This window comes from Erythrolamprus reginae, chromosome 2, assembly GCF_031021105.1.
Source record: "Erythrolamprus reginae isolate rEryReg1 chromosome 2, rEryReg1.hap1, whole genome shotgun sequence".
NCBI lineage: Eukaryota > Metazoa > Chordata > Lepidosauria > Squamata > Dipsadidae > Erythrolamprus > Erythrolamprus reginae.
In genome coordinates, this window is record NC_091951.1 from 239141785 (window position 1) to 239213873 (window position 72089).

Sequence of the window (72089 nt, forward strand, 5' to 3'; positions counted from 1 at the left end):
CCATCCATCAATCCATCCATCCATCTCTATCATCTACCTACCTACCTACCTCTATACACACACACACACAAAATAAACAGTCCTGCCAAAGAGCGACATTGGCACAAGACAATTCTATATAGTGGACGAGGGTCCAGTATTAAGCTTTCTCAAACTAAAAGGCGAGCGGAGAAATAATATAACCACGCAATCCGTTTTTAGTTTCTATCCGTGTAATACATGGGTAGGCAAAGTTGGCTCTTCTATGACATGTAGACTTCAGTTCCCAGAATTCCTTAGCCAATCATGCTAGCTCAGGAATTCTGGGAGTTGAAGTCCATAAATCATGGAAGAGCCAACTTTGCCTACCTCTGGTCTAAAACATCTCTACTGTATATGTATGTGCACAGCATACACAGGCCTAAAGTCAAGTTGAATTTCTGGCTTCCGAGTCCAGGTATGCAATGCCCGTGCTAAAAAGCAAAGAGCAGCGGGACGGATTGCTGCTCGCCCTTTAAAATCTTTTCCGCCGTCGGGAAGGGCCAAAGTTCAAAAGCGACGTCAGCGCAGGGCGGCTTTCGAGGAGGCACCCGAAGTGTAGAGCCTCTCGCCTTCCTCTTCCCCCTTGGCGAACGGCTGGCTGGAGGGCGGGGCGACCCGAGCAAGTGGGCGGGGCCCCGCCTTCCTGCTCTGACGAACAACGTTGGCGGAAGTGGGCTCGGTGCGGGCTGGAGGAGCGGGCGAGACCGGCGCGCTGAACGAGGGTGTCATTGGCGGCGGCAGGCAGAACCGGCCGGGTTCGGCGGCGCTCTCCCACCCCCGCCCGGCGCTTGATCCCCCGCCGGCCTCGGCTTGAGCCGCCATGTCGCTGTTGCAGTCGGCGTTGGAGTTCTTGGCCGGGCCCGGCTCCTTAGGAGCCGCCAGCCGGGATCAGAACGATTTCGTGGGGCAGGTGGTGGAGATGGGCGACATGAAGCTGCGGATCAAGAAGGTCATCGCCGAAGGTGCGCGGGAGGGGCGTGAGCGGGGCGGAGGGAACTCCGGATGGGGTCCCCCCACCTCCGATCGTGGGGAAGGGCGCGAACCGGTGGGGTCAGGCTGCTCTTCCCTTCTTCCTCCTTCCCTCTCCAGTCTCCCCCTTCCCCCTTTTCCTTTCCCTTTTTCCGCCTTCTGCCTTTTCCATTTCAGTCCCGGGAAACAGACTCCATACAAGACATCCCTGGGAGTCAGGATGCTTATAATCCCCAATATAAGAATTTTTTTAAAATTCCTGTTTCCCATTTTTATTATTTTTTAACGATTGAACCAAATAACCCCCTCTGGCATTGCATCGGAATGGGAAATACTGTGTAATTGGCCTTCAGAGGTGTGTGTGTATGTGTGTGTGTGTGTGTAAAGGTGAATTGTTAAATTTGTCAAGAGAGATTAGGAAGAAAAAGGAAGGCGGAAGAAGGGTCTGTAAGGGTGTAGCAAGGCCAGCAGGAGCATTTTTGTGTGTGACAAGTGTGACATTTATGGGAGAGAGTCTTCCTGGTAGAATAGAATAGAATAGAATTTTATTGGCCAAGTGTGATTGGACACACAAGGAATTTGTCTTGGTGCATATGCTCTCAGCGTACATAAAAGATATGGCAGTGTTAATAAAATGTTCCTTAACAAGCTGTGATCAAAGAGGAAGAAGTAGGAATAAATAAAATAATAGCTTTCATCGGATTTGGCAGATATGAGTGACCTCCCCCCCACAATTTAGGATTTTTCCCATTCTGTTGTCAGTAAAATGTTAATCTTTTTCCATAGCTGTCTGAAGAATTATACATTTTAGGCATTTGACTTTGGGGCATTGAATCTTTTTAAGATCAGTTCAAGGTCTAATGTTCAGCAAAGGCAGTTTTGCTATGTCTCACAGTGCTGGCTGGGCATATTCACAGTAATGTTTCTGAGAAGAGATTTCTTCATTTCTTCCCATGAAATAAATACAAAAAAGAAGAATCAACCTGGAAGTGGGGGGTTATAGCAGATGGAGCATTTACAAGATGCTAGAAGTCTCAACATGCAAGAGTTTCCAAATGTATTTACAGGATATTAGATTCCAGAGGACTAGCAATCAGAACCATCTCAAACACATACTGCTCAAAAAAATAAAGGGAACAGTTAAACAACGCAATATAATTCCAAGTAAATCAAACTTCTGTGAAATCAAACTTTCCACTTAGGAGGCAACATTGATTGACAATCAATTTCATATGCTGTCAGCACATTCAACTTTGTACAGAACAAAGCATTCAATGAGAATATTTCATACAGATCTAGGATGTGTTATTTGAGTGTTTCCTTTATTTTTTTGAGCAGTGTATATTCCTGGTGAACTGGGAATGGTATTGCATAACTGCAAGTGTAACTGCATGTTGTGGCTTCATGTGTTACATGAATAATATTGACAAATGATTAGTTATGTATTTTCCCAAATTTTGATGGCAGCGAATGCCACATTTGTATTTTGTCCCTAGTTGAAATCATATCCTCACAGAGTCCTGTACAGCTCTGTTGTTTCTAGATTTGTTTTGAATAATTATGAATCTGCTTAGCAGAGATTTTATGACAGTTTTAACTCTTCTACCTTCATCTCTGTCTTTATATTTGTCTAACTAGTCTGTAATGCTGTACATCTTACAAATGTAATATTTGGGTTTAAGGCATATTACTTTTTGCCTAAGGTTGTCATCTTAGGAAGTGCTCTCCCTTTCCAATATTCAAAAAAATATTTTTTTATTTCCTTCTCCCTCCCTCCCTCTTCCATCTTTTGGAGAAAATGACACTCATGACACACTATTAACTTTTTTACTACTCAAAAAATTGCCATCAGAATCTAAAATATTCCTTGGTCTACCGCAGAGGTCAGCAACTTTAAACACTCACAGAGCCACAAAGGCCCTAACTGGAAGCCCCTGGTTCAGTTCTGGAGCCGACTAAAAATCCGTCTCCCCCATCATAGTCTCCTTCTAGCGTGGCATCCTTTTTCCTCTACCTGTCCTAACCAAAAGCTCTATCAATTATAGAGCTGACCAGCAACAAGGAGCTGCAGCAGTGGGATTAAAGAGCCATATGCGGCTCCAGAACCGGGGATTGCTGACCCCTGGTCTACAGGATAAGATTCAAAGGCATTACCTGTGCTGCTGTTCATTTGAGGATAGAGTTACTAGATTTGTGAAGTGCTAACTGTGAAAGCATATTGTTTCATGTGACCAAAATCCTTAAGCAGAATGTTAATGGAGTTTGGTCAAGTTAACTATTAAAGGTATTGAAAGGGAATGTACCTTGGTGACTCATATGTCTAAACCAAGAGTTCTGATTTCTTCCTTGTATTCCTCATTGGACATGTTGTTCCACTCCAGAAAAATTGCCCCAATCAAACTATTAAGCAAGTCTCAGATGAACACTTTAATATAGATATCACCCAGAAATCATTTGAATATATGGACAATATTTATGCTGTGCTGCAGGGTTTATAAAGCTAGACTTTGAAAGTCCTCTGTTGGTAAAAGATACAGTCCCTGCCCTGGGCTAAAATGAAAGAGAATAAAATTGAATGGTGTAAATTTTCTGTTCTTACACTAAATATTTATTTTGGTGAGGTCTTGAGCTTTCAAGCATTCTTTTCTCCAGAATTATTTTTTCAACCACCCTGCTGTTAAAACTAAAATATTTCATTTTTAGTTATTATTGTATATACATTTTTAGGGCATTAGAAAATGCATAGTCACCTGAGAGGTTGTGGAGGTGAGGCTTAGTAAGCTGGGGTGCTATTGCACCTGCATGATTTCCCTATTCCAAAAATAAAGCAAAGCAAATGGTCATCTTGTTTTATGATCTGACTTTTACAGGTGAAATGCACCCTTCTAGATTTTATCTGAAATATGTCAAAATGTTGACCGATAACTGTTCAGTTGTGCTTTATCCAGCATCAGCTATCCCACAAGTGATTTGTTTTTTGCTTAGTATAATAGTGTGTAGCAGGGTACTCTGATTTGTAAAACATGATTTATGGCTTTGTATATCAGGCAGTTTGAGATATTTCTCCGTACTGAAGGAGCGGGTCCAGCAGTCACATGGGTTGCTCATGTCCAATCCGGTGGAACTGAGCCTAGTGTTAAAAAAGCTTGCCGGATCCGCCCCTTCCCCAGAATTCGCTCAGTTCGCATATCCTGCGGTTGTATTGTGATAGCTCGTTCAACATTCTAACACCTTCCCTTCGATCTTTTCCTTCAAAAGTAGTAAGAATTGTTTTACCATTATTATTTACTTGCACTATAGCGCCAGCCGTTTGTGGCTCGGCTTTTTTCCTTTGGAGAAGTTGCGGTTTCGTTTTCCCCCGGCGGTTTTGCCGTGTACGATCCCCGCTGCCGCTTGTGGATTCCTCTAATCCTTTGGCCTGGAGGTCTTGGTGCAAGTATTGATTTATTGATTTATTGATTCATTATTGTATATTATTAAAGGGCTTAAGAAATACCTCCTGCGGAGTGAGACGTCTTGCTAGTCTCCTGGACTTAGTCGATCGCTTCCCCTTTAAGAAATATTACGGAGCGATTTTTCGGCGCGAAGGCCTTCGCGCCCTTTTTAAATTTAGGCCTCTCGTGTTGGCCTCCTGCCAGCCGCGTAGGCCTCAGTCCACCGCGTGGATCCCGGAGCGGGCCTTGGGACGCCCAGGCTTAATTCTCCACCGGCTAAGCCTCCAACCAGAGTGCCTTGGTTTACTTAATTATAAAGTTTAGGGAGGCTGGCCCCGCTGGATTTGGGGACACGAACTCTGGGTTTGCCCAGATTGCCCTCAAGTCTCAGCAGCTTCGAGGCCTCGAAGCAGGATCCATTCCTCTTGGGAAGTCCTTGAAATTCTTCTCCTTAATTATTCAGTTATTGGCTCAGCCTTGTCTTCTGTTAATTGTCAGACTATGGCTACTTTTCCCAAGAGAGGCACAACTAAAGGTCCCAGAGAGGCCAGGCCTACAGGCGATGAGATTACTAGTATCCCCCAGGCCTCTTCCTCCTCTTCTCCAGGGGCCCGCCCCTCGACCAAGGTCACCAGGGCCGAGAAGAGAAGGGACCTAGCCCTACAAAGAATCCATGACAAATCAGCAAAACGTTTGAAAGTACAGGCCCAAGTACTCAGTAGTCAAGACCCCCCAGAGGCTTCTAGTCTACCTCCTTCTGGGGTCCCTGTGTTATCTCTGGATGAGCCTAACCTAGACAGACCTCAACCTAACCTATGGGGCATAGGTCCAGAGGAACCAGATATTATTGAAGATTCCCCCCAGCCAGGAACCTCCCAGGCCTTTAGGGATTCTTCTGCCATTCCTGCTGATATTTCTACTTTACCTCCTGAGTTCCAATCTATTTTTGCTGTGTTGTCCAAGGCCATTGATGCCAAACTCTCCACCATCAATGAGCTTCCCTTACCTCCTCCTCCTCCTCGTCCCTCCCGCCCCTTGGGTTCTTCCCCAGCGGTTAGAGCTCCTATTCAGGATGATTCAGATTCCTCTCAGGACGAATATGAGGATATGGAGGATGATGAGGATCCCTTTCAAGGCCTCTCAGAGGATGAGGAATCCCAAATAAAGGTTCCTTCTCCAATTACTATTTTTCCTTCTCAATTATTCAAATCTCTCCTCCTCAAAGCTAGAATTTCTACGGGATTAGCGGCCCAGGAGAAACAAGCCTCCACTTCCACTGATCCCCCGGAGGAGAATTTACCTTACTTCACAGAGGAACAGGAGGATAACGAGGTAATTCCTATGCCTAAATTGTTTAAAGATGCTTTACTCAAACAGTGGGATTTCCCAGCCTCTGGCCTTAATCCCTCCACCAAGGACAGAAAGTTGTACAAACTTTCCTCTTCCTATGAAGAGCTTCTATCTTTTCCCAAACCGGATGAACCTGTCAAGATCCTTCACTCGGCAGCGGCTGTGCCAGGCGAAGCGGAGGAAGTCCTCCGCCCAGAGGACAAGCGGATTGAACAAATGCTCAAAAGAGGATTCACCGCAGATTCCTGGGCCATTAAAAGTTCTGCAGCAGCTTCCTTTTTCTCCAGAGCCATGCTGCTGTGGCTTCGTCAACTTCAACAGCATATTCCTCCCGATGACTTGAGAGGTCAACAAGACTTCAACAAGGTCTTTGCAGCTGCCCAGTACGTGGCTGATGCCACCTTGCAATCTACTAGATTTTCTGCTAAGTCTATTGCAGCTTCTACAACGGCAAGAAGACTCCTATGGATTCGCCCTTGGCAAGCGGGAGTACGCCAGAAGTGGCAGTTATCCCAGGGACCCTTAAAGCGCGACCTTCTTTTCGGTGATCTTCTGGATCCACTCCTCACGGAAACCACGGACAAGAAGAAAGTTTTGGGTCCAACCACAAAAAAGGCTACCAAAACGCAGTCCTTTCGTCGCCCAGGGCGCCAGCAAGATCAAGCGGCTTCCTATCAGAGATCTCCAGGTCAGTATTCCCCCCGCTTTCGTTCCCAAGGTAGGAACTCCAGGGGCAGAGGTTTTCGCTTCCAAAGGGGAGCGTCCTCTAACAGGGCTTCAAAAAAACCTAGATGGTAATCTTTCCTCAATTCCCATAGGGGGTCGCCTAGCCCATTTCGCCTCTAATTGGCGTCTCACCTCCAAGGACCCCTGGGTCATTGACACTGTTCAAACAGGCCTTCTTTTAGAATTTATTTCTCCTCCCCCGAAACGTTTTATTTCCTGCCCTTCTCCCAGGTCCTCCTCAGATTGTAACCGTATGGAGGAGGCCATTTCTCATTTATTGTCCATCAGAGCCATTCAACCGGTTCCTTCCGGTCAGAAGGGCCTAGGTTTTTACTCCATCCTATTTATGGTTCCAAAGTCCTCCGGAGGTTGGAGAGCTATTTTGGATTTAAAGAAGCTAAACCTATTCATCAAATATAGGAAGTTTAAGATGCACTCCTTATCTTCTATTTTGGCCGCCATCCACACGGGAGATTTCATGGTCTCCTTAGACCTCACTGAGGCCTACCTCCACATTCCTATAGCCAAATGCCACAGAAAATTTTTACGTTTTTCCTTTCAAGGCAGGCATTTCCAGTATAGGGCGATGCCATTTGGCCTTTCCTCGGCCCCTCGGGTCTTTACAAAGCTCTTGGGGTCCCTGGCGGCCTATATCCGGGCGTCTCCCATCCACATTTTATGTTATCTTGATGATATTTTGATTCATGGGAACTCCCTAGAGAAAGTGAAAACAGACCTTTCTGTCACCATGTCAGTCCTTCAGGACCATGGATTTTCCATCAACTTTGATAAAAGTCACCTCCAACCTTCCACATCCATCTTACACCTGGGATCCATTATTGATTCAGAATCCTCCCAGGTTTTTCTCTCTCCCGAGAGAAAACTCAGTATAGGGGAGTTAATTTCTAACATTTTATCTAATTCTTCAGTATCCATAGTAACTCTGTCATCCCTTTTGGGGAAGATGGTGTCATGCATAGGCATCATTCCCTGGGCTCGCCTTCATGCTAGGGAACTCCAGTGGCTCCTATTACCCTTTCAGAGAGCGGGGCACAGCAACTCAAATCGTCGCATTGTCATCCCACCAAGTGTTCGCAGATCCTTCAAGTGGTGGAAGTCTCCGGCCATGGACAAAGGATCCCCGTTCAGGTGCCCGGATCAATTTGTCATCACCACAGATGCCAGTCTATCGGGATGGGGCGCCCACGCCCAGGGGATGATAGCCCAGGGCACGTGGTCCCCGGAGGAAGCTTCCAGGCCAATCAATTGGCTAGAGTTAAGAGCCGTTTCCCTGGCTCTGAAGCATTTCTCTCCTCGCATTCCCAACCGGCACGTTCTCATTCTCACCGACAACATTGCCACAAAAAGCCATATCTGCAGACAGGGGGGCACGAGATCCAAGGCCCTCATGAGGGAGGCCCTCAAGTTAGGCCTTTGGGCGGAAAAACATCTTCGGTCGCTCCTAGCCGACCACATCTCGGGGAGCCTCAACGTCCAGGCGGATTGGCTATCTCGAGCAACGATAGACCCAGGAGAGTGGAACCTCCATCAAGACCTGTTCCATCAAATCAGCCTCAGATTCGGCCTACCAATCCTGGATCTCTTCGCGACCAATGCGAACGCCCAACTCCCTCGCTTCTTTTCCAGATTTCCATCCCCGGGAGCGGAAGCAATCAATGCCCTCCGGAGTCCATGGCCTCCAGGCCTACTCTACGCATTTCCTCCAATTCCAATTCTCCCGGACGTGATTCACAAGGTCCTCACCGAGAGGGCCCGAGTAATCTTAATCGCCCCTCATTGGCCCCGCCGGCCCTGGTTCGCGGATCTCCAACAGCTGTCCGTCCAGGACCCTTGGCGACTCCCCGTTTCGGGGGATATGCTGCGGCAGGGGGCCTCATTCCATCCAGACCCGGAGTGGTTCCATCTCACCGCCTGGCTGTTATCAGGAGAGACTTAGAACTGCGTGGTCATGACCCCGATTCAGTGGAGGTCATTTTAAAGGCCAGAAGGGGTTCGACCAATCGAATCTACGACCACACGTGGTCCAAGTTTCACCAGTGGTGTCTACAGGAAGGTCTCTCTCCTCTGTGCATCCCCATACACAGAATCATTTCCTTCCTTATGCAAGGCTTCCATAAAGGACTTTCCACCAGCACCCTCCGGCGTCATCTGGCAGCCATTTCATCTGTCCTAGGGGGTCCTCGCAGACAGCCTCTCCGATCCTTCCCTGAAGTTCAGGAATTCCTCAAGGGCATAGCCAACCTCAGACCTTCCAAGGTCCACAGGTATCCATCCTGGGATTTGCCACGGGTTCTCCATTCCCTCACGCAGGCACCATACGAACCCCTAAAATCGGCGTCCCTCAGGTACCTATCCTTTAAGGTAGCATTCCTGGTGGCTATTACCTCTGCACGACGCATTTCGGAGTTGGCTGCCCTCTCAATCAGGCAGGACCTTTGTCAATTTCATCAGGACAAGGTAGTCTTGCGACTGGACCCCACCTTCTTACCCAAGGTCAGTTCCATGTTCCACAGAACTCAGGATATTGTCCTACCATCCTTCTGCCTCCAACGAGACCATCCCTTGGCAATTAGATGGCACACCCTGGATCTTATTAGAGCGCTGAGAATCTATATCCAACGCACTGGACCCTTTCGGAGGTCAGAAGCACTGTTTATAGCCTATCACCCCAGAGTCATGGGGGCCAAAGTGTCTTCAACAGTAATAGGCCGTTGGATCAGAGGGACTATATCTAAGGCCTATGAATCGGCCTCCCTCTCAGTCCCAAGGAACATCACAGCGCATTCCACCAGGAGCGCAGCCACCTCGGCCGCTTGGGCGACTCAAGCCCCGTTGGAGGAGGTCTGCAAAGCAGCCACTTGGGCCTCGCCAAATTCCTTCATCAGGCACTACAAGATTGATGCTTACGCTTCAGCGGACGCTGCCTTCGGCAGAAGGGTACTCCAATCCGTTATCTCACACGATAGCAATCTAATCCCTCCCTAGGGACCATCTATTGGGTATGTCCCATGTGACTGCTGGACCCGCTCCTTCAGTACGGAGAATAGGCGTTGATTGCTTACCTGAAAGCCTCTTCTCGTACGGTGAGCGGGTACAGCAGTCACTTCCCGCCCTTGTATGTGTCTTCTTTACCTTCTATAATCCTTTTCCTCTAACAATAAGAGTTGAACACTACAGAGCTTCACAGCTGAGCCTAGTCTATGGATTCGCGAATTCTGGGGAAGGGGCGGATCCGGCAAGCTTTTTTAACACTAGGCTCAGTTCCACCGGATTGGACATGAGCAACCCATGTGACTGCTGTACCCGCTCACCGTACGAGAAGAGGCGTTCAGGTAAGCAATCAACGCCTATTTTCTGAATTCTATCAACTATGGTTAAATAAACAACATACAAATATGATATGAAATCTTAGCTAGGACATTTTTATGTCTTGAATGATAATATTTTAAAATGAGATGAATTTTAACATTTAACAGATCTGGTTACATATATTTGTGTAATGCTCAAGGCAGTACAAAGAAATCTCTAGAAATAGGCTCAATTTTTATGCCTTAATACAAAAGCTCTTTTGATTTATTTTCTTCTTAAACATGATTGGTAAAGTGGATTGTTTTCATCAGGATACTATGGTAATTTACTGTTTAAATGCTCTCCTACATGGAGTTTCATTTTTAATAATTGTTACTGAATTTTACAGATACAAAGATAAAAAAACCTAAGGAAAATATATAAATTAGTTTCCAATAAATTAAGAAGGAAAATAATAAAAGAAAAAAGTACAGATAAAAAAAGGAAGAAAAACTATATAAGATGAAGGGGGAAATAAGAAACTTATTTCCCCCTTCATCAAGGCAAATACAATTTCAATAATGTATCATCTCCTCTGATATTATAACCAAAGAATTTTTCATCTCATATTTTGTCAAAAACAAATGTTAAAGCCTCATCAGTCCTAATCAGCAAAACGTCATTACGAGTTGCAAAAAATAATGCATGTGTATTTGTGTGGGTTTGTATCTTAACCTTAAAAAACCAACTTTGTGTTCCTTATTTCAAAATATAACATAATTTTTCTTCTTCCAAAGTAAAGGTTGGAAGATTATAAATTTTTAATAAAGATTAAAGATCGCTCTATATAAAAGATAAGATATGGAATCTTCTATTTTATATAAAGCAATCTTTAAAATCTTATCATTCAATCCTATTCTAGAAAATCCATTAAAAACTACCAGAAACGCTGTATGTATTTTAACCTTGATCAGCTAAGCCAACTTTATATTCCTTCCCTTTATTTTAAAAAATGCTCTTTAATCCCTTTAAATAGTATCCCCAAAGTGTATTTCTTTTCATTTTTCTTTGCCTTTTTCTCAGGAACTCCTTCATAAATTTAACATACATGCTTTGAAAGTCCAAGATAACAATGTTGTCCAAGTAATTCTTCTGTTTTATTATTTGTGTCCGTTTTAGTTATGAAGTGTATATTCAGTGTAACTTTCCATATCATTCTTGTAGCTTGTCATTTTTAAATCCACATCCCCCACTCATTTATCGACTTCCATCAAATCTTTTGGACCCTTTTTATAGTGGCATGCAATCTTAAAAGTAATCTCTAATTGCATTGTCCGCAAATATCCTTAATTTTTTCTCCAAATGTAAATATTTTGCTCCATTCTATACTAACGGTTCTCTTCTCTTTTAACTATAATCTTTAATTCTTTTTTATTCCTTCTACTCTTATGCTTTCCTCTAATCCAGAATATCTTCCCATGGGAATATTTCTTATTGTATTTTTCAGACTATAAAACCCTCCGGATTATAAAATCACCTAGCTTTTGGGGAGGAAAACAAGGAAACAAAATCTGCCTCTACCACTCAACAATTTGCCTCCTTGGAACAAATAGCAAATAGCCTGGTCAGCACAGCCTGATTTAACATAAGCAGCTGGTTGGCAATTGGATAGGGCTCCCGGAATACCACCAATCACTTGTTCCAAGCTGTGGGGATCACTGCTGTCTATTGGTACCATCGCTGCCCATTGGCACAATCATCTATCGTTGCCTCCATGTACCCCATTTTTGGCCCATTCCAGGCAGTGGGGATAGCGATCTCCATCGCCTGGAGGAGGCCAAAAACGGGACACATTGAAGCTGAAAATAGGGCATATGGAGGTAGTGAATTTAATTTCAAAATCTAATTTCTAATCCATCCCACCTCTTAGTCCATTTATAACTTTGCATGATCCGTGTTTTAATCACCCTTTTGCTTTTTACTCTATAATCAGAATTTTTTTAAAGTCTTTAAGCTTTCATTAAAATCATTTTGTTAAGGATTTATTTTCCTGGTGTAATGAAACTTTGTCTTTTTGACAATTCTTGTTACCCAAAAGGCTGTTAAGCAATTTCCAGAAGTGATTAAGAAAAAGTGTATGCAAACCCAAACCGCGGCTTCAGCAAAAATGCCTTTCGATCAGCTTCCAGAGCTCTAAAACTCACCACAGGAGACTGCTGTCTTACAGTCTGCTGGAACCCACCGTATGGAGTGCAGGTGATCTTCTCCTTTATCTGGGGAGGAATTCCAAGGAGCTGATACTTGCCAACTCCTTGTCCTGCCACTGTGATTAGTTCTGCTCTCGGCAGATCCATCTTCAGTCACCATTGCTTAGTCAAAAATCGTATGTAGGAATTTAATGCTTCAAATATTCCAGGACAGGGGAAAGATTAATGGAGGTTAATCCTCTGATTGATTTAAAAGCTTTTTATTTGAAGTAGTTTATATATTATATTGAATAGTGATGCTTAATCATGTTTCATGATTGATTGATTGATTGATTGATTATATGCTATCGAATTAGTGCCAATTCTTGGCAACCATCTAGATAGATTTTCTCCATGATGATCTGTCCCTAAATCCTGTCTTTCAGGCCTTCCAACAAGTTTAATGAATAAAAAAACAATTGGCTGGGGTGTACACTAAGGCCTTTGCCATTATTTACAAATCACAATGCATATGATGCATAACGTACTAAAACAAAATTAAACCACATTAACATGATGGGTGAATGAACATAAGACAAAGATTGTTCCTACAGGTGCTACAATATGGCACTGTAACATTCATTTACCTGTGTTGGTTGCATGTGGATTGATTGAGTGGTTTATTTATTTATTTATTAGATTTGTATGCCGCCCTTCTCTGAAGACTCGGAGCAGCTCACAGTAAAGCATAGTACAAATCCAATTTATTAAAACAGTTTAAAACCTTTAATGTAAAAACAATCAAACATCCCATACATACCATGCATAAAACGGACTGGCCCAGGGGAATCAATTTCTCCGTGCCTGACGGCAGAGGTGGGTTTTAAGAAGTTTGCGAAAGGCAAGGAGGGTGGGGGCAGTCCTGATCTCTGGGGGGAGTTGGTTCCAGAGGGTCGGGGCCGCCACAGAGAAGGCTCTTCCCCTGAGTCCCGCCAGACGACATTGTTTCGTCAACGGGACCCGGAGAAGGCCAACTGTGTGGGACCTAATCGGTCGCTGGGATTCGTGCGGCATGAGTTATTATATATGAAAAATTTAAATGTAAATGACAAATTTTGAAGCAGAATATAAAAATAAGTTGTGGTCGAACAATGTAACCTGCTGTAGCCGTTGATGGCTAACTTATGTGACATATGCCACAGGTGGCACATAGAGCCATATCTGCCAGCACATGAACTGTTGCCTTACTTCAGCTCCAGCTGATTTTTGGCTTGTGCTGAGGCTCTGCGAGGGGTTTTTTGGCCTCTGGGGAAACTGCAAGGGGGTGGAGGGGGGCCGTTTTCGGCCTCCCCAGGCTTCAAGAAACCCTCTCATGCCTGGAGAGGGTGAAAAACAGGTCTACTGAGCCCACTGGAAATCGGGAAACAGGAGCAGGGGGCACTCTGCACAGGGGCAAGGCAGTGTGTGGGGGTCATGCATGCATGCGTGGGGTGTGCGGTGTGGGGCATTGAATTATGGATGTGGGCACACAGACAAGTGCTATAGCGCATTGGCGCACACTTTCGGCACCCAAGGAAAAAAAGGTTCGGCATCACTGTGCTATAGTCTTTTTTTTTTTTTCCAATTTTTTTATTATTTTTCATAAAACAGACATACAGACATACAAACATTAAACATAAAATGGGGATGTATTTCCCCGCTTCTTTTGAAAGTATACATTCAAATAGAAAAAAGAATACATAATCAAACATTTGTTAAATGTTAAAAAGTCTAGTAAAAAATTTTCAAATCTTAAATATAATATTAGTACGGTATAAGTAAAAATGCTTAATATGTTGTTTATGTGTAATATATTCATCTAATCAAACATTTAAACAAATCTCAATTACTAAACATACATAAAACAAAATTTTTAATATATCACTTATGAGTAAACTACTATATCAAAGTCATCAACAAATACATCTAATATTGTTATTACCTAAATAAAAACAGATCTATCTCTTATTTTTTCTTATCTAACCATTTATATATGTTGTTCCATGTTTCATAAAATTTTGTATCTTCTTGATCGTTTAATCGTCTTGTCATCATATCCATTTCAGCGCAATCTAATATTTTAGCTATAACTTCTTCTTTCTTGGGGATTTCCTCCCCCTTCCAGTTTTGCGCATATATTATTCTAGCCGCAGTTAATATGTGTATGATTAAGTAAAGAGTTTCCTTCTTATAAGTCTGATTAGTAATTCCTAATAAGTAAAATTCCGGGGTGTTATCTATGTCATGTTTTAATACTTCTTTTAATATCTTCTCAATCATCTTCCAATAAATTTTAGCTTTACCACATGTCCACCATTGATGGTAATAAGTTCCTATATCTTTCTTGCATTTCCAACACAGTGGGGATGTTTTAGGAAACATTTTTGCTATCCTGTTTGGTGGAAGGTGCCATCTATAAAACATTTTAATTTGGTTTTCTTTTAATGAAACTGACTTGGTCATTTTCCAATTATTAATCCAGACTTTTTCCCAAGTATCTATATCTATTTCCTTACCTATATTTCTGCACCATCTTATCATGGTATCTTTTAGAGTCAACTCTATATTTTTGTGAGCGATAAGAAATTTATATATTTTCCCTATCATTTTTACTGTATTGTTAATAATTAAATGACTTAGCAAATTCTTACTTTTATTAAAAGTGTAAAGAGTTATATCCTTCTGATATCTGGATCGAATCTGGGCATAATGCCACCAATCTATTATTATCCCTTCTTCTTGTAGTTTATTCCTAGGCTTTAGCTTCATCTGATCATTTAATAATTCTTTATATCTATAAAATATTTTCGTGTCTTTTATAGATTTTGGATGTGTTATTGCTTCTAGGGGGGCTATCCATTCTGGAACATTTAAGAAGTGATTTTTCTTTATGTCCTTCCAAACCTCTAGTAAATACTTCCTTAATGTGTGTCTTTTAAAATATGAGTGATTTTTTTCCTTGTCATACCATATAAATGCATGCCAACCCAGCATAAGATCATGTCCTTCTAAATTTAATATTCTTTTATTCTCTAAAGTTATCCAATCTTTAATCCATGTTAAGGCGGCGGCCTGGTAATATAATTTCCAGTTTGGAAGAGCAAATCCTCCTCTTTCTTTAATGTCTTCCAAACAATTTATTTTTATCCTTGCTTTTTTCCCTTGCCATATAAATTTTTTAACTAAGTTTGTCAAAGTTTTAAAAAAAGTTCCCCCTGGGTTTATTGGAATTACCTGAAAGAGAAATAAAACCTTGGGCAGAATATTCATCTTGATTGTGGCAATTCTTCCTAAAAATGATATTTTCAGGTTATTCCATGTTTCTAAATCTTTTTTAATTTCTGATAATAATTTTATGTAATTATCATTTTTTAATGTTATTGTTTTCGCTGTTAAATTTATTCCTAAATATTTTACTTTCTTTACGGTTTTTATTCCAGAAATATTTTCTAATTTAGTTTCTTGTATTTTATTCATATTTTTAGTTAAGAAAGAAGTTTTGCTTTTATTTATCTTTAAACCTGCTACCTTTCCGTATTGTTCAATAGTTTGCAATAAAGAAGGAACAGTTGTTATCGGTTCTTCAATTATAAACGTTAAGTCATCTGCAAAAGCTTGGAGTTTGTAAGTTTCGTCTCCTATAGTTAAACCTTTTATTTCGGAATCCGCTCTTATTTTAATTAATAAAGTTTCAAGTGTCATAATAAATAACAATGGTGATATAGGACATCCTTGACGAACTCCCTTATTTATATCAAGTACTTGTAATTGGTTATTATTTAATATTATCTTAGTCATTTGTTTTGAATATATAGTATCTATTAAATTAACAAATTTTGAGCCAAATCTCATTTTATTTAATTGCATTTTTATAAATGTCCAGTTAACGTTGTCAAAGGCCTTTTGAGCATCTAAGAACATTAAGGATGCTGTCTTATCTGGGTGTTGTTCATAGTATTCTAATGTGTTTATTACTGTTCTAAGATTATTTTTAATTTGTCGCCCTGGTAGAAATCCATTTTGGTCTTGATGTATTATTCCATTTATAATTCTTTTAAGTCTATCTGCATAAATGGCAATAAATATTTTATAATCTACATTTAATAAAGATATGGGTCTATAATTTTTGATTTTTACTGGGTCAGTGCCGGATTTGTGTATTAAAGTTGTCAACGATTCTGACCAAGATTTCGGAATTTTACCCTCAAGTCTACATAAGTTAAAAGTTTCTAACATATAGTTTCTTACTATTTCATTGTCTATCTTATACCATTCTGCCGGTATAGCATCTGGACCAGTGGCCTTATTGTTTTTCTGTTTTTTAATTATAGTTAGGAGTTCTTCCATTGTTATTGGTCCATCCAACATAGTCTGTTGATCTTCTGTTATTTGTGGTAATTTTGAAGCCTGTAAGTAATTAAAAACCTCATCTTCACTAACATTGTCTTTGGCATAAAGATCTTTATAAAAATTATAAACAATATCTGCCTTTCCTTCTGTATCATATTTTATTGTACCATCTTTGTCTTCTAATTTTTTTATCAATTTGGATTGACTCTGCTTTCTAAGTTTATATGCTAACCATCTGCCTGGTTTATTTGCATGTTCAAAATAATGTTGTTTTGCTCTTTTAATTTTTTCAGTTATTTGATTTTGTTCTATAATTCTAATTTTATGTTTAATTACATTTATTTCTGTTTTAAAGTCTCTGTTCTTGGTGTGTTGCTGCGATGCAAATTCCAATTGTTTTAATTCATTTATTAATTGTACATACTTTAATTTATTTTCCTTATTGTATTTTGCTGTATAAGATATTGTGCTATAGTCTTGTTGTAGACACTGTTACCTTAGTGGCATTATCAAACCACTTGAAAAATGCTTTTTTGTATGTTCAGAACCATAAGCCACATATTATGCAAACATGTTTTTAATTTTTAAAAGAATTCTACCTTTGACTTTTGTAACTTGAAAATTTTACTCCTCAATTTGAGTTTTAGTATTATGAGTTGGACTATAGTTTAGAGGACAGTACGATTAATTTTATATGTTTTTAAAATGCATGGAGGTACATCAGAAGTGTATCATTTTCCCCCTACAACTTTCCTATGCTGATGATCGTTGGGTTTTGCTTGACTTGGAAATTTGAGACACAAAATACACTAAGAAACCTGCTACCCTGTTTCCCCGAAAATAAGATGTACCCCGAAAGTAAGGCATGTCGGAGGTTTTGCAGAATTTGCTAATATAAGGCACCCCCCGAAAATAAGGCGTAGTCAAGTTTACATACGGTACGGTGGAAAAACATACGGTACCATTTAAAGCTGTTCATAGCAGTACCGTAATAATGTGGCGTCCCCTGCTGGCCCCTTCAATCGCTTTGTACCATCCAGTACAGAAGACACAGTCTGCTGCTGTCTCACCGCCATTACAGTCTCCACTACAGTGCGTAGACTGTAGTTCCTCTGGTGGCTGGAAGCTGCAATAGTGGGAGTATACTGTTGTACCATATAAGTGCCGTCTGTGTGTGTGGGTGCCATACTGACAGGTACCGTACTGTAATCAGTGTACCGTACGGTACACTTTTTTTGGAGGTGTCAGCTTTTCTGCCTGCGAATTTGTCTTATTTGAGAAATATAAGGCACCCCCCGAAAATAAGACGTAGCACAACTTTTGGAGCAAAAATTAATATAAGACAGTGTCTTATTTTCGGGGAAACACGGTAGTAAGTCAAAAGTTACTTTTCATAGCACTGTGAAATATGAACCAGCCAATCATGTAAAACTATAATGAGTTTATTTTGGCTCAGCATGTTGTGTGAAATTATATGTTACATTTTGTTAACTGTAGTTATAGTTTAACCATGTTATGAACACAATGAATGCAGATACACTAGCTCTTACACTTTTATTAATAGCAACTATTGGGTTTGTGCATTTTCTTTCCAGCAACTTATCATCATATGAGATTTCCACTGTTTTCCCTAAGGTTAATGTCAGTCACGACAAAAAAGTGAATTAGTTGTAGATAATTGTTTGAAAATCAACCTCTAACCCTACTCCTTGCAAGTAATGGATAACCATAACCCCTGTTAAGGCCAATAAATATATAACTTAGATGAGTGATAGGGAAATATTAGGGTTCGCATTACAACTGTAGTAGGCATAATTATATGCTTGGACGTTACTTTTCTGAAAATTATTTTTAAAAGAAACCAAAATTTATACATTGGAAAACAATAATTGAGAGTCTAGTATGCATTAAGATGGATAGAAATGTCACCACTACTGTTTATAAAGTTCTTCCAAAGTGCTAAATTGCAAGGGATGGAGATAGTGTGTTTGTCCCAGGAAACCTATAGTATTACTTATTGCTACCAGTAATTGATGAGTGGAAATGTTCACAATTTTAAGAGAGAAGGGTAGCAAATTCATTGGTAGATTAAAAAAAACCAACCCCAAGGTTTTTAGGATGATTTCTATGCTAATGTATAGAGGCTCATCCTAAAGAGGATGTGACACTAATTATTAAAATGTGTCTAGAGTACTAATTAATACCAAATGATAGGGTATATTCGTTTTATGATGATGACTTGCAGTGCTTCAAGAACTGCAATGGAAGAAGAGATAAAATAATAGCAGAGCATGTCTTCTATTACTGAATCTGAATTTGGACTCTGGCCATAAGCAGAGACTATTCTAGGTTGCTGTCAAGAAGTTTAAGGATTTATATTGTCAAGTAACTGGCTGGTCACCTAAAGCAATGTTTCCCAACCTTGGCAACTTGAAGATATTTGGACTTCAACTCCCAGAATTCCCCAGCCAGCATATCTTAAAGTTGCCAAGGTTGGGAAACACTGACCTAAATAATTCACAACTTTATGAGAAGTGTACTTCACCCCTCCCCAAAGAATTGGAAAATCTTTCAGATTCTGCCTATCTCTGATTGAAATCTGTAATAAATATACTGTATCTCACCTTCTAGAAAGAATAGCCAAATGCAGTTGAATGGGTATTTTCATTACTCCCACCCATACCATTTTTTAAACCTTTAAACTAGCATATTGCCATTTTGACCTAACAAAGAGGAAGACATTGTGCTAAATGCTTTCCAAACAAATAGAATCTTTCTCTTGCTGGGTTTTAGCTTTAGATTGTTTATTTCATCCAAGAACTTGCATCCTCCAATCATTAGGGACGAACTTCCAGGAATCTCTAGGCTAGTCTGGGATATTATATACATCAGGTGTATCATATGCATATTAATTATAAAAATGGTAAGGGTTTCCCTTGTAGGTCTGCCGGTGTCTGAGTCTAGGGCACGGTGCTCATCTCTTATTTCTTGGTTGAGGGAACTACTGTTGTCTGAAGACATGTACCTTACCCACAATCCATACAGAATAAATTCCCTGTGGTTTCATAAATGTGTTCAATAACAGAAGAGAGATAACTGAGCATTATGTAGTACCCCACAGAAGAGGGACTAATGCAGGGCCTCCCAAACCTGGCAACTTTAAGACTTGTGGACTTCAACTTCCAAAATTCTGGAAATTGACTGGAGAATTGTGGGAATTGAAATCTACAAGTCTTAAAGTTGCCAAATTTGAAGACCTGCTCTGGACTATTCTTCCTCCAATATGGTTGATTGGAAACTCTTCCTCAGGAAGAAGCAGAGCCATTATAAAGCAATGCCATCTACCTCCAATTCTCACAGGAAGCTTAGAAGAGCACCAAAACTGATGGTACTAAATGCTACCACAGGAAGGCCATGCCACCTCCATCCAGGACCTGATGAAGAGACCAGTGCTCTTTCCATCCCATGCCCAAATCTAAACTCTCGACTGAAAAATTATTTATTAGATTTGTATGCTCCCCAGTCCAGCCAGTACTCCCAGTAGGTTGCAGGAAAGTTGTCCTGTCCAGTGCTCTCCAGTAGGAGAGGGTAGATAATATTCTACCAAGATAGTAAGAACAAAGAACGACTTTACTACTTTTGTTGCCACAAGAAAGGCCTGAAGATGAGTTCATGCTCCTTCTTAGTGAAGCTCCTTGTCTTCCTCTATTGGTGCTGCAGGCATCCCTTTAGGTATTTCATTTTATGGGATTAACGAGCAAGGAGAGACAAATCCCAAGCAATTACATTCAACACTGTTGTTTGTGAATTCCAGAAGTCTCTGAAATGCTTGGTAGAACTTTTGCAATGTAACTGGAAAATCCCTAGATGAGAGGTCTTCAAACATGGCAACTTTAAGACTTGTGGACTTCAACTCCCAGAATTCTCCAGCCAGCATGGCTGGCTGGAGAATCCTGGGAGTTGAAGTCCACAAGTCTTAAAGTTGCAAAATTTGGGGACCCCTGTCCTAGATCCTTTGGAAAACATATACATAAGGTGGCTGCCCTCCCCCCTTCCTCCCTGTTGTAGAGATCACAGATGCCAGTCATTGGCATGGCAGTGAGCGTGAACTCCATACACACTCCATAAGAGTGTGAATATGTTAATTACATAGGCCAGGTCCATGGGGGCTGTGAATTTTGGAGGTTCCCCAGTACCGTTCCCTCAGAGAAAATTTACCACTAGGCCTGTGACAAGGTCTAGGAATTCAGGAAGGGCTACTGTAAGTTGGCAGGATGGGTGATGTACCAGCTTTATCGTCAAAGGCTGACATTCATAGCGTTTGTCTTTGGAACACAGCCCAGGCTTATAGCCAAAGCCAATCAGGGACATTACGCCCCGCCTCCAGCTTTGAAATCACAGCCGCCGAAACCCAAATTGGACAGAGCAACATCTCACTCCTGTTCAACCAGTTCTCCCAGTCACGCATGCAAGGTTCACTGGTTCATTCACCTTTGAGGTCACGAATAATAATACAGTCTTATTACTTAGTGGTTTTGTTATTCACCAACAGCCAACACGAAGCTAAGAGTGCTAGCAGTCTGACTTCAAACTCCAGAATAGAGGCATTTGGTACCGGCCCCATTTTGCTGGTTACTGTTCTTATCTTTCTCTTTTATCTTGTTTTCCTCTTCCATTTACAGTGGAACCCCGACATAAGAGCTGCTCTACTTAAGAGCAACTCGAGATAAGAGCTGGGAGGGGAGAGATATTTTTGTTCTACTTACAAGCCCAAATTCGAGATACAAGCGCCAAGGAGCTGTCTCCTGAAGCCAAACGGTAACTTCCGCGTTTGGCTTCAGGAGACAGCTGCGAAGCGGCACGCGTGTTTTAAAAGGTTGCAGCCGCCCTGGGGGCTCGGGGAGGTGCTTGCAGCTTTCTTTCTTGCTCTTTTTCTTTCTCTCTTTTACCTTCCCTTCCTCTATTTCTTCTTTTCTTTCTCCTTCCCACCTTCTTCCCTCCCTCCCTCCCTTCACTCATTCCTCTCTTACTCTCCCCTTTCATAAGTTTCCTTGCTTCCTTCCTCTGTTCCTGTCCCTTCCCCCTTTCTTTCTTTCTTTCTTTCTTTCTTTTTTTCTTTCTTGCTCTTTTTCTTTCTCTCTTTTACCTTCCCTTCCTCTATTTCTTCTTTTCTTTCTCCTTCCCACCTTCTTCCCTCCCTCCCTCCCTTCACTCATTCCTCTCTTACTCTCCCCTTTCATAAGTTTCCTTGCTTCCTTCCTCTGTTCCTGTCCCTTCCCCCTTTCTTTCTTTCTTTCTTTCTTTCTTTCTTGCTCTTTTTCTTTCTCTCTTTTACCTTCCCTTCCTCTATTTCTTCTTTTCTTTCTCCTTCCCACCTTCTTCCCTCCCTCCCTCCCTTCACTCATTCCTCTCTTACTCTCCCCTTTCATAAGTTTCCTTGCTTCCTTCCTCTGTTCCTGTCCCTTCCCTCTTTCCTTCCTTCCTTCCCACCCTCCGTCCATTCATTCACCCATTCCTCTCTTGATCGCTTAAAGCCGGTCCCTGGTGCAAAAAGGGTTGGGGACCTCTGTCCTACAGGATTGGGTGGCAGAGAAGTTGAACATATGTAAATTTAAAAGTTTAAGAAAGTTTACAAGTTAAGTGAAAGAAACTTCATTATTCATTTATATGTACATGTACATTTCTTCATTAAAAACATGTCTTTCTGCATAATTTAGACTAACTTTGTGAGTTTTTTGAGGGCTGGAACCAATTAAAATTATTTACATTAATTCCTATGGGGAAAAGTCGTTCGAGATAAGAGCTGCTCGACTTAAGAGCCCAGGTCCGGAACGAATTAAACTCGTATCTCGAGGTACCACTGTAGTTGTTTGTATCTCACCTTCATGGAATTGCTGAACCTTTCTCTAACTTAACCTCTAGCCAACTTGGCAATGAGCAGCAGCCTTATTCTCCCTTGACCCAGTAAAGCCAGCCTCCAGTGAAGCAACCATCTAATCTAATCTAAAACCACCCAATTGGGGTTTTTAAATAAGATTTTTAATTAGTTAATTGGATTAAGATATTTTGTATTGTATATTTTATATGTTGTGAGCTGCCCCGAGTTCTCAGAGAGAGGCGGCATACAAATCCAATGGTCTCTCCTTATCTCATTTATCTTTTCTTCCTTTCAAATATACACCTATACATTTATATTTTTTCTTCTTTTGTTTACTTATATTATTACATATCTTTTTCTTCAATGTGTATTATGTATTGGACAATATAAATAAATGAAATAAATAAATGAAATAAATAAACAAACAAACAAACAAAGCAACAGCTCACATTAGAGAACCATCTTTCAGCTGTGGCGAGGGGGGCGTTTGCCCAGGTTCGCTTGGTGCACCAGTTGTGGCCCTGTCTGGACCGGGACTCACTGCTCACAGTCACTCATGCCCTCATCACCTCGAGGTTCGACTACTATACTGTAACGCTCTCTACATGGGGCTACCTTTGAAAAGTGTTCGGAAACTTCGGATCGTGCAGAATGCAGCTGCGAGAGCAATCATGGGCTTCCCAAGGTATGCCCATGTTACACCAACACTCCGCAGTCTGCATTGGTTGCCGATCAATTTCCGGTCACAATTCAAAGTGTTGGTTATGACCTATAAAGCCCTTCATGGCATCGGACCAGAATATCTCCGGGACCGCCTTCTGCCACACGAATCCCAGTGACCGGTTAGGTCCCACAGAGTTGGCCTTCTCTGGGTCCCGTCGACTAAGCAATGTCGTTTGGCAGGACCCAAGAGAAGAGCCTTCTCTGTGGCGGCCCCGACCGTCTGGAACCAGCTCCCCCCAGATATCAGAGTTGCCCCCACTCTCCTTGCCTTTCACAAGCTCCTTAAAACCCACCTCTGTCGTCAGGCATGGGGGAATTGAAATTTCCCTTCCCCCTGGGCTTATAGAATTTATACATGGTATGCTTGTATGTATGAGTGGTTATTTAAATTGGGGTTTTTTAGATTGTTTTAAATATTAGATTTGTTTACATTGTGTTTTTATATTGTTGTTAGCCGCCCCGAGTCTTCGGAGAGGGGCGGCATACAAATCTAATTAATAATAATAATAATAATAATAATAATAATAATAATAATAAGTAAATAAGTAAATAAGTAAATAAATAAATAAAAAGAATCAACAGCTACTCCAGCCAGCCCATCCTTCTCCCTAATGGTACATATTCACCATGTCAAGCTGGTGTAGAAGATGGTAATAAATTAATGGCTTGCCACACTATAGAAAGCCTGATGTTTATGGGAACTTGGGAGGGGTGATTTCCATGAGGGAAGAGATGCAGCCACAAAGCATTCTTTCGAGTGGGTCAAGTCCATCCTATGCCCACCCACCTGGGTGGAAGCAGAAGGAGGACTTGCCATGCTGGCACAATCTGAGTGGGCAACGTAACAGGTTTGTGGGTGGGAGACAAGGGATGTGAACTTTCAACTGGGTGGAAAACTCAGATTCAGGTTTCCCAGTGTAGGTGCCAAGATGGCTCTGGCAATAAATTGGAACTTGGACTCTGATTTAGTTTGGATGCTACTTGGACCCTGACACACCACTTAATTACCTCCACCAGCCATGAGCTGATGCCTTCCTAGCCTTAAACGCTCTTTGCGAGGTGTCCCATTCACTCTTTAGACATTTGACAGTGCCAATTCAACACAGGTAGTCCTTGTCTTACAACAGTTCATTTAGTGTCCATTCAAAGTCCCAACGAAGTCACTGAAAAAAGTGACATGGATATTTTTCACACCTATGTTGCAATTTCCCCATGGTCACCTGAAATAAGGAAATGCTGCGTAGAAAAGTGCAAGTCACGACCTCAGGGATTCTGGGTGTTGAAGTTCACATGTCATAGAAGAGCCAACAATGCCCACCCCTGAAATAGTCATTTCCAATTTTTTGCTTGTACACCACGGATGTCAAACTTGCATCATTACGTTGCTGTCATATGACTTTTCACAATGTTTTTCCCATTCACTGAGCTGTGGTGGGTATGGCCTGCATGTGACGTATCTGGCCCGTGGCCACCAGTTTGACACCCCCTGTTCCAAAAAGGCTTGATTTAAATCAACTTGATAATTTTTTTAAAAGCAACTGTCATGTCTGTCCCACAGAAGCAGCTCCTCTGACCTGCTGTTGACTCACCGACAGTCCCAATAGTGAAGACTATGCAGCCTCATGTTACAGAACTAAGCTCCATTCCATGCTGAATAAACTAAATTATTAATGTGAAGTCCAAAAGCATTTTATTAAAATAAATTTGATTTAAATTAAAAAAATCTGATTTAAATTAAAAAAATCTGATTTAAATTAAAAAAATCTGATTTAAATAAACAAAACCTGTCTTAAATTTTTTTTAAAATCTGATTTTAAAAATCATTCATTTTTATTTACCTGCCTTTTCTACAGTACTAGCATGGCAAGTAATGAGATATATATTTTTACAAACGTCACTCAATTTTGTTGGGATGGGGTGGGCTACTTAATTGGGCAAGTGTCAGCCCTGAAGCTATTTTGGGAGCATCTTCAGGGTTTCCACAGCAAGGCAGGGTGGAGCTATAGGAACTTAAGGGGGGGGGGGATATAGAGATAGCTGGGAGATGTACAGTATAGCCAAATTAGCATTCTTTCCTGTGGGAGCCGAGGATGCTCTACCAGGGGTTGGAGGGGCGTAGACAAAAGCCAGCCACAGTTGGGACTGCAACCTGATTGGACATGTGACCTGGGGAGGGGGGGGAGCTTTGGATTTTGATTGGGTGGGGAAATGTTTGGGTTCTTCAGAGTTGGCCTTTCACCAGCTATGTCAATATGACATCCCAACTAAAATTATGCTTTGAGGAAACTCTAGGCCTCACAATTTTGATAGCTTTGGGCTTGTTACTTGGAGCCCTGACACTAAGTGTGTTTATACACACAAGGAATTTGTTTCCTTTTTAAAATACAGTGCATATTACATATCAAGCTACAATATAGTCTTAGGCATGAGAATTATGTAGCTTACGAGAGGCTTTTGAATGGGCTGTTGAAAGACTTAAAGCTATTGTCTGGCAGTGGAATGTGGTGTTTCTGAATACTGTATAAAATAACTTTCTGCATCACTTGGCACAGAATTGTAAAAATGCTTTCATGTAGTTAATATTTCCTTTCACTGGCAAGTAGCATTCAGAATTTTGTGGTGTCGCATCCACTGTATTAACGTATTTACTCTCAGAAGGAGTGTGTTTGATGTTATAGTTGGAAGGAATGTGGTAATTTCTCAGATGCAAAACAAATACTCATGATGGTGGGTATTATTCCCTCAGAAATAATGTTATAGCTAACATTTGAATTGTCTGAATTTTAGCTGGGCCGTAGAGAATGCTGCTAAAAGAAAGCAAGAAAGTGCCTTAGTCTCATTATGTTCTTCAATTACTATATAGTATGGTACCCAGAAATACATACAGGATATGAACTAATCTACATCTAATATTATAAATGCAAGGACAATGAGTAAGGTTGTGTTTCTCTAGGTTCTGTTGCAGGCATTCAAAATTTTCTTTGCTGTTGAAAAAAAAAGATGCTAATTGAATTGGCAGCTTGCTTTAGCAAGCAGAGGTCTTTGAGGGAGGAGGTAAATTGCCTTGAATACATGCATTCTCTTTAGAAAAGGTGAAACAATTGATCAGGTAACTTGCAAGCAATGGCTGCTTGCTCTGTTTTTATTTTATTTATTTATTTTGTCCAATACACAATGAGGGTTTTAGCGGGTATATATCTATATACACATAGTAAAATACATGATGAATGTTATAGAGGAGATACTCATAGTAAAATATATCCAAGAAAGAATAGAAAAGAAGATATAATAATAGAACATATCAATGAAAGAATAGAAGAAGAGATACAGTATAGGAATAGAAGAAAGTTATAGGAGATATAGGAGAGCAATAGTACAGGGGACGGAAGGTACTCTAATGCACTTGTACTCGCCCCTTACTGACCTCTTAGGAATCTGGATAGGTCAACCGTAGATAATCTAAGGGTAAAGTGTTGGGGGTTTGGGGATGACACTATGGAGTCCGGTAATGAGTTCCACGCTTCGACAACTCGGTTACTGAAGTCATATTTTTTACAGTCAAGTTTGGAGCGGTTAATATTAAGTTTAAATCTGTTGTGTGCTCTTGTGTTGTTGTGGTTGAAGCTGAAGTAGTCGCCAACAGGCAGGACGTTGCAGCATATGATCTTCACTTGTTTACTTTTTCATTTTTTAACACAAAAAGTCTGTAAGAGGCTTCCAGTCACCTCTAAATTTAGATTTCTTTTCTCTAATCAAAGATGTGAGTGTATCCATTTCAGCAAAATCTGTCAACTTCATCAATCATTCCTTCGTAGTGGATAGTGTCGTATCTTTCAATCTCTGTCTATGTAGTAATCTCACCATAGTAATCACATGTTAAAATAACCTTCCACGGTTTTTGTTAACTATTTATCTATTAATCCTAAATGAAAGTTCTGGCTTCAATTTAATAATGATCTTTAAAATCCTCTGTATCAAAGTATGTATTTCATCCAAAACTCATGTGGTTAGGATGCTGACTTGACAAGCAACAAACTCGTGTTTGAGACCCAAGTGCTAGCATGGGGCAGGGTGAGCTCCAGTCCTGTGGTCCAGCTCCTGCTGGGCACATGAAATCAGCTCCGAGCCGAACAACAGTGCTGTCACCAGCTAATCCTTCCAACCTTGAAGCACCTTGATGCTTCCAACATGAGTGTGATGCGATGCTGTGAAATTATTTAGCTATATTACATGGCCACTAAACATGATTACCGTATTTTTCGCTCTATAAGACGCACCTGCTGATAAGACGCACCTAGTTTTTAGAGGAGGAAAATAGAAGAAAAAAATATTTTGAGCCAAAAAGTAGGCTAAAATATTTATTACAATAACACTGCCCTAGGGGAATTGGGAAAATATACAAACAAGCCCCCCTCTCTCTTTCTTTCTATCTCTCCCTCTTTCTCTCTACCTTTCTTTCTCTTTCTCTCTCTCCCTTTCTGTCCCTCTCTTTCTTTCTCTCTGTCCCTCTTTCTTTCTCTCTGTCCCTCTCTTTCTTTCTCTCTGTCCCTCTCTTTCTTTCTCTCTGTCCCTCTCTTTCTTTCTCTCTGTCCCTCTTTCTTTCTCTCTGTCCCTCTCTTTCTTTCTCTCTGTCCCTCTCTTTCTTTCTCTCTGTCCCTCTTTCTTTCTCTCTGTCCCTCTCTTTCTTTCTCTCTGTCCCTCTCTTTCTTTCTCTCTGTCCCTCTTTCTTTCTCTCTCTTATCTCTCCTTCTCTCACTCACTCTCTTTGTATCTCTCTTTCTCTCTCTCCTTCTCTATCTCTCCCTCTTTCTCTCTCCCCCTTTCTATCTCTCCTCTTCCTTTCTCTCTCTTTCTTTCTCCCTTATTTTTTCTGTTTTTCTGCTGTGGGCGGTTTAGGGCCCCTCAAACCCCGACGACCTCGCCCCCGGATCCTGGCCGGGACAGGGCAGCTTCCTCTGACAGGCGCTGCGCGGGGCCGAGGGGGCTCAGCAGGAGGCGCAGCGGCGGGCGGAGAGAGGGAAGGGGGGCAGCGGCGTCCCTCCTGGCCTTGGCCGGCCGCCCGACCCTCCCCACCTCCTGAAAACGCGGCGGGCGGCGGGGGGAGAGCGAAGAGCCAGCTCCGGCGGGCGCGGGGCTTGGCTGGCTGGCGGGGGAAGCGCCGCTGGTGGTGCGAAGGGAGACCCTCTTCGGGGAGGGAGGGGGCCAGGCAGCAGCTAGCCAGCCGAGTTCGCAGCCAAACTTTGCACAGGCGGCGGCCGGCTGCGAGCGACTGGCTGAGACCTCCCCGCCTCCTGAAGCGATTCCCATAGCCTTCCCAAAGGCTCGGGAATCGCACAGGCGGCGGCCGGCTGCGAGCGACTGGCTGAGACCTCCCTGCCTCTTGAAGCGATTCCCATAGCCTTCCCAAAGGCTCGGAACCGCCAACGCTCCTCCGGTGCCGCTCCGCCTCCTAAACCTGCGGGGTGGAGGCGTCCCCCAGCCCAGCACTTCCGGAGGCTGAAAAGCGCGGCTCTCTTCGGGGTTGGGAAGAGGAGAGGCGGCGACAGAGGCGGCGGTCTCCAGATGAGTATATCGCCGCCCCCCCCCCTCTGCTCCAGCGCCTCCCCCCCCCCTCCCTGCCTGCATCTTCGCTCCATAAGACGTGGCTGATTTTTCATCCTACTTTGGGAGGAAAAAAACTGCGTCTTATGGAGCGAAAAATACGGGTAAATGCCTCTTTGCATTGCTCGCATTTCCAACATTCATTTGAAGTGCTTTTATACATCCTAGATCAGTGATGGCAAACCTTTTTTCCCTCTGGTGCCGAAAGAGCATGCACATGCACTATCGTGAATGTGCGAGTGCCCACACCCATAGTTCAATACCTGGGGAGGGTTAAAACAGCTTTCCCCACCTCCCCTGAGGCCCTCTGGAGGCCGGTAACGGACTGTTTCCCAACTTCTGGTGGGCCCAGTAGGCTCGTGTTTTACTCTCCCTAGGCTCCAAAGGCTTCCCTGGAGCTGAGGGAGGGTAAAAGCGCCTTCCCTATCCCCCGGAGGCTCTCTGGAAGCCAAAAACACCCTCCCAGAGCCTCTGTGCAAGCCAAAAATCAGCTGGCAGGCTCACACATGCACATTGGAGCTGAGCTAGGGCAACGGCTCGCTTGCCAGCAGATATGGCTCTGCGTGCCACCTGTGGCACCTATGCCATAGGTTTGCTATCACTGTCCTAGATGATTTCTCTGGCATCATGTACCAAAAATGAATCATTTTATAAATATTTGTTTTGAGATTGTAACACAATATAAATCTCATCCCTTTTAACCACATATTTTCCAATTGATTCATCTCTATATTACAACCAACATTTTAAAGCCACCTCATTCATTCATTCATTCATTCATTCATTCATTCATTCATTCATTCATTCATTCATTCATTCATTCTTTGTACTTATAGGCTGCCCAACTCCTCTCGGACTCTGGGTGGTATACAACATTAAAAAAAACAATATAAAGAATCAAAAAACACATTAAAAATACATTCATCCTTAAATGGCCAGGACACAATGGTGTCAAACTATCCTCTGCCCCAGGCCTGCCAGCAAAGCCAGGTTTTAACAGCCTTCTGGAAGGCCAGTTGGGTGGGGGGCAACACGGACCTCGGGGCAGCTGGCTTGAGAGAGCCAGAGCCACCACAGAGAAGACCCTCCTCTGTGGTCCCTCTGGGATATGGAGAAGGCCAACCCTCTGGGCCCTTATCGATCGCTGGGAGCTATGTGGCAGGAGGCGGTTCCGAATATAGTCTGGCCCTAAGTCATGTAGGGCTTTATAGGTGATAACCAACACCTTTATCAAATAATGTTAACTTTTTCTTCCTCTGCTTGAGATACATTAAAATTATGTTTTATAAGTTCTTTTATCCACAGATGGCTGCCTGTTGACCTTTTGGTTATCCTTTGTGAATTGCTACTTGCAAATTGGAACACAAAGAGCCTCTCGGTAGAGCCCCTCTTTGTGGAAAATAGGCAGTTTAGAAATATGAAATAGAAATGAATAGCACACACAAATACATACACGTACATACACATCTGACATATGCATTAGCGCTATTGCCGTTTGCTCTTTGTACTTTACTTTTATGTGAATCTGTTTATGCCAAAATGATTGAATATGACAACATGAGGCAAATAATAAATAATGCAAGGCATAAATGCAGGGAAATAGTATGTTAACCCCATGTTGACTTTGAGAAAGAAAGAAGAAAGGTAGGTAAAGTTCTTTCAGCCGGGCTGCCCTAACTTGCCACCAGTCCCCTTCCCCAAATATGGGGTGTTTTCAATTTCTAGTTTTCCAGCCTCGAGTAAGCTTCTTTACTCTTCTTTACTTGCTCTACCTTAAAATCTAACAAACCATCCATAAACTTCATACAGGCAGCTGAAAAGCAGAGGATCAGTCAAATTTTGAATTATTTTTAATTTATGCTCTAAGCAATGATACATGGAAAGTAGAGGAGCAAGGCAGCTGTTTTTCAGATGAAGCATGGTATAACGAGGACTTACATGCAGCTTGCAAAGGAACTACTCACACCCATGACTCAACGCCCTAGGGTTTCCTGTTAAACAAGAAGCAATCTTTTGCAGAGAGCAATTTATTTCTCGTCCAACCATTAAACAATCTGATTGGTTTCTGAGGGCACAAATTACACGCCTGTAATAACAAACAGCCTACAGGCCTTGTCAACCTTGTTCATGAACATATATACATTTCTCAAAACATAGCTTCTGTTGGTTATGCCCGGGGTATCTCTTTTAAAGAATTGCAGACTCTCTGCCTAAAGTTGAGAGCTAGTTGTTTTGCCAAATCAGTAGCAAGTGATGTACTTAACTGTAGGCACATAATAGTGTTCCTACTGCATTGAAACCTTATTGTGAAAATAACACAATATTCTGTACCTGCAGTGGAATGTACTGTATACTCTCAACATCCAGAGAATGGCTAGTGGGTCATTGAACAGGATTAGGGGAGCCAGGGTTGGTCTTCTTGGTTTTCTAAGAGGGCCTCAAACACTCGCTGTTGCTGCTAGAAAATATCATGGTTAGTGTTGTGGTTAGCTCTGGCCCAGCTCCTGTCCCAAGGACTGTGGATGTGGGGGAGACATCCACATGCTGCAGGCCTGTTTTGCCCCCCCACCCCTGGTGGAATCTGCTGATGAAGGCTCCTCTGACCAAGAAGACATGAGTGACAGGGAGGAGGAGAGTGTGGCAGACAGCTCAGAAGGAGATCAATTATCTAGCTCCTCCTTGGATTCGGAACAAGAGTTAATGATACAGCCACGCATGCGGAGAGCGATGCATAGGCAACAACAACTGAGAGATTATTATCAAAGAAAATGAGGCCACCTGTGGCTGGGTGGGGCTGTGGTCATTAGTGAGGCTGCTATAAGTAGCAGCCTGTGGGTTTGGCCATTGTGGAGGATTATCTGATCCTTGTGTTTCATGACTGCTTTACTGACTTTGATCTTTGTGTGCTGATTTTCCCCCGCTTTGAAACTAACCCAGAGCAAAGTGTGTTTCACTTTGTGAAAGAAGAAGGACTGTGAATTGCCTCACAGCTGCAAGCTAAGTATCACAGAACTGATAAGGGACTTGTACAAATTACCAATTTGTTTGGAGACAAGTGCTCTTTGCTATACAAAAAGAGTGCTCTGTTTATTTGCATTTTCGGTATATAAAGAACATTGTTTTGAATTTTCAAACGTGTGTGTGTCTGAAATTGTATCTGTGCATTTTGGGGAGGATTCTACCAGAGAGCTTGACAGAACAGTTAGTGATCCATATATCGAAACGAGAGTGCAATGTCTCTTGGCATAAGGGCTGCGCTTGGTCTGCTCAGCATGTTTTGAGAATTGGATGCTCACAGCAAGTGTGGTCAGCAATCATGTGGTGGGTTGCTTAAAACCTTCAGTTGGCCTCTTAACACTTTTCAGGAGAATGTTTGGGTGTATATGTTGCATTGCTTTGTCAGTGATTACTGTATTTTTATGAGAATAAGAAGCACCGGAGTATAAGACGCACCTTAGTTTTGGGGGAGGAAAATAGGAGGAAAAAAATCTGCCTACCAGCTATTCATCTGGCTAGCGTCCTTAGTCTGGTCAGCTTCAGCACATTATTTTATCCCGTTGTTAGGGCTTTAAACAAACCTTATTTGGAGCGAGTAGCAATGAAAAAAAAAGCCTGCAAAGACTTAGGGCTAGAGCGATCAACCATTGGACTTAGATTTAGACATAAAGACTTAGTTTCAGAGCGATCAGCCATTGGAACAACCTGCCTACGGAGGTTGTGAACTCCCCAACTAGAGGAGATTGGACTGCCACTTGGCTGGGGTGCTCTAGGATTCCTGCTCAGACAGGGGGTTGGACTTGATGACCTGCATGGTCCCTTTCAACTCTAACAATAAATAAAAAAATAAAAAAATAAACCCTTCGGAGAGAGTAGCAATGCAAGCCAAGCCGATAAGAGCCAGGAAGATTGTTAGTACCTCATTAAGGCTGAAAAGAAAGCTTCAAAAAGCTACATTCAGAGTATAAGATGTATCCAAATTTTCAGCCTCTTTGGTGTTTGTGTGTGTGTGTGTATTTGTTATGTATTTTACAGGTTGGGACATAGTTGTGTGTTGCACAGTATATTTTGTTTTATGATGTTGACTTATTGGATGTCCTTGGTGATTATGGCAGCATTTGGTTGTTAGATTTATACTCTCCCTTTTATTGTGTCTTAATTGAGATATGCAGGGCTTCTTCCTCACCACAATCATCAGGTAAGGTGAGCAAAAATGACTGGCCCCAAGTCACCCAAATAAGGAGCTCCCTTAGCCAATGATGGGTTTGAACCCGAAGTGTCCGTATTCCTAGTCTATTCCCTTAGCCCCTACATCCATGCTGTCTGAATTATGAGATTTATAAACTGCCACCATGGCTGTAGTGGTTAAGGTAATGGACTAGGAATAGGGAGACCAGGTTCCTTCAAAGTTACTCCTCTCTTTCTGGGAGTCTTTAAAGGGCCACAAAAAGATTCTGGTTTGCTGTAACTGTACCTAAAAAAAGATTTCGAGCTGCTTGAAATCCTTTCTTTAAAGTTACTGAAAAAAGTGATTATGAACATTTTTCACATATATGACCATTGAAGCATCTCAGGGTCAGTTGTTTTACATTTGGATACTTGGTAACTGATTCACATTTATGATGGTTGCAGTATCCTGGGGTCACGTGATCCCCTTTTGCAACTTTCTGACAAGCAAAGTCAAAGGGGAAACCAGATTCACTTAACAACCATGTTGCTAATTCAACAACTGCGGTGATTCACTTGGCAAGAAAACTCGTGAAATGGGACAAAACTCATTTAACAAATTATTCACTTGGCTTCATAAATTTTGGGCTCAATTGTGGTCGTAGGTTGAGGACTACTGTGTTTCCCCGAAAATAAGACAGCGTCTTATATTAATTTTTGCTCCCAAAGATGTGCTATGTCTTATTTTCACGGGATGTCTTATTTTTTTCCAATGAATTGTATCCTGTATCCTGCTGCAGAAAAAATGCATCCAAACATGCAGCCGCATGTTGGATGTGTGTTGGATGTGTTTTAAATCTGATTGATGAAGCGTTTTGGGATGCAATTTATGGACAGCAGTGTTATTCTTGACAAATGTATCTTTTTCTTTTATGTACGCTGAGAGCATATGCACCAGGATAGATTCCTTGTGTGTCCAATCACACTTGGCCAATAAAATTCTATTCTATTCTATTCTATATGTTCTGTTTGGGAATGCTGAGAAACAAAACGTCTCCTACGTTTTACTTTCGGGGGATGCCTTATATTAGGCAATTCTACGAAATCTCTCTTATGTCTTACTTTCAGGGGTGACTTATTTTTGGGGAAACAGGATATCTGTGCATCCATTTAACCACACTTTTAATGGGAAACAGGTGCCTGTTTCTCTGACATTAATATTTGTACTGTTCAATGCTCTTTTCTCCCTCTGCTTGTCTCAGAGAAGCCTCTCCTCTCTTCCGTCTCTCTTTCTCCGTCCCCTTGTTTTTCCCTGTTGTATTTTTCTTTCTCTCCGTTTCTCCCCCTCCTCCTCTTTTTTTCTCTTTGGTGCAGCTGCAACCGACTCCTTTCCCCAAGGCTGCGGGTTGTGCCTGGAAGTGCCAACCAGCTGGAGCCACATAACACTGATCCTGGGCATTGAGCAGAGCCCTGATAACACCACTGCTCCAGCTCACTCTTCCACAGGGCACTTCAGCTCAATCCCTCCCTACATTTTTACACTTTTTTTAACAGCATGTGTGCTCTGGCTAGCTGATTTTTGGCTTGCGTGGAAGGGCGTTTTTGGCTTCCAGAGAGCTTCCGGGGGCGGGGGATGCCGTTTTCGCCTTCCCCAGGCTCCAGGAAAGCCTTGGAGCCTGGGGAGGGTTAAAAGCGGACCCATTGGGCTCACTGGAAATTGGGAAATGTGAGCATGGGGGGCGGACCAGAAGTGGAGGGTCTCATGCACATGCATAGGGTGCATGAGGGGCATTGAATTATGCACATATGTGCTTTTGGCACCCGAAGGGAAAAAGGTTCACCATCACTGCCCTAGAGTCTCCCAAGCCATAACTACTGTATTAGGTTACATGGTTATAGTTTTAGTCCGGCAAGATTCTGTCTATTAGGTGTAATCAAATAAGGATCTGGATTTGAGTGGATCTCATCGTCTCTGGGGTTTGGGACTGAAAGGTTTTTTAATCATCTCATTTTCTTTTTAGGTGGCTTTGCTTTTGTATATGAAGCTCAGGATCTTGGAAGTGGCAAGGATTATGCTTTAAAGGTAATTATCTTATTTTGGAGGATTTTTATTTATCTGCTATTTTATTTATTGTTGACTTTATTGATGGTAACACTGTGAATAGCAAATACGGTTAGTCCTTGATTTTACAATAGTTCATTTAGTGGCCATTCAAACTTACAACGGCATTGAAAAAAGTGACTTATTATCTTTTTTCACACAACCATTGCAGCCTTCCCATGATCAGGTGATTTACATTAGGATGCTTTACAAATGATTCATATTTATGATGGTTGCAGAGTCCTGTGTTCATCATAGCGACATTCTGACAAAGTCAATGAGGAAACCAGGTTCACTTAACAACTGTGTTGCTAATTTAACAACTGTGGTGATTCGCTTAATAAATTTGGCAAGAAAAGTTGCAAATCTCATTTGACAAATTTCTCATTTAGCAGCAGAAATTCTGGGCTGAATTGTAGTTGTAAGTTGAGGACTGCCTGTACAGCAGTTAAGAACAAATCAGTTCCAGAATTGACTACCGTATTTTTTGGAGCATAAGACGCACTCTAGTTTTTTGGGAGCAAAATAGGGGAAAGAATCTGCTTACCAGTTATTCAGCATCTTTAGCATATTATTTTATGTCCAGGTTGGGGCTTTAAAAAAACTTTATTCGGAAAGAGTAACAATGAAAGATGCACCTTTTTCCTCCCTAAAACTTGCAAGCCAGTAAGAGATGGGAACATTGTTAGCCCTGGTTTAGGGCTGGAAAGAAACTTATTTGGAGCAAGTTAGAGCAAAGAAAAAAAGCCCTGGAAAGTCTTAGGGCTTGGAAAACATTCTTTGCAGAGAGTCACATTGAAAGAGCTTGCAAGGTAAATATAAGATTAAACTCTTATTTGAGGAGAGGAAAGCAAGAATAAATATAGCAATTGCATTAGCAATAGAATTTAGACTTATATAGCGCTTCACAGTGCTTTACAGCTGTCTCTAAGCAGTTTATAGAGAGTAAGCATATTGCCCCCAACAATCTGGGTCCTCATTTTAGTGACCTTGGAAGGATGGAAGCTGTGTCAACCTTGAGCCTACAGTCCCTAAAGGATTGTGTATGAATGTTAAATACCGTTACCTGCATACTTGAGCCTTTCCTACTAATAAAGAAATAATAACCAGTAATAGAACGTAGTGACCACATTTTGATTTCTGATATCATACAGTTTCATGTATTGAGGAATTTTTAGCAATAACCCAGATGATTTTCAGCTGAAAATTAAGATTCCTGTGAATTTGCACAGTGAAGCCAGGATCCAACCAAAACTTGTGGATTAATTTCCACACTTCATTTTATCTAAACCTGGAGGTCATGCATGATAGCACTTAGCAATTATATACCACTTTACAGCCTTCTCCAAGTAATTAACAGAGTCACCATGTTGCCCAAAATAGTTTGGATCTTCATTTTATTGATCTCAGAAGGATGGAAGGTTGAGTCAACCTTGAGCCAGTCAGGATCAAACTCCAGGCTGTGGGCAGAATTACAACAATGCATTCTGAGCACTGCGCCACCACAATTCTTGAAATCAGTGATATGAGATAGATAGATAGATAGATAGATAGATAGATAGATAGATAGATAGATAGATAGATAGATAGATAGATAGATAGAATTCTTTATTGGCCAAGGGTGATTGGGCACACAAGGAATTTGTCTTTGGTGCATATGCTTTCAGTGAACATAAAAGAAAAGATACATTTCTCAAGAATCATGAGATACAACACTTAATGTTTGTCATACGGTACAAATAAGCAATCATGAAATAATTAATGTTAATATAAATTGCAAGGATACAAACAACAAGTCATAAGTGGGAGGGGATGGGTGATAGGAGCGATGAGAAGACTAATAGTAATAGTAATGCAACCTTAGTGAATAGTTTGACAGTGGTGAGGGAATTATTTGTTTTGCAGAATGTATTGGTCTTCGATTTACATGCAAAGTTTGTGTGAGCTGATAATTTATTTTAATATAATTATAAGAGAAGGGTACAATTACTATTGTTTGGAAACAAAACAAACACACCAACAAAAGAGAAAAGAAACCAAAATGTTTCTCTTTGTGATCTCTTTTTTTTCCCTGGCAGAGATTATTGTCCAATGAAGAGGAAAAGAACAAAGCCATCATTCAAGAAGTCTGCTTCATGGTATCCTTCTGGAGATAGGTGAAATTATATTATGCTTGGACTGTCAAATCCTGGTTTAATACGTTAGGATATAAAAGTGGCTTCTTTTCTATTGTATTGGCAGTTCTGTGTTAGCAAAAACTTCAGAAGGATTTAAGGGTAGTGATTTCTGACAGTCTCAAAATGGGTGAACAGTGCAGTCAGGCGATAGGGAAAGCAAGTAGGATGCTTGGCTGCATAGCTAGAGGTATAACAAGCAGGAAGAGGGAGATTATGATCCCGCTATATAGAGTGCTGGTGAGACCACATTTGGAATACTGTGTTCAGTTCTGGAGACCTCTCCTACAAAAAGATATTGACTAGTCTACAGAGAGGGGCGGCATACAAATTTAATAAGTAAATAAAATAAATAAATAAATAAATAAATAAAATTGAACGGGTCCAAAGACGGGCTACAAGAAGGGTGGAGGGTCTTAAGCATAAAACGTATCAGAAAAGACTTAATGAACTCAATCTGTATAGTCTGGAGGACAGAAGGAAAAGTGGGGACATGATCGAAACATTTAAATATGTTAAAGGTTAAATAAGGTCCATGAAGGAAGTGTTTTTAATAGGAAAGTGAACACAAGAACAAGGGGGCACAATCTGAAGTTAGTTGGGGGAAAGATCAAAAGCAACATGAGAAAATATTATTTTACTGAAAGAGTAGTAAGTAGATCCTTGGAACAAACTTCCAGCAGACGTGGTAGATAAATCCACAGTAACTGAATTTAAACATGCCTGGGATAAACATATATCCATTGTAAGATAAAATACAGAAAATAGTATAAGGGCAGACTAGATGGACCATGAGGTCTTTTTCTGCCATCAGTCTTCTATGTTTCTATGCTTCTTCATCAGAGCAAAACGTCTGTTTTATATTTACTATCTGAATGTCTTTCAAACAGCTCAGAATTTGAAACCCAGGTTTGTCTGCAGCTAAAATATCAGTTAACGATTGTATTCCAGATTGTTTTGCTGCTCATATGACAAGAAAAGCAGAAGAGGCAGAGGACAGAACAGCTACTCTAAATGGGATCTTTGATTAAATATATAGAATAGCAAATTTGTTTGAAGTTGTAGTTGCCTCAGTTCTACCTCCCTCCTAATTTGTGTAAATTAATCCTTGTTTAAAACTCTTACATTCTTTTGAAATATTATTGTTACATCAGAAATGCTTTTTTCTGTCCTTTTCTCTCTCCTGCTTTAAATTATGCATAGAATGTGGTTAAAAGTTGCATACTAATGTTAATTGGATAAATTCAATGTAAGCCATTCTTAATCGCATTGGAGGCAGGAAGCACGCTTGCCAAACTTTGCCAATGATAGTGGAATGCAAAATCCATTGAGTTTTCAACATCCTGGGCTGGGTGTTCCTGACCATGGTCTCTTGTTCAGAATTGGAATTATAATCCACCTGAGTAAACTGTAATTCTACTGCATGCCTGCAAAGAGGTTTTCCAAACAAACAAGAAACTTTGAAACCTTAATAGACACTTGATCCAGAAAAAACTATCTGGGCATCCAAACATTGTCCAGTTCTGTTCTGCTGCCTCCATTGGAAAAGAAGAATCGGATACTGGGCAAGGGGAGTTTCTTCTGCTCACAGAACTTTGTAAAGGTAAAGTTGTTGTTGTTGTTGTTGTTGTCTTTTTGTGGAATCACCTTGGCTTGACAGCCTCATTCACTGACTCAGCCAGGCTGGCTCTATTGAGACTCAGGCAATGTTTTTTAGAACAAAAATGTTTAGTATCAGCAAAGGGTTCTAGGGCTGCTACGTATTTTGAACAAAATATATAGTCTTCAGTATCTGGAATTTGAAACTTAATTCCTTCCTTTTCATTTCTGACATTTCTTGATTCAAGCAATATTTTAGAAACAGAATGAACAAAAACATTATTTTAAGGGTAACAGAGGAATAACCAAGTGACTCTTCCCCATTTCAGGACTCTGTATTTTAATTAATGTTTTCATTGCCTATTAAAATTTTCTGACTAATTATTTGGTTTGACTAAGATTGATGAATATGTTTATCTCCTCCTCCTCCTCTTTGTCCTAGTGTCAGACATGAAACAAATGCAAAATTAAAATTACTTTTTTGTTTTTTGTTGTCAGTGTGTTTTCTTTTTGTCTTAAAACCCCCCCAATAAAAATACCTTTAAAAAGAAATAAAATGACCTTTTTTTAAAAAAAAAGTTCTCAACTGAGTACAAATAAGAAAAGAAAAACTTTTATAAACATTTTACATTTCAAAACTTGCCATTTTTCTCCCCAAAAGAACGATAGGCTAATGAACCAAAAATTGTTCATATTTGGTCTTCCCTGTTTCCCCTTTGTTTATGAGATTTTTATCCTTTACTTTATAAGTAAATCAAACTGGCAAACACATCTAGTCCTCCTACTTTCTCCTATTTCCCCCACAACTACCCTGTGAGGTAGGTCGGATTGAGAGAGACAATGATTGGCCTAAAGTCACCCACCAGGCTTTACAGCCTAAGGTAGAACTCCTGGTTACTAGATCAGCACCTTCACTACTACACCATAGCTCACTGCACCAAACCTTTACAAAGGCTGAGTAATGATTGGAGTGTACTGCAGTACTTGTTTACAGTCTATTATCATACAAAATAATGATAGAGTGCATTGAAGAAAAGAAGTACTGTGTTTTTTGGAGTATGAGACGCACCTTAGTTTTGGGGGAGGAAAATTGACGGTGGGGAGAATCCATCTACCAGGTATTCATCTGGCTAGTATCCTAAGTCTGGTCAGCACATTATTTTATCCCCTGGTTAGGGCTGAAAAAAACCCCTTTTTTGGAGGGAGTAGCAATGAAAATAAAGCCTGCAAAGACAAGGCTGGAAAAAAAACTTATTCAGAGTAGCAATGAAACAATCCTGCAAGCTGGGAAGATCATTAGCATCTTGTTAGGGCTGGAGAAAAAAAAAAAAATTGCAACATTTGGAGTATAAGACGCACCCAAATTTTCAGTTTCTTTTAGGGCGGAAAGGTGTGTCTTACACTTCTAAAAAGATGGCATATAGCTAAGGTGTTGTTGCAAGGTGGAGGATACATTGCAGGAGACTTATTTCTGCCCAGCAAAATCCCAGAGTTGGACCGATTTGCACATTTTTCTCCTCCCTTTCTAATGGCACATGGAGCAGCATACAATGTATTCACTTGCCATTAACGCTGGGCTCATCACACAATCTCAGAATGATCCAAAACACCTGAGCTTCAACTCTTACCTTAGAATATGCTAAGAAAGTAAAGGGATCTGGGGGTGGGAGAGGGTATTTATCTTCCTCTGTTGTCTGTCATCAAAATTAGCATTCCCGTTGCCTTTTCCCTAATGTGTGTGTGATTCATGGATTTTATGTTCATAGGGCAGCTGGTGGAATTTTTAAAGAAAGTGGAATCGAAAGGCCCCCTCTCGTGCGATACAGTTTTGAAGATATTTTATCAGACTTGCCGTGCTGTGCAACATATGCACAAACAGAAACCCCCTATTATCCACAGAGATTTAAAGGTAAGGAACCCATGTTTCTCTACTCCTTATGAGATTGAAGCAGTGACACTTTGAGTTACAGTGGGCTTGAATTTGGCTGTAGCAATCTGAAAGGTAAAAAGAGTAAAAAGTAGAGGTTGCCTGAGAAGTTTAAGCTCATTTTTTGCTGAAAGTTTCCCCAAACCTGGACATTCTTCATGAGCAACTTCGAAAGAGTCAATACTTAATTTTAAAAGGAGAGGAGACAAAACCGTACACCTATTTCAGAACTAAAAAGTGGAAAAACTTTGAGAGTTGGTCTTATGTATAAAGTTCACTGCAGAAAGAAACAGTGCAGAAGCTGACTACAGATAGTAAATACTGCCATATTTTGTATAACTTGTGGAGTTCCAAGGGATTTTAATTGCAATATGATTATACTACAAGGAACAGGTGACTTCCTTTGTCCTTTTGACACCTTCTAGTTCCCTGATTCCCAGGCAATCTGACCACTTTCTGGAAGTTATCCTAGCACATCAGCAGAACCAGGCTGGAAAGCCTACCTGGAAAATAATTGCCAGTATATCTTATTTGTTAACATTATATACAGTAGTGTTGACCAGGACTGAAATGAGACCTGGATTTAATTTTTCCCCTTGATTGGATAGTGAGCAGATAGAAATCGATGCTTTAAGAGTTTCATTTAGTGACCATGCAGAGTTACAACAGCACTGGAAAAAGTGACTTATGATCATTTTTCAAACTTATAACCATTGCAGTAGCCCATAGGCACGTGATTTATATTCCGACCACTTGACCACTGGTTCATATTTATGATCATTGCAGTGTCCCTAGGACATGTGATCCTCTTTTGCAACCTTCTGACAAGCAAAATCCATGGGGAAGCCAGATTCTCTTACCAACTATGCTAATTTAAGAAAGGCAGCAATTTGATTAACAAATGCCCTCATAACCTCGAAGTTCGACTACTGTAACACTCTCTACATGGGGAAGAGTGTTCGGAAACTTCAGATTGTGCAAAATGCAGCTGCGAGAGCAATCATGGGCTTCCCCAGGTATGCCCATGTTACACCAACACTCCACAGTCTGCATTGGTTGCCGATCAGTTTCCGGTCACAATTCAAAGTATTGATTATGACCTATAAAGGCCTTCATGGCATCGGACCAGAATATCTCCGAGACCGCCTTCTGCCACACGAATCCCAGCGACCAGTTAGGTCCCACAGAGTTGGCCTTCTCCAGATCCCGTCGACGAAACAATGTCGTCTGGCGGGACCCAGGGGAAGGGCCTTTTCTGTGGCGGCCCCCGACCCTCTGGAACCAACTCCCCATGGAGATTAGGATTGCCCCCACCCTCCTTGCCTTTCGCAAACTCCTTAAAACCCACCTCTGCCGTCAGACATGGGGAAATTGATTCCCCTTGGCCATTTCCACTTTACGTATGGCTTGTATGAGATGTATGACTGTTTTTATATTAAGGGTTTTAAATTGTTTTTAACTATTAGATTTGTACTGTTTTGTTGTTGTGAGCTGCTCCGAGTCTCCGGAGAGGGGCGGTATACAAATCAAATCAAATCAAATCAAATCAAATAAATAAATGAAGCAAGAAAAGTCATAAAATGGGAAAAAATTCACTTAACAAATGTCTCACTTAACAATATAAATTCTGGGCTCAGTTGTGGTTGTAAGTTGAGCACTACCTGTAACAGAATTAGAAGGAACTTTGGAGGCGTCTAGCCCAACCACCTATTAGCATCCCGGACAAATAGCTGTTCTATCTTTTATTGAAAACCTACAATGATGGAGCAACCACAACTTCTGGAAGGAAGCCATTCTACTGATAAATTGAACTCACTGTCAGAAATTTCTCCTTAGTTCTAGGTTGGATCATTTTTAAAAATCTTCCATCCATTACTTCTTGTCCTGCTCTTGAGTGCCTCTTCTTTGTGACAGCCCTCAAATATTGGAAGATTGCTATTTTGTCATCCATAATTCTTCTCTCCTCTCCTCTCCTCTCCTCTCTTCTCTTCACAACAACAACAGAGTTGGAAGGGACCTTGGAGGTCTTCTAGTCCAACCCTTTGCTTAAGCAGGAAAACCTACACTATTTCAGACAAATTGTTATCCAACATCTTAAAAACTTTTAAGTGTTGGAGTATTCACAACTTCTGGAGGCAAGCTATTACACTGGTTAATGGTTGTAACTGTAAGGAATTTTTTCCTTTGTTCTAAGTTACTTCTCTCCTTGATTAGTTTCCACCCATTGCTTCTTGTCCTGCCTTCAGGTGCTTTGGAGAATAGCCTGACTCCCACTTCTTTGTGGCAACCCCTGAGATATTGGAACACTGCTATCATGTCTCCCCTGGTCCTTCTTTTCATTATGCTAGACATACCCAGTTCCTGCAACTGTTCTTCATATGTTTTAGCCCCCAGTCCCCTAATCATCTTTGTTGCTCTTCTCTGTACTCTTTCGAGAGTCTCAACATCCTTTTCTCATTCTCTTCTCTTCCTCTCCTCTCTTCTCGAAACCAAACATACCCAGTTCCCAAAACCATCCATCATATGGTTTACCCACCTAAGTTCAAAGATAATTGTTTGATTAATGGCTAATATTATATGTAAATATATGTAAAAGAGAATTGTCCTAAAAATGTGAGGTCCAGGTATAGTTATAAATGAAGAGGCAATCACCATCACGATCTCTGGAATATTTAAAATTTATTTAAAACTATTAAAAAATTACTGAGCTTTCGTCAATCCCTATTGACTTCATCAGATGCTGCTTCAACTGGTCATTGTGTGCGTAAGGGGCCCACACTTTTTCTTCCCTCCTATAATTAACTTGGTTTTTTTCTGTCTTATTCATGCTGGCAGTTGGGATTTCTGTTGGCTGTCTCCAACATTCCAACTGCCACAAATCTAATAAATAAATAAATTTATTGCTACTTTCTCCCTCATTTCGAACACATTTTGCCCATGGTCTTGTGGTGGGTCTACGTTGTTCTTCACCCCCTCTGTCTTCCTCTTTCTGTTGCCCTCCTGGTGTGCTCTTTTCGTTGAGGTTTATTATACCTTCATTGGGCTAATCTCTATCCTTTGGGGAATAAATAAATAAAGAAGAAACTTTCCTGGAACTCTATTCAACTCTAATGATCCATTCCCTTTAAGTCTTTGACGGTGTCTTAATGCCTGGTATGCTGGTGGTATCTCAATGTGTCTATTAAGCGAGTTGTTGTTCGAAAACCAGGCTTCTTTCAGGAGATGGCCTCCTTTTGTTTCATCACAAGCCACCACTTAGAAGTTAAACTCATGATCCTGCTCCTCCATATGTGCCCAAATCTGGGAGCGCTGTTCCTGGCGTTGGACCGCTAGTTTGTGTTCGTTCACCCTAGTTTTTAGTCGTTTTGCCGCTTCTCCTATATAGTTTCTCCTGTTGCGGTTTACTTTCAGTTTGTATCTGTTGTGTGCTTGTGTGTTGTTGTGGTTGAAGCTGAAGTAGTGTTGACAGGAAGGACATTGTAGCAGATGATTTTATGGGCTACGCATATGTCGTGTTTAAGGCAATGTAGTTCTAAGCTTTCTAAACCTTGGATTGTAAATTTTGGGGGTTTGGGGAAGAAACCACAGTCAAGGTAGTCCATTAAATGTTCATAGTCCATCAGTGATTTCTGTAAATTGGTTATGATGCTTCCTAAAAGTCTTTCCTGGTGAAGTCCAACAAATCAATGCTTTTCTGAAGACACTGATGTAGCCCTGGATAAGCACGCCACACAGTTATGGTTGCCCTTAAACTACAGGCAGCCCATCTTGGCCCAAAAATTCTACTAATCCTTACGATGTCAATATCAAGTTCTTTGGATATTTTGTCAAGTTTAATTTTGTTCTTGTTGGATTGATGAAAAAAATGGAGCTGATGATATTTGGAAGCTCTTTTGCTATTCTAGTGCTCACTCCAGATTTTATCCCAAAGCATAACACTGGGATCGTTAGAGCAGAATGCAATTACATTTTTTTTGCAGGTAATCCTGCATAAACCCAATCTGGAAGAAAGATTTCTTTTTCAGGCTCGAGGGACTTGCTGCTTTCTCCAAGTGCAAATGAGATGGCTGTAGTGCTTGGGATGTTGTGGTTCTTGGGATGGATCATCCAAGGGTGGCACTTCTGATGGTGGTGTTGTGCCAGTTTGGGTTTCTTGGCCAATAAAACCTTTGTTGTCTGTTTCCTTTGATCCTTCCAGGTTAAAGCCACTACTGCAAAAGGGGAAAAAAAGGAACTTTGTTAGCTGAGGACACAAAATATAAAGTCTCACAAAAAGCTCAAAAACCTAAACACACAATTTTAGAGGGGCGGCATACAAATCCAATAAATAAATAAACACAAATGGCTCATTCCTGCAACCAACGTAACACATTGAAGAGATTTAACAGAGTTGGAAAAAGAGACCTTGCAAGGTCATTTAGTCCAGCCTCCTGCTTAAGCAGTATTGCAAAAGCTATAAATAGTGATGTCTAACAAAACAAATAATCCCTAAACAAAAACTCCAATAAAAAACCGGAGAGGGGGCGGCATACAAATCTAATAATTAATTAATTAATTAATTAATTAAATCAATAAATCAATACATCAATACATCAATACATCAATACATCAATACATCAATACATCAATACATCAATACATCAATACATCAATACATCAATACATCAATACATCAATAAATCAATACATCAATAAATCAATAAATTAATTATTTTGGGATTTTTTTAAAGTTACTTGCCCAATTGAAGGAACAAGGCAGGCAGATTCAGTTGCTCAACGAGGAGATGGATTGCAGGTGGGAATCCAGACAAAGCAAGGCAGGTGTTGTGACCAGCGGCTCAGGATTCGGTCTGAAGAGCGAAGATAAGCAAACTGGAGCCTGTGGGAATGTGGGTGGTCAGCTGGGCTGCAAAATGTTTTAGAAGGCTTTGTCTAACAAAAAGAAAAAGAAAACCCTAAACATACCCCCCCCACCCCATTTTACTATTTTTCTAAAGCAAAAAAAAACCCACTTGCCCAACTGAAGGAACAAGGCAGGCAGATTCTGTTACTCTCTGATGAGATGGATTGCACAGTTGATCGCTGAGAAGATGGATTGCAGGCTGCAATTGATACAGAGGAAGATACCTGTTGCAAGGGGTTCAGGATTCGATCCAAAGAGCAAGGTAAGCGAAGGTGGAGGCTGGGGGGAAAGGAGGATGGTTAGCTAGGCTGCAATAGATTTTAGATGGCTATGTTAACACACAAAAAATCCTTAAAAATCCAAGTAGAAACCCCTCCCAACTTAGTAATATTCTGCTTGGAATGGATCACCCAAGAGTGGCACTTCTGATGGTGTTGTTGTGCCAGTTTGGGTTTCTTGGCCAAGAAACCTATCACTGTCTGTTGCCTTTTCATCCTTCCCAGTAAAAGCTATTACTGCAAAAGGGAAAAAAAGGAGCTTTGTTAACTTAGGACACAATATTAAAGCACACAAAAAGCTCAAAAAGCTCAAAATACAACTTTAAACACACCCAAGAACACAACTTACTCATTCCTGCAACCAAATTAACACATTGAACAGATTTAACAGTTGGAAGAAGGGACCTTGCAAGGCCATCTAGTCCAGCCCCCTGCCTAGCAGTAGTGCAAAAGCTTTAAATGGCTATGCCTAACAAAAGAAATCCTAAACAAAACTCCAAGAAAAAAGACCCTGCCCTATTTTCTATTTTTTAGAGCAAAAAATAAAAAGTTACTTGCCCAACTGAAGGAACAAGACAGGCAGATTCCATTGCTCTCCAAGAAGATGGATTGTACAGTTGCTCTACGAGGAGATGGATTGCAGGCTGCAATCCAGACAAAAGGCAGGTGTTTTGACCAGCGGCTCAGGATTCAGCCTGAAGAGTGAAGGTAAGCAAGCTGGAAGTTAGAGGGAAGGTAGGTGGTTTGTTAGGCTGCAAAAGCTTTTAAATGGCTATGTCTAACACCCCCCCCCCAAAAAAAAAATCCTTTAAAAATCACCAAGAAAATCCCCCACCCAATTTACTAATTTTCTAAAGGAAAAAGAAAAAATGTTACTTGCCAAATTGAAGGAACAAGGCAGGCAGAATCCATTCCTCTTTCCTAGGAGATAGATTGCAGGCTGTAATCCAAATAAAGCAAGGAAGGCGTTGCAAGTGGTAGCTCACAATTCGGTCTGAAGAGCAAAACTAAGCAAGGTGGAGGCTGGGGGGGGGGGGGAAGGTAGGTGGTTAGCTAGGCTGCAAAATCTTTTAGATAACTATATCAAACCCAAAAAAATTTCCAAAAAAAACGCCAAGGGAAAAAAACCCAATTTACTCTTTTTCTAAAGGAAAAAAAAAGTTACTTACCCAGTTGAAGGAACAAGGTGTCCGGGCGAGGCGAGGCAAAGTAAGTACCTGTTCCTGTTCCAAGAGAAGTGTCAAGAGCAGAATCGTGAACTGTACACCACTTCACTAAGGCATCTGACACTGTCACTCGTGAAGGTCGGTGGTGCATCAAAATGCTTTCAACAACACTTGCAGGACCGTACATAGCAAGCTTTGCAAGATGTAGGACTCCTGGTTGAGTACCAAAGCAGAAGAAATCCAGAGGTTCCAGAGAAATGATGTTAAACGATTCTATGAAGCCCTCAGATCCATGTATGGACCTCAGCGCTCAGGGAGCTCCCCTGTACTGGACACAGCCGGTTCAGCTCTCATCACTGAATCGACCCTGATTCTATAGTGTTGGGCCCAGCACTTCCAACCTGTATTGAACCGCCCATCTTCCATCAACAATGAGACAATCGGCAGAATGCCCCAGGTGGATATCAACCACAGTGTGCTCCTTTATGGTGAGCTGTCTAAAGGAAAGCGGTCACCTGGGGGACAAAGGAAGCGTTACAAAGACATGTTGAAAGCCCCCTTCAAGTCCCTCGATATTGACACCAACCTCCTGGGAAGCCCTGGCACAAGGTCAACCAACGGGGCGCATGCTGATCCACCCAGGCGGCCAGACATCTGAGGCCAGAAGAACATTGAGAGCAGTAGAGAAGCGAGCACTCTGCAAAGACAGGGCTGCAAAGGAAAAAGCTGTGACAGTGGTCATCTATCCTTTGACACAAGCAGATGCAGAAGCAGAGCTATCTTCCCTCTGCAAGTTTTTTAATCTGGGAGATGTTACCTACCCTGAACACTGGCACTTTCTTCCTCTGATGGCTCCTGAGATGAGAATGCAAATATTATATCTATTGGCATAATTTCTTGGCAGGGTGTCTGCCATTACAGTGGGGAGGGGGCGTTACCAGTTCTGTAGTGGACTCCAAAATAGGGGAGAGCCCTGGAGTCCATCTTGTGGGGATCTCCATCCTGGGGAGAGAACGAAGGGCCTGAGTCATTCTTCTGTTAGCCAAAGTAGAGGCAGAGGGTAGAGATGCCTCCCTATTTGCAAACCTTACTCCTAGCCAACTTCTTGGGGACTTCAGAGTCCCTCAGCTGAGAGGTAAAGTAGGTGATTAGCTAGGCTGTAAAAGCTTTTAGAGGACTATGTGTAACCAAAAAAAAAAAAATCCTAACACCCCCCCTTCCCCAATTTACTCTTTTTTTAAAGCAAAAAAACAGTTACTTGCCCAACTGAAGGAACAAGGCAGGCAGATTCTGTTACTCTCTGATGAGATGGATTGCACAGTTGATCGCTGAGAAGATGGATTGCAGGCTGCAATTGATACAGAGGAAGATACCTATTGCAAGGGGTTCAGGATTCGATCCAAAGAGCAAGGTAAGCGAAGGTGGAGGCTGGGGGGAAAGGAGGATGGTTAGCTAGGCTGCAATAGATTTTAGATGGCTATGTTAACACAAAAAAAATTCCTTAAAAATCCAAGTAGAAACCCCTCCCAACTTACTAATATTCTGCTTGGAATGGATCATCCAAGAGTGGCACTTCTGATGGTGTTGTTGTGCCAGTTTGGGTTTCTTGGCCAAGAAACCTATCACTGTCTGTTGCCTTTTCATCCTTCCCAGTAAAAGCTATTACTGCAAAAGGGAAAAAAAGGAGCTTTGTTAACTTAGGACACAATATTAAAGCACACAAAAAGCTCAAAAAGCTCAAAATACAACTTTAAACAAACCCAAGAACACAACTTACTCATTCCTGCAACCAAATTAACACATTGAACAGATTTAACAATTGGAAGAAGGGACCTTGCAAGGCCATCTAGTCCAGCCCCCTGCCTAGCAGTATTGCAAAAGCTTTAAATGGCTATGCCTAACAAAAGAAATCCTAAACAAAACTCCAAGAAAAAAGACCCTGCCCTATTTTCTATTTTTTAGAGCAAAAAATAAAAAGTTACTTGCCCAGTTGAAGGAACAAGACAGGCAGATTCAATTCCTCTCCAAGGAGATGCATTATACAATTGCTGGACACGGAGATGGATTGCAGGCTACACTCCAGACAAAGAAAGGGCAGGTGTTTCGACCAGCAGCTCAGGATTCAGTCCGAAGAGTGAAGCTAAGCAAGCTGGAGGCTGGAGGTAAAGTAGGTGATTAGCTAGGCTGTAAAAGCTTTTAGAGGACTATGTGTAACCCAAAAAAATATAAAATTCTAACACCTCCCTTCCCCAATTTACTCTTTTTTTAAAGCAAAAAAAAAAGTTACTTGCCCATCTGAAGGAACAAGGCAGGCAGATTCCATTGCTCTCCAAGAAGATGGATTGTACAGTTGCTCTACGAGGAGATGGATTGCAGGCTGCAATCCAGACAAAAGGCAGGTGTTTTGACCAGCGGCTCAGGATTCAGCCTGAAGAGTGAAGGTAAGCAAGCTGGAAGTTAGAGGGAAGGTAGGTGGTTTGTTAGGCTGCAAAAGCTTTTAAATGGCTATGTCTAACAACCCCCCCCCCCCAAAAAAAAATCCTTTAAAAATCACCAAGAAAATCCCCCACCCAATTTACTAATTTTCTAAAGGAAAAAGAAAAAATGTTACTTGCCAAATTGAAGGAACAAGGCAGGCAGAATCCATTCCTCTTTCCTAGGAGATAGATTGCAGGCTGTAATCCAAATAAAGCAAGGAAGGCGTTGCAAGTGATAGCTCACAATTCGGTCTGAAGAGCAAAACTAAGCAAGGTGGAGGCTGGGGGGGGGGGGGAAAGGTAGGTGGTTAGCTAGGCTGCAAAATCTTTTAGATAACTATGTCTAACCCAAAAAAAATTCCAAAAAAAACGCCAGGGGAAAAAAACCCAATTTACTATTTTTCTAAAGGAAAAAAAAAGTTACTTACCCAGTTGAAGGAACAAGGTGTCCGAGGCAAAGCAAGTACCTGTTCCTGTTCCAAGAGAAGTGTCAAGAGCAGAATCGTGAACTGTACACCACTTCACTAAGGCATCTGACACTGTCACTCATGAAGGTCGGTGGTGCATCAAAATGCTTTCAACAACACTTGCAGGATCGTACATAGCAAGCTTTGCAAGATGTAGGACTCCTGGTTGAGTACCAAAGCAGAAGAAATCCAGAGGTTCCAGAGAAATGATGTTAAACGATTCTACGAAGCCCTCAGATCCATGTATGGACCTCAGCGCTCAGGGAGCTCCCCTGTAATGGACACAGCCGGTTCAGCTCTCATCACTGAATCGACCCTGATTCTATAGTGTTGGGCCCAGCACTTCCAACCTGTATTTAACCACCCATCTTCCATCAACAATGAGACGATCAGCAGAATGCCCCAGGTGGATATCAACCACAGTGTGCTCCTTTATGGTGAGCTGTCTAAAGGAAAGCGGTCACCTGGGGGACAAAGGAAGCGTTACAAAGACATGTTGAAAGCCCCCTTCGAGTCCCTCAATATTGACACCAACCTCCTGGGAAGCCCGGGCACAAGGTCAACCAACGGGGCGCATGCTGATCCACCCAGGCGGCCAGACATCTGAGGCCAGAAGAACATTGAGAGCAGTAGAGAAGCGAGCACTCTGCAAAGCCAGGGCTGCAAAGGAAAAAGCTGTGACAGTGGTGCCCACACATATCTGCCCAACATGGGGCAGAACATCTCGTGCCCATATAGGCCTTATTAGCTGGACACATTGTATACAACCCACAACCCATTAGAAGTCAAGGTCCTCCTCGAACGCGATGGACGAACATCACCTGTGCAAAGAGAAACAATCTGTATAGGCTGGAGGTGGGGTAGGTGGGCCAGAAATGCTGACCTGAGTAGCGGGAAAAGCAGGCTTTTTTTTTTTTAAAGGAAAAGTAGTGAGTGAGAAAAATGGCAAGCGGGTGATTGAGTGGACATGGGAGGAAGGGGCATACAGACCTACCGGTACATCCGAACTGGTCCAAACCACGAGCATTTCACCCCTGGTTCATGGGCAGAAGGCAGTTCCTCATCATCATCACTAACCAGCTGGCATCTATATATGTGTGCCTCCCCACATGAACCCTCAGGGCTGCCCTGCTCCAGCTCTTGTTTCAGCCAGATCCTTCTTGGCAGGCTGCTCTCAGCCACTGACAACTCACCTCTGGAGGTGCCTATGGCTGGTTCCTCCTCCAAGCTGACCTCGGCATTCTGATGCAGCTCCCGTGGGAGGAATGAAAGGCTAACTAGGAGAACTAACTAGGGGGACTCCATCCCTCCCCAACTGAGAAGACTTTGTCTTACTTACCCAAGGGGTGGAAGAAGATCCCTTCTCAATCGGTGACTCAAATGAAGCCAGGTCTGCGCCACTGCTGCTCCCTGAGCCCATCTGTGCTAATGGTGAAAGCCCTCGGAGGTAAGACAGTTTTGGCAGTGGGACAGAGGGTTAGGGTTAGGGTTAGGGCAATGCCTTGACTCCTGATGGGAGGGGGAGAAAGCTTTTGCAAGCCTTAAGCTGAGAAGGATATCTACCATAATTTCTTACCTCCGAGGGCTTTCGTAACCAAATGTCTGGTGTTTTCTCTCTGGGGGGGAGAAAAAAAGGGGACAAAGATCAAAAGCCGCCATGACCCATTTTGCAAAAGGGGCATGTGGAGGCTCCAAGAACCCTCCCAGCTGGCCTGCCAAGGGGTTTGGCCTCCCAGTGGGACTGCTCTAGGTCATCTATCCTTTGACACAAGCAGATGCAGAAGCAGAGATATCTTCCCTCTGCAAGTTTTTTAATCTGGGAGATGTTACCTACCCTGAACACTGGCACTTTCTTCTTCTGATGGCTCCTGAGATGAGAATGCAAATATTATATCTATTGGCATAATTTCTTGGCAGGGTGTCTGCCATTACAGTGGGGAGGGGGCCTTACCAGTTCTGTAGTGGACTCCAAAATAGGGGAGAGCCCTGGAGTCCATCTTGTGGGGATCTCCATCCTGGGGAGAGAACGAAGGGCCTGAGTCATTCTTCTGTTAGCCAAAGTAGAGGAAGAGGGTAGAGATGCCTCCCCATTTGCAAACCTTACTCCTAGCCAACTTCTTGGGGACTTCAGAGTCCCTCAGCTGAGAGGTAAAGTAGGTAATTAGCTAGGCTGTAAAAGCTTTTAGAGGACTATGTGTAACCAAAAAAAAAAATTCCTAACATCCCCCTTCCCCAATTTACTCTTTTTTTAAAGCAAAAAAAAAGTTACTTGCCCAACTGAAGGAACAAGGCAGGCAGATTCCATTGCTCTCCAAGAAGATGGATTATGCAGTTGCTCTACGAGGAGATGAATTGCAGGCTGCAATCCAGACAAAAGGCAGTTGTTTTGACCAGCGGCCCAGGATTCAGTCCGAAGAGTGAAGCTAAGCAAGCTGGAGGCTGGAGGTAAAGTAGGTGATTAGCTAGGCTGTAAAAGCTTTTAGAGGACTATGTGTAACCAAAAAAAAAAGATTCCTAACACCACCCCTTCCCCAATTTACTCTTTTTTTAAAGCAAAAAAAAAGTTACTTGCCCAACTGAAGGAACAAGGCAGGCAGATTCTGTTGCTCTAGGTCATCTATCCCAGTGATTTTCAACCTTTTTTGAGCCGTGGCACATTTTTTACATTTACGAAACCCTGGGGCACATTGAGCAGGGAGGGGGCGGCGGCTAAAAAAAGTTTGGACAAAAAAATCCTCTCTCTCTCTCTTCCTCCCCTTCACTCTATTTCTTTCTCCCTCCCTCTTTCTCTCCCTTCCTTCCTCTTTCTTTCTCTCTCTCTCCATCCCTCTTTCTTTCTCTTCCTTCCTTCCTCTTTTTTGCTCTCTTTCTCCCTCCCTCCCACTCTTTCTCTCTCTCTCCCTCTTTCTCTTGTTTTCTCTCTCTCTCTTGTTCTCTTTCTAGCTCTCTCGCGCTCTTTCTTGCTTTCTTTCTTTCTTTCTCTCTCTCTCTTTCTTTCTCTCTTGCTTTCTCTCTCTCTTGCTTTCTTTCTCTCTTTTTTTCTCTCGCTTTTTTTCTCTCTGAGCTTCGCGGCACACCTGACCATGTCTCGCGGCACACTAGTGTGCCCCGGCACACTGGTTGAAAAACACTGATCTATCCTTTGACACAAGCAGATGCAGAAGCAGAGATATCTTCCTTCTGCAAGTTTTTTAATCTGGGAGATGTTACCTACCCTGAACACTGGCACTTTCTTCCTCTGATGGCTCCTGAGATGAGAATGCAAATATTATATCTATTGGCATAATTTCTTGGCAGGGTGTCTGCCATTACAGTGGGGAGGGGGCCTTACCAGTTCTGTAGTGGACTCCAAAATAGGGGAGAGCCCTGGAGTCCATCTTGTGGGGATCTCCATCCTGGGGAGAGAACGAAGGGCCTGAGTCATTCTTCTGTTAGCCAAAGTAGAGGCAGAGGGTAGAGATGCCTCCCCATTTGCAAACCTTACTCCTAGCCAACTTCTTGGGGACTTCAGAGTCCCTCAGCTGAGAGGTAAAGTAGGTAATTAGCTAGGCTGTAAAAGCTTTTAGAGGACTATGTGTAACCAAAAAAAAAAATTCCTAACACCCCCCCTTCCCCAATTTACTCTTTTTTTAAAGCAAAAAAAAAGTTACTTGCCCAACTGAAGGAACAAGGCAGGCAGATTCTGTTACTCTCTGATGAGATGGATTGCACAGTTGATCGCTGAGAAGATGGATTGCAGGCTGCAATTGATACAGAGGAAGATACCTGTTGCAAGGGGTTCAGGATTCGATCCAAAGAGCAAGGTAAGCGAAGGTGGAGGCTGGGGGGAAAGGAGGATGGTTAGCTAGGCTGCAATAGATTTTAGATGGCTATGTTAACACAAAAAAAATCCTTAAAAATCCAAGTAGAAACCCCTCCCAACTTACTAATATTCTGCTTGGAATGGATCATCCAAGAGTGGCACTTCTGATGGTGTTGTTGTGCCAGTTTGGGTTTCTTGGCCAAGAAACCTATCACTGTCTGTTGCCTTTTCATCCTTCCCAGTAAAAGCTATTACTGCAAAAGGGGGAAAAAGGAGCTTTGTTAACTGAGGACACAATATTAAAGCACACAAAAAGCTCAAAATACAACTTTAAACACACCCAAGAACACAACTTACTCATTCCTGCAACCAAATTAACAGATTGAACAGATTTAACAGTTGGAGGAAGGGACCTTGCAAGGTCATCTAGTCCAGCCCCCTGCCTTGCAGTATTGCAAAAGCTTTAAATGGCTATGCCTAACAAAAGAAATCCTAAACAAAACTCCAAGAAAAAAGACCCTGCCCTATTTTCTATTTTTTAGAGCAAAAAATAAAAAGTTACTTGCCCAGTTGAAGGAACAAGACAGGCAGATTCAATTCCTCTCCAAGGAGATGGATTATACAATTGCTGGACACGGAGATGGATTGCAGGCTACACTCCAGACAAAGAAAGGGCAGGTGTTTCGACCAGCAGCTCAGGATTCAGTCCGAAGAGTGAAGCTAAGCAAGCTGGAGGCTGGAGGTAAAGTAGGTGATTAGCTAGGCTGTAAAAGCTTTTAGAGGACTATGTGTAACCAAAAAAAATATAAAATCCTAACACCCCCCTTCCCCAATTTACTCTTTTTTTAAAGCAAAAAATAAAAAGTTACTTGCCCAACTGAAGGAACAAGGCAGGCAGATTCCATTGCTCTCCAAGAAGATGGATTATGCAGTTGCTCTACGAGGAGATGGATTGCAGGCTGCAATCCAGACAAAAGGCAGGTGTTTTGACCAGCGGCTCAGGATTCAGCCTGAAGAGTGAAGGTAAGCAAGCTGGAAGTTAGAGGGAAGGTAGGTGGTTTGTTAGGCTGCAAAAGCTTTTAAATGGCTATGTCTAACACCCCCCCCCCAAAAAAAAATCCTTTAAAAATCACCAAGAAAATCCCCCACCCAATTTACTAATTTTCTAAAGGAAAAAGAAAAAATGTTACTTGCCAAATTGAAGGAACAAGGCAGGCAGAATCCATTCCTCTTTCCTAGGAGACAGATTGCAGGCTGTAATCCAAATAAAGCAAGGAAGGCGTTGCAAGTGGTAGCTCACAATTCGGTCTGAAGAGCAAAACTAAGCAAGGTGGAGGCTGGGGGGGGGGGAAGGTAGGTGGTTAGCTAGGCTGCAAAATCTTTTAGATAACTATGTCTAACCCAAAAAAATTTCCAAAAACAACGCCAAGGGAAAAAAACCCAATTTACTCTTTTTCTAAAGGAAAAAAAAAGTTACTTACCCAGTTGAAGGAACAAGGTGTCCGGGCGAGGCGAGGCAAAGCAAGTACCTGTTCCTGTTCCAAGAGAAGTGTCAAGAGCAGAATCGTGAACTGTACACCACTTCACTAAGGCATCTGACCCTGTCACTCGTGAAGGTCGGTGGTGCATCAAAATGCTTTCAACAACACTTGCAGGATCGTACATAGCAAGCTTTGCAAGATGTAGGACTCCTGGTTGAGTACCAAAGCAGAAGAAATCCAGAGGTTCCAGAGAAATGATGTTAAACGATTCTATGAAGCCCTCAGATGCATGTATGGACCTCAGCGCTCAGGGAGCTCCCCTGTACTGGACACAGCCGGTTCAGCTCTCATCACTGAATCGACCCTGATTCTATAGTGTTGGGCCCAGCACTTCCAACCTGTATTGAACCGCCCATCTTCCATCAACAATGAGACGATCGGCAGAATGCCCCAGGTGGATATCAACCACAGTGTGCTCCTTTATGGTGAGCTGTCTAAAGGAAAGCGGTCACCTGGGGGACAAAGGAAGCGTTACAAAGACATGTTGAAAGCCCCCTTCAAGTCCCTCGATATTGACACCAACCTCCTGGGAAGCCCTGGCACAAGGTCAACCAACGGGGCGCATGCTGATCCACCCAGGCGGTCAGACATCTGAGGCCAGAAGAACATTGAGAGCAGTAGAGAAGCGAGCACTCTGCAAAGCCAGGGCTGCAAAGGAAAAAGCTGTGACAGTGGTGCCCACACATATCTGCCCAACATGTGGCAGAACATCTGGTGCCCATATAGGCCTTATTAGCTGGACACATTGTATACAACCCACAACCCATTAGAAGTCAAGGTCCTCCTCGAACGCGATGGACGAACATCACCTGTGCAAAGAGAAACAATCTGTATAGGCTGGAGGTGGGGTAGGTGGGCCAGAAATGCTGACCTGAGTAGCGGGAAAAGCAGGCATTTTTTTTTTTAAAGGAAAAGTAGTGAGTGAGAAAAATGGCAAGCGGGTGATTGAGTGGACATGGGAGGAAGGGGCATACAGACCTACCGGTACATCCGAACTGGTCCAAACCACGAGCATTTCACCCCTGGTTCATGGGCAGAAGGCAGTTCCTCATCATCATCACTAACCAGCTGGCATCTATATATGTGTGCCTCCCCACATGAACCCTCAGGGCTGCCCTGCTCCAGCTCTTGTTTCAGCCAGATCCTTCTTGGCAGGCTGCTGTCAGCCACTGACAACTCACCTCTGGAGGTGCCTAGGGCTGGTTCCTCCTCCAAGCTGACCTCGGCATTCTGATGCAGCTCCCGTGGGAGGAATGAAAGGCTATTACTGGTACCGCTTTGCTCTTTCTGGAGCTACATGTAATGGTTTTACACTCTTCCCAGGTAGCACATTGGACTCCTTCCTATGTGAGGGGCTCATCTTCTGGCTTCGTTTTCCTGGGGTTTTCTCCCTAAGGGTACTGGAGAGGGCTGCCAGTTCCTTCTCCAGTAGACCACATTGTGTCAGCTTCCTCCATTATGACCTGTCTGACTTGGGTGGCCCTGCACAGCATAGCTCATTGCTTCATTGAACTTCACAAAGCAAAGCATTGATCCCTGAAGAGGGTGAAATACATACCTTTAATTCCTGGAGGAGGCGCTCCAGGCTGTCTACGGTGTCCTCCTCCAAGTTGCTAATGTCTTCCAGAGTGTCCTCTGGAGAATCCTGTGAACGACAATGATCACACTTCTCATTTAGGACACCAGTCCCTGCTGCTTTGTGGCAAAGGAACCAGTGGCACCAGAGCTTTGGGGCATGTGGCTTGTCTAAGTACCTTCAACCAAGGGCCGAGTGTCCCCTTTGCTCTGCTGCCCAGAGTGCTCCAGCACAGCTCGCTCAGGTTAGGAGAACTAACTAGGGGGACTCCATCCCTCCCCAACTGAGAAGACTGTGTCTTACTTACCCAAGGGCTGGAAGAAGATCCCTTCTCAATCGGTGACTCAAATGAAGCCAGGTCTGCGCCACTGCTGCTCCCTGAGCCCATCTGTGCTAATGGTGAAAGCCCTCGGAGGTAAGAAAGTTTTGGCAGTGGGACAGAGGGTTAGGGTTAGGGTTAGGGCAATGCCTTGACTCCTGATGGGAGGGGGAGAAAGCTTTTGCAAGCCTTAAGCTGAGAAGGATATCTACCATAATTTCTTACCTCCGAGGGCTTTCGTAACCAAATGTCTGGTGTTTTCTCTCTGGGGGGGGGGGGGGAGAAAACAAAGGGGACAAAGATCAAAAGCCGCCATGACCCATTTTGCAAAAGGGGGCAAGTGGAGGCTCCAAGAACCCTCCCAGCTGGCCTGCCAAGGGGTTTGGCCTCCCAGTGGGACTACTCTAGGTCATCTATCCTTTGACACAAGCAGATGCAGAAGCAGAGATATCTTCCCTCTGCAAGTTTTTTAATCTGGGAGATGTTACCTACCCTGAACACTGGCACTTTCTTCCTCTGATGGCTCCTGAGATGAGAATGCAAATATTATATCTATTGGCATAATTTCTTGGCAGGTGTCTGCCATTACAGTGGGGAGGGGGCGTTACCAGTTCTGTAGTGGACTCCAAAATAGGGGAGAGCCCTGGAGTCCATCTTGTGGGGATCTCCATCCTGGGGAGAGAACGAAGGGCCTGAGTCATTCTTCTGTTAGCCAAAGTAGAGGCAGAGGGTAGAGATGCCTCCCCATTTGCAAACTTTACTCCTAGCCAACTTCTTGGGGACTTCAGAGTCCCTCAGCTGAGAGGTAAAGTAGGTGATTAGCTAGGCTGTAAAAGCTTTTAGAGGACTATGTGTAACCAAAAAAAAAAATTCCTAACACCCCCCCCCCTTCCCCAATTTACTCTTTTTTTAAAGCAAAAAAACAGTTACTTGCCCAACTGAAGGAACAAGGCAGGCAGATTCTGTTACTCTCTGATGAGATGGATTGCACAGTTGATCGCTGAGAAGATGGATTGCAGGCTGCAATTGATACAGAGGAAGATACCTATTGCAAGGGGTTCAGGATTCGATCCAAAGAGCAAGGTAAGCGAAGGTGGAGGCTGGGGGGAAAGGATGATGGTTAGCTAGGCTGCAATAGATTTTAGATGGCTATGTTAAGACAAAAAAAATCCTTAAAAATCCAAGTAGAAACCCCTCCCAACTTACTAATATTCTGCTTGGAATGGATCACCCAAGAGTGGCACTTCTGATGGTGTTGTTGTGCCAGTTTGGGTTTCTTGGCCAAGAAACCTATCACTGTCTGTTGCCTTTTCATCCTTCCCAGTAAAAGCTATTACTGCAAAAGGGAAAAAAAGGAGCTTTGTTAACTGAGGACATAATATTAAAGCACACAAAAAGCACAAAAAGCTCAAAATACAACTTTAAACACACACAAGAACACAACTTACTCATTCCTGCAACCAAATTAACACATTGAACAGATTTAACAGTTGGAAGAAGGGACCTTGCAAGGTCATCTAGTCCAGCCCCCTGCCTAGCAGTATTGCAAAAGCTTTAAATGGCTATGCCTAACAAAAGAAATCCTAAACAAAACTCCAAGAAAAAAGACCCTGCCCTATTTTCTATTTTTTAGAGCAAAAAATAAAAAGTTACTTGCCCAACTGAAGGAACAAGGCAGGCAGATTCCATTGCTCTCCAAGAAGATGGATTGTACAGTTGCTCTACGAGGAGATGAATTGCAGGCTGCAATCCAGACAAAAGGCAGTTGTTTTGACCAGCGGCTCAGGATTCAGTCCGAAGAGTGAAGCTAAGCAAGCTGGAAACTGGAGGTAAAGTAGATTTAACAGTTGGAAGAAGGGACCTTGCAAGGCCATCTAGTCCAGCCCCCTGCCTAGCAGTATTGCAAAAGCTTTACAAAAGAAATCCTAAACAAAACTCCAAGAAAAAAAGACCCTGCCCTATTTTCTATTTTTTAGAGCAAAAAATAAAAAGTTACTTGCCCAGTTGAAGGAACAAGACAGGCAGATTCAATTCCTCCCCAAGGAGATGGATTATACAATTGCTGGACACGGAGATGGATTGCAGGCTACACTCCAGACAAAGAAAGGGCAGGTGTTTCGACCAGCAGCTCAGGATTCAGTCGGAAGAGTGAAGCTAAGCAAGCTGGAGGCTGGAGGTAAAGTAGGTGATTAGCTAGGCTGTAAAAGCTTTTAGAGGACTATGTGTAACAAAAAAAAAAAAATTCCTATTACTGCAAAAGGGAAAAAAGGAGCTTTGTTAACTGAGGACACAATATTAAAGCACACAAAAAGCTCAAAAAGCTCAAAATATAACTTTAAACACACCCAAGAACACAGCTTACTCATTCTTGCAACCAAATTAACACATTGAACAGATTTAACAGTTGGAAGAAGGGACCTTGCAAGGCCATCTAGTCCAGCCCCCTGCCTAGCAGTATTGCAAAAGCTTTAAATGGCTATGCCTAACAAAAGAAATCCTAAACAAAACTCCAAGAAAAAAGACCCTGCCCTATTTTCTATTTTTTAGAGCAAAAAATAAAAAGTTACTTGCCCAGTTGAAGGAACAAGACAGGCAGATTCAATTCCTCTCCAAGGAGATGGATTATACAATTGCTGGACACGGAGATGGATTGCAGGCTACACTCCAGACAAAGAAAGGGCAGGTGTTTCGACCAGCAGCTCAGGATTCAGTCCGAAGAGTGAAGCTAAGGAAGCTGGAGGCTGGGGGTAAAGTAGGTGATTAGCTAGGCTGTAAAAGCTTTTAGAGGACTATGTGTAACCAAAAAAAATATAAAATCCTAACACACACCCCTTCCCCAATTTACTCTTTTTTTAAAGCAAAAAAAAAGTTACTTGCCCAACTGAAGGAACAAGGCAGGCAGATTCTGTTACTCTCCAAGAAGATGGATTGTACAGTTGCTCTACGAGGAGATGAATTGCAGGCTGCAATCCAGACAAAAGGCAGGTGTTTTGACCAGCGGCTCAGGATTCAGTCCGAAGAGTGAAGCTAAGCAAGCTGGAAACTGGAGGTAAAGTAGATTTAACAGTTGGAAGAAGGGACCTTGCAAGGCCATCTAGTCCAGCCCCCTGCCTAGCAGTATTGCAAAAGCTTTACAAAAGAAATCCTAAACAAAACTCCAAGAAAAAAGACCCTTCCCTATTTTCTATTTTTTAGAGCAAAAAATAAAAAGTTACTTGCCCAACTGAAGGAACAAGACAGGCAGATTCAATTCCTCTCCAAGAAGATGGATTGTACAGTTGCTCTACGAGGAGATGGATTGCAGGCTGCAATCCAGACAAAAGGCAGGTGTTTTGACCAGCGGCTCAGGATTCAGCCTGAAGAGTGAAGGTAAGCAAGCTGGAAGTTAGAGGGAAGGTAGGTGGTTTGTTAGGCTGCAAAAGCTTTTAAATGGCTATGTCTAACAACCCCCCCCCCCCCCCAAAAAAAAATATCCTTTAAAAATCACCAAGAAAATCCTCCACCCAATTTACTATTTTTCTAAAGGAAAAAAAAAGTTACTTACCCAGTTGAAGGAACAAGGTGTCCAGGCGAGGCGAGGCAAAGCAAGTACCTGTTCCTGTTCCAAGAGAAGTGTCAAGAGCAGAATCGTGAACTGTACACCAATTCACTAAGGCATCTGACACTGTCACTCATGAAGGTCGGTGGTGCATCAAAATGCTTTCAACAACACTTGCAGGATCGTACATAGCAAGCTTTGCAAGATGTAGGACTCCTGGTTGAGTACCAAAGCAAAAGAAATCCAGAGGTTCCAGAGAAATGATGTTAAACGATTCTATGAAGCCCTCAGATCCATGTATGGACCTCAGCGCTCAGGGAGCTCCCCTGTACTGGACACAGCCGGTTCAGCTCTCATCACTGAATCGACCCTGATTCTATAGTGTTGGGCCCAGCACTTCCAACCTGTATTGAACCGCCCATCTTCCATCAACAATGAGACGATCGGCAGAATGCCCCAGGTGGATATCAACCACAGTGTGCTCCTTTATGGTGAGCTGTCTAAAGGAAAGCGGTCACCTGGGGGACAAAGGAAGCGTTACAAAGACATGTTGAAAGCCCCCTTCAAGTCCCCCGATATTGACACCAACCTCCTGGGAAGCCCTGGCACAAGGTCAACCAACGGGGCGCATGCTGATCCACCCAGGCGGCCAGACATCTGAGGCCAGAAGAACATTGAGAGCAGTAGAGAAGCGAGCACTCTGCAAAGCCAGGGCTGCAAAGGAAAAAGCTGTGACAGTGGTGCCCACACATATCTGCCCAACATGTGGCAGAACATCTCGTGCCCATATAGGCCTTATTAGCTGGACACATTGTATACAACCCACAACCCATTAGAAGTCAAGGTCCTCCTCGAACGCGATGGACGAACATCACCTGTGCAAAGAGAAACAATCTGTATAGGCTGGAGGTGGGGTAGGTGGGCCAGAAATGCTGACCTGAGTAGCGGGAAAAGCAGGCTTTTTTTTTTTTTAAAGGAAAAGTAGTGAGTGAGAAAAATGGCAAGCGGGTGATTGAGTGGACATGGGAGGAAGGGGCATACAGACCTACCGGTACATCCGAACTGGTCCAAACCACGAGCATTTCACCCCTGGTTCATGGGCAGAAGGCAGTTCCTCATCATCATCACTAACCAGCTGGCATCTATATATGTGTGCCTCCCCACATGAACCCTCAGGGCTGCCCTGCTCCAGCTCTTGTTTCAGCCAGATCCTTCTTGGCAGGCTGCTCTCAGCCACTGACAACTCACCTCTGGAGGTGCCTAGGGCTGGTTCCTCCTCCAAGCTGACCTCGGCATTCTGATGCAGCTCCCGTGGGAGGAATGAAAGGCTATTACTGGTACCGCTTTGCTCTTTCTGGAGCTACATGTAATGGTTTTACACTCTTCCCAGGTAGCACATTGGACTCCTTCCTATCTGAGGGGCTCATCTTCTGGCATTGTTTTCCTGGGGTTTTCTCCCTAAGGGTACTGGAGAGGGCTGCCACTTCCTTCTCCATTGTGTCAGCTTCCTCCATTATGACCTGTCTGACTTGGGTGGCCCTGCACAGCATAGCTCATTGCTTCATTGAACTTCACAAAGCAAAGCATTGATCCCTGAAGAGGGTGAAATACAGTGATCCCCCGATTATTGCGAGGGTTCCGTTCCAGGACCCCTCGCAATGATCGGTTTTTCGCGAAGTAGCGCTGCGGAAGTAAAAACACCATCTGCGCATGCGCGATCTTTTTTTTTTTTTTAAGGCCGCGCATGCGCAGATGGTAGTGCGACGGCAGTTCGGAGGCTGGCAATGGTTATTTTTCATGCCGGCCATCCCCTCCAGTCCAATTTTAACCTGGTTTTTTTGTACTTCACGTTGCTAGCTCTCAGTGAGGACACTTGCCACTTCTGATTTCCCATTCCAATTTGAACCTGGTTTTTTTTGCCCTCTCAAGCTGCTAGCTCTCAGTGAGAACACTTGTCACTTATGATTTCCCATTCCAATTTGAACCTGGGTTTTTTTGCCCTCTCAAGCTGCTAGCTCTCAGTGAGAACACTTCTGTCACTTCTGATTTTCAAGTCCAATTTGAACCAGGTTTTTTGGCCCTCCCAAGTTGCTAGCTCTCAGTGAGAACACTTTCCACACTTCTGATTTCCCAGTCCAATTTGAACCAGGTTTTTTGGCCCTCATGTCCTCCTTCCATCCCTCCCTCCCTCCTTCCATCCCTCCCTCCTTCCATCCCTCCTTCCTTTCGTAAAAAGCACCTAAACAATGACAGAATAAAAAACCCCAGCCCTCACCTGTGTTTGAATTTCATTCATTCACTCAGTCATTCATTCATTCTTCTCTATGCCACTCAGTCCCAACACTTTCAACCCACAAATTACCATTTCCCATCCCCTTAATGTACTGTACTGTACTGTACCTCTACCTGTACCTGTACTGTACACATTGAATAACACACTTAGTCATCCTGATAGAAACAATAACAATATTTATTTACATTTTTACATTTTTTGGGGGGGGGGTTAGCATAACTAGGATAAATCGGGATCTTCTTCTATCACCATGTCTACAATGGATGCTGCAGGTGATGGTGTGGCAGACCTCTTGGTTTTCGTGACAAACATAGTTATGGGCAGTTGTTGGCGCGTTTTCTTTTGCTTGGCTAACATGGCTCTGTATGGTGCAATGGTGTTGTCAAGGGAGGCCTTAAAGTGTATAGAGCGAGTCATGTTGGGATCCCAAAGTTCCGCCATGCGTTGCAGATGTGCAGCAGTTCTGTTCATTTCTGCAAGCCGCTCAAGCGTTAGGCCAACATCTTCTTCTTCCTCAGATTCTTCAGCTCCCTCCTCTTCTTCACTTGCTGACCTGGTCAGCTCCTCCAGATCTTTGTCTGTCAGCGGTAGGCCATGCTCATCAAGCAAACCATTGACTTCCTCTGGTGTCATGTCAACGAAGCCTTCTCCACCCAGTGCCTGTGCCAGCTTCACAGAGTTCTGGACTGCAGCATCTTGAATTTCTTCGGGAGCAAATCCCCTGTGATAATTCACCACTTCTGGCCACAATTTCCTCCAGCAGGCATTCATTGTCTGTGACTTCATATCCATTAAGGCACTCTGAATGTTATTCAGACAAGATGCAATTGTGTACTGACGCCAGTAGGCCTTCAATGTGAAGTTTTGATCAGCATCCATTGCTTCCACGATGCTTCCAAGAGAATTGCGCGTGTACAGTGCCTTAAATGCGTGGATAATACCTTGATCCATCGGCTGGATAAGCAATGTGGTGTTTGGTGGCAAGAATTCGACTTGCACCCCATCATGTTCATGTGCCAGGTCATCATGGCCTCCAGCATTGTCCATTAGGAGAAGCACTTTGAAATTGAGTCCTTTGGCAGCCAAATAATCCTTCACCTGTGGGATGAAGCACTGATGAAACCAGTCTCGCGTGAGGGGTTTTGTAATCCATGCTTTAGGATTATGCATCCAGTACACTGGCAATGCATTCTTATTTCTGTTCTTGAGGGCTCTTGGATTTCGTGACTTATAAATTAGCCCTGGCTTCATCAAAAAGCCTGCTGCATTCCCACACATGATCAAAGTCACCCGATCTTTCATGGCCTTAAAGCCAGGGGCTTTGGCTTCATCTTGCATCAAGAAAGTTCGTGAAGGCATCCTCTTCCAGAACAGGCCTGTTTCGTCCATGTTGAACACCTGTTCTGGAAGGTAGCCCCCTTCTGCAATTAGATCTTTAAACGTGCGCCGGACAAAGTTTTCAGCTGCACCTGTATCTGCTGAGGCAGCTTCTCCATGCAATGACACACTCTTCAGGCCATAGCGCCGTTGAAATCTGTCAAACCACTCTTTGCTTGCTGTGAATGTGGCTGGGGCTGAAGAAGCAGAAGATGTTGATGGCTGGGGGTCATCAGAGTCAACAACACCTTCATCTACAGAGAATGACAGGAAAGGGAGAGAGAAGTGACTTGAATGAAAGCATACAGTCCTTCCATAACTCCCTCCTTCCACCCATCCCTCCCTCCTTCCATCCTTCTCTCCCTCCCTCCCTCCTTCCTTCCCTTCTCTCCCTCCCTCCTAACATCCCTCCCTCCTTCCATCCCTCCCTCCTTCCATCCCTCCCTCCCTCCTTCCATCCTTCCCTTCTCTCCCTCCCTCCTTCCTTCCTTCCTTCCTTCCATCCCTCCTTCCCTCCCTCCCTCCCTCCTTCCTTAAAAAACACTTAAATACAGTATGTAATGACAGAATAAAAAACCCCAGCCCTTACCTGCATTTCCCTCATCTGCATCGCCTCCTTCTGTGTGTTCAAGACGGTTGTACAATTGCTGCGCCTTGGTTCGTATAGTGTTCGTATCCAAAGCAATGCTCTTTTTTCGGCAGTCTTGTACCCACACAGACAAAGCAGCTTCCATCTTCATAAGGCGTTTGGTTCTAGGCGTCACTATTCTTTTTGCAGCCTTGTTGAATGATATCAGAGAAGTTTGCCTTATCTTCTTCTCATCTTTCCTAATGTATCTCACAGTCGATTCGTTGATCCCATAATGCCGACCAACCTCTACATTAGAACGTCCCGCTTTCAGCATGTCCAAAAGTACAATCTTCTCCTTGATTGTCAGCATCTTCCGGGTCTTTTTAGCATCGCCGGCTCCACTCCGGGTGCAACGTTTAGGTGCCATCTTCCACGAAGTCTTCACAAAGAGCTCCAAGAAACAGATCCAAGGAACAGATCCAAGACACAGATGCAAGACACGCAAGCTCCAAGAAACGGCTGCAAAAGTTGCAAAAGTTTCAAAGCAAAGCAAAGCTGAGCAAACAACACTGATTGGCCGAGATTTCTGTCCATCAGCAATGACAACAGTGATTGGCTGAAATTTTGCTGTATCACCATTGCCGGGCAAACTTATTGCAATGGCAAAGCTGATTGGCCGAGATTTCGGCCAACCAGCAATGCTACACGTCAGTTTGGTGATGACGCGTGACGTCATCTGGCGGGAAAAACCACGCACGTATTTTTAATTATTTTTTTTTTGAAAAATCGCGATACAGCCTGTATAGCGTTTCGCAACGATCGAGATGGTATCAATTGCTGAAAAATTGCGATTTAGCCCGTTCGCAATGATCAGGATCGTGATACCCGGGGGATCACTGTACATACCTTTAATTCCTGGAGGAGGCGCTTCAGGCTGTCTACGGTGTCCTACTCCAAGTTGCTAATGTCTTCCAGAGTGTCCTCTGGAGAATCCTGTGAACGACAGTGATCACATTTCTCATTTAGGACACCAGTCCCTGCTGCTTTATGGCAAAGGAACCAGTGGCACCAGAGCTTGCCTAAGTAGCTTCTCCCAAGGGCCGGGTGTCCCCTTTGCTCCGCTGCCCAGAGCACTCCAGCACAGCTCGCTCAGGTTAGGAGAACTAACTAGGGGGACTCCATCCCTCCCCAACTGAGAAGACTTTGTCTTACTTACCCAAGGGCTGGAAGAAGATCCCTTCTCAATCGGTGACTCAAATGAAGCCAGGTCTGCGCCACTGCTGCTCCCTGAGCCCATCTGTGCTAATGGTGAAAGCCCTCGGAGGTAAGAAAGTTTTGCAAGTGGGACAGAGGGTTAGGGTTAGGGTTAGGGCAATGCCTTGACTCCTGATGGGAGGGGGAGAAAGCTTTTGCAAGCTTTAAGCTGAGAAGGATATCTACCATAATTTCTTACCTCCGAGGGCTTTCGTAACCAAATGTCTGGTGTTTTCTCTCTGGGGAGGACAAAACAAAGGGGACAAAGATAAAAACCGCCATGACCCATTTTGCAAAAGGGGGCATGTGAAGGCTCCAAGAACCCTCCCAGCTGGCCTGCCAAGGGGTTTGGTCTCCCAGTGGGACTGCTCTGGGTCATCTATCCTTTGACACAAGCAGACGCAGAAGCAGAGATATCTTCCCTCTGCATGTTTTTTAATCTGGGAGATGTTACCTACCCTGAACACTGGCACTTTCTTCCTCTGATGGCTCCTGAGATGAGAATGCAAATATTATATCTATTGGCATAATTTCTTGGCAGGGTGTCTGCCATTACAGTGGGGAGGGGGCCTTACCAGCTCTGTAGTGGACTCCAAAATAGGGGAGAGCCCTGGAGTCCATCTTGTGGGGATCTCCATCCTGGGGAGAGAACGAAGGGCCTGAGTCATTCTTCTGTTAGCCAAAGTAGAGGCAGAAGGTAGAGATGCCTCCCCATTTGCAAACTTTACTCGTAGCCGCCTTCTTGGGGGCTTCAGAGTCCCTCAGCTGAGAGAACACTCACCCCATGAATGCCAGATCCCTGCCAGCCTTAAACGGATATCAGATCCTGGCAGAAAGGAGAGGACTGCCATTTCCTTCTCCAGAAGACCACATTGTGTCAGCTTCCTCCACTATGACCTGTCTGACTTGGGTGGCCCTGCACAGCATAGCTCATTGCTTCATTGAACTTCGCAAGGCAAAGCATTGATCCCTGAAGAGGGTGAAATACATACCTCTAATTCCTGGAGGAGGCGCTCTAAGCTGTCCGGGGTGTCCTACTCCAAGTTGCTAATGTCTTCCAGAGTGTCCACTGGAGAATCCTGTGAACAACAATGATCACATTCCCCATTTAGGACACCAGTCCCTGATGCTTTGTGGCAAAGGAACCAGTGGCACCAGAGCTTGGGGGCATGTGGCTAACCTAAGTATCTTCTCCCAAGGGCCGGGTGTCCCCTTGCTCCGCTGCCCAGTGCGCTCCAGCACAGCTCGCTCAGGTTAGGAGAACTAACTAGGGGGACTCCATCCCTCCCCAACTGAGAAGACCTTGTCTTATTTATTTATTTATTATTTGGATTTGTATGCCGCCCCTCCCCGAAGACTTACTTACCCAAGGGCTGGAGGATCCCTCCAATGAGGCCAGGTCTAGGCTGCTACTGCTCCCTGACCCCATTTGTGCTGACATTGAATCCTGCAAATGAAGATACGGAGGCTAAATCCTAAGCTTTCTGCCTCCCAATAAGATTGCTAAACGATAGGGTGCATCAGGCCCCGTGGGCCAACAGCAAGCCTTAAGGTTAGGGAGATGCCTTCAGTCCTGATGGGAGGGGGAGAAAGCTTTTGCAAGCCTTAAGCTTAGAAGGATATCTACCATAATTTCCCCCCTCCCATCAGGAGTCAAGGCATCGCCATAACCCTAACGCTAACCCGCTGCCCCACTGCCAAAACTTTCTTACCTCCGAGGGCTTTCGAAGCCAAATATAAGATGTCTTCTCTCTGTTTGGGGGGGGGGGGACAAAGGGGAGAAAGATCAAAAGCAGCCATGGCCGGTTCTGCAAAAGTGGCCATGTGGAGGCTCCAAGAACCTCCCAGCTGGCCTGCCAAGGGGTTTGGTCTCCCAGTGGGACTGCCCTGTGTCATCTGTCTTTTGACACAAGCAGAAGCAGAGATATCTCCCCTCTGCAAGTTTTTTACTCTGGGAGATGTTACCTACCCTGAACAATGGCCAGTTTGTCCCTCCGATGGCTCCTGAAATGAGAATGCAAATATTCTATCTATTGGTATATTAACCCACCCACAAAGTCAGGATTTCCGCCATTACAGTAGGGAAGGGGTGGTCTGACCTTACCAGTTCTACAGTGGACTCTACTATAGGCGTGAGCCCTGGAGTCCATCTTGGAGGAATCTCCACCCTGGGGAGAGAACTGTCATTCTTCTCTTAGCCAAATAGAGATGCCACCCCTCTTGCAAAGTTTACTCCTAGCCGCCTTCTTGGGGACTGAGAACATTCATCTCATGAAGGTCAGATCCCTGCCAGCCTTGAAGAGATTTCGGGTCCTGGCGGCCCCAGCCATCGATATCTGCAAGTAAAAAAATCCAATGAGCTCTTCTTTGGATTTCTCGACTGCACACCCCACCCCCAGTAGGAATTCCACCCTTCCCCCACCCAATATTGGAGAATGACCACCCACTGGCCATGTTGCAGAAGCATCCTTTCCCCATGAAGGAGAGATTTGCTACTCTCAGACACATGTTTGTTCCTTTCTCCCTGCTGGTCTTCCGTCCTGACCAAAAGAAGAAGATGGCATGTCAAAAACATCCATCTCTAGCTGAGCCTCTCCTTTCTCAGCCCCATCAGTCAGCCTACCCATCTTTTTGTCCCTGATGGCCCCTCTGGACAGAAAGCAATTTGGGGGAGAGGCTCTTGCAGACTCTTCAGTCCATCAGTGGTGCCCCACCATGCCCAGAGTTTAAGTTGAAGGAGCAGGACAGGGGTAACTGTCAGGAATCCCAGGTATGTCATCCCCATTGGTCATGCAGCAACAACATACTTGCTGGAATCTTTTCCAAAAGGTCTGTGAAGAAAAATAGATATAAGTCAGACAGAAGAGTTGGGAAGCATGAACCTTCTCCCCAACTGCCAGATTCTTCGCATCTGAGATAGCCACGCTTACCCTAAATATCTTTCTCACTGCCATCATAAGGGAAAGGTGGTAGTCTGAGGACTGTACACAGTGAGAATGGGCAGCTATGCTCTGGCTAGTGACTTTTCAGGGCAACTGACATTGGCCATTGTTGATACCTACACAATTAGGGCAGCTTACCTGGGTCTAGGAGTGGCCGATGGCTGACTCTCTTGATGGCCTTTGGCCTCTGCGTTTCCTGTGAGTAGTTGTCTGTTCATGAACAGCAGAGAAGCAGCATGATTATCAAACAAAGCACAGAGGGAATCATGGCATCATAGGCCAGAAGCGACTTTTAATCCAACTCTCTTCCTCCATCTATTTTATGAGTTATGGTGGCTGCATATTCCTACTTCTATGGTTACATGATCGCAATCGGATGCTCAGCAATTTGTCATTCTTTGCAGCATCCTGGAATTCATGTAATGCCTCGACTTAGGACTGCAACATCTTACAACTGTAATCCAGGCCTCAATTGCAGTCTTGAGGACTAGTGTTACTGATAATGTGACGTCACATTACAGAGATGTTGTACTGAAACATCACAGTGGCACCAGAGCTTGGGGGCATGTGGCTAGCCTAAATACCATCTCCCAAGGGCTGGGTGTCCCCTTTCTCTGCTGCCCAGAGCGCTGAAGCGAAGCTCGCTACAGTTAGGAGAACGAACTGTCTTTCTCATTCATGGACTGGAGGATCGCTCCTCCAGAAAGGAATCTTGGGAGGCCAGGTCTGCGACACTGCTGCTCCCTGAGCCCATCTGGACTGACAGCAAATCCTGCAAATGAAGATACAGAGGCTAAATCCTAAGCTTTCTGCGTCCCAATAAGATTGCTAAAGGATAGGGTGCATCAGGCCGTATGGGCTGGTTCCTCCTCCAGGCTGACCCTGGCAGAGGATTCTGATGCAGTTCCTGGGGGAGGAATGAAAGGCAATTATTAGAACCACTTTGCTCTTTCTGGAGCTACATGTACTTGCCTTATGCTCTTCTCAGGAAGCACATTGGACTCCTACCTATCTGAGGGGCTCATCTTCTGGCATCGCTTTGATCCTTTTCGTGGGGTTTTCTTCCTAAGGGTACTGGAGAGGGCTGCCATTTCCTTCTCCAGTAGAACACATTGTGTCAGCTTTCTCCACTATGACCTGTCTGACTTGGGTGGCCCTGCACAGCATAGCTCATTGCTTCGTTGGGCTTCACAAGGCAAAGCATTGATCCCTGAAGAGGGTGAAATACATACCTCTAATTCCTGGAGGAGGCGCTCTAAGCTGTCTGGGGTGTCCTCCTCCAATTTGCTAATGTCTTCCAGAGTGTCCACTGGAGAATCCTGTGAACAACAATGATCACATTCCCCATTTAGGACACCAGTCCCTGATGCTTTGTGGCAAAGGAACCAGTGGCACCAGAGCTTGGGGGCATGTGGCTAACCTAAGTATCTTCTCCCAAGGGCCGGGTGTCCCCTTGCTCTGCTGCCCAGAGCGCTCCAGCACAGCTCGCTCAGGTTAGGAGAACTAACTAAGGGGACTCCATCCCTCCCCAACTGAGAAGACTTTGTCTTACTTACCAAAGGGCTGGAAGATCCCTCCAATGAGGCCAGGTCTAGGCTGCTACTGCTCCCTGACCCCATTTGTGCTGACATTGAATCCTGCAAATGAAGATACGGAGGCTAAATCCTAAGCTTTCTGCCTCCCAATAAGATTGCGAAAGGATAGGGTGCATCAGGCCCTGTGGGTCAACAGCAAGCCTTAAGGTTAGGGCGATGCCTTGACTCCTAATGGGAGGTTGAGAAAGCTTTTGCAAGCCTTAAAGTTAGAAAGATATCTACCATAATTTCTCCCCCTCCCATCAGAAGTAACGCTAACACTCTGCCCCACTGCCAAAACTTTCTTACCTCCGAGGGCTTTTGAAGCCAAATATAAGATGTCTTCTCTCTGGTGGGGGAAGGGGGGGAACAAAGGGGACAAAGATCAAAATCAGCCATGGCCCGTTTTGCAAAAGTGGCCAAGAACCCTCCCAGCTGGCCTGCCAAGGGGGTTGGCCTTCCAGTGGGACTGCCCTGTGTCATTTGTCTTTTGACACAAGCAGAAGCAGAGATATCTCCCCTCTGCAAGTTTTTTACTCTGGGAGATGTTACCTACCCTGAACAATGGCCAGTTAGTCCCTCTGATGGCTCCTGAAATGAGAATGCAAATATTATATCTATTGGCATAATTTCTTGGCAGGTATATTATTATATATACAGTGATCCCCCGGGTATCGCGATCCCGATCATTGCGAACGGGCTAAATCGCGATTTTTCAACCCGGAATTCACAACACCATCTGCGCATGCGTGCCCTTTTTTCTATGGCCACGCATGCGTAGATGGCGCCGGGCAGATCAGCTGCTGGGCGGCTTCCCTGGGTCTTCCCCCTCTTGCTGGCGGGAGGGCGAGAAGCCCCCCCCCCAGCACCCGCTCGCCCGCCGTTCGCCGCTCGCCCGCCTTTTGCCCGGCCACCCGCCGTTCGCTCGCTGCTCGCCCGGCCACCCGGGTTCGTCGCCGCCGGCATGGGGGGCTTGCCAGCACCCCCCGGACCCCCAACCCGGGTTTGGGGGGCTGCTAGGAAGCCCCCCATGCCGGCGGCGATGTTTTAAAACAGCCGCGCGGCTTCCCAACTGAGTCCCGAAGCCAAACGTCTTCCACGTTTGCCTTCGGGACTCAGTTGGGAAGCCGCGCGGCCTGTTTCGTCCATGTTGAACACCTGTTCTGGAAGGTAGCCCCCTTCTGCAATTAGGTCTTTAAACGTGCGCTGGACGAAGTTTTCGGCTGCACCTGTATCTGCTGAGGCAGCTTCTCCATGCAATGACACACTCTTGAGGCCATAGCGCCGTTGAAATTTCTCAAACCACCCTTTGCTTGCTGTGAATGTGGCTGGGGCTGAAGAAGCAGAAGATGTTGATGGCTGGGGGTCTTCAGAGTCACCAGCACCTTCATCTACAGAGAATGACAGGAAAGGGAGAGAGAAGTGACTTGAATGAAAGCATACAGTCCTTCCTTCCCTCC

At 43.5% G+C, this 72089-nt stretch overlaps 1 protein-coding gene across 1 annotated transcript; it reads left to right on the forward strand.

The window, feature by feature from the left end:
• Positions 1-674: 674 nt before the first annotated feature.
• LOC139158880 (cyclin-G-associated kinase-like) lies at positions 675-59256 on the forward strand. The gene is made up of 13 exons (XM_070736220.1): positions 675-983; positions 34772-34833; positions 36930-36989; positions 38514-38628; positions 40391-40533; positions 48142-48309; positions 48861-49060; positions 49170-49339; positions 52097-52287; positions 53478-53645; positions 54496-54667; positions 57996-58163; positions 58714-59256. The coding sequence occupies exons 1-6, from the start codon at positions 842-844 to the stop codon at positions 48166-48168; spliced, it is 549 nt and encodes a 182-aa protein (XP_070592321.1). The 5' UTR covers positions 675-841; the 3' UTR covers positions 48169-48309; positions 48861-49060; positions 49170-49339; positions 52097-52287; positions 53478-53645; positions 54496-54667; positions 57996-58163; positions 58714-59256.
• The last annotated feature ends 12833 nt before the right edge of the window (positions 59257-72089 follow it).

Excerpts from the sequence above, each read along its gene's own strand:
- LOC139158880 (XM_070736220.1), top strand. The coding sequence starts at position 842 with ATGTCGCTGTTGCAGTCGGCGTTGGAGTTCTTGGCCGGGCCCGGCTCC. Across the intron at positions 38,629-40,390 it reads GCTCACAGAACTTTGTAAAG|GGCAGCTGGTGGAATTTTTA; the intron begins GTAAAGTTGTTG and ends TTATGTTCATAG. Across the intron at positions 40,534-48,141 it reads TTATCCACAGAGATTTAAAG|CAAAAAAACAGTTACTTGCC; the intron begins GTAAGGAACCCA and ends CTTTTTTTAAAG.